Raw genomic sequence first — 72,089 nt, 5'->3', positions numbered from 1 at the left:
TTCCGCAAAGTGTGCTAGAAAAGTGACGCTAGATTAGTATGTCGCTTCTCAAGTCTCTTTAATTCGTCGTTCCGATTATCTAAGCATGGTTAGGTTAAATTACGCAAGTCTCTTTTTAACGCGTCGTTTCGATTACCATGCTTATGTCGTGTTACAAGTCTCTCTAACGCGTCGTTCCGATTACCTAAGAAGGTTAGGTTATATTACGCAAAGTGTGCATGAAAAGTGATGCTAAATTAGTATATCGCGTCGCAAGTCTTAATAACGCGTCGTTCCGATTACCTAAGCATGGTTACGTCATATTGCACAGAGTGTGCGCGAAAAGTGACGCTAGATTAGTATGTCGCATCTCAAGTCTCTTTAACGCCGTCGTTTCGATTACCATGCTTATGTCGCGTCACAAGTCTCTCTAACACGTCGTTCCGATAATAGATTAGTATGTCGCGTCTGGAGTCTCTTAAACGCGTCGTTTCGATTACCTAAGCATGGTTAGGTTGTATTACGCAAAGAGTGCTTGAATAGTGACACTAGATTAGGATGTCGCGTCTCAAGTCTATTTAACGCGTTGTTCCAATTTTTTAAACTTGGTTATGTTATATTACGCAAAGGGTATGTCAAAAGTGAAAATAGATTAGTATGTCGAGTCTCAAGTCTCTTTAACGCATCGTTCCCATTACCTAAGCAAAGTTAGGTAATTGAACACAAAGTGTGCGTGAAAACTAGATTAGTATGCCGCGTCACAAGTCTCTTTAACGCGCCGTTCCGATTACCTAAGTACGGTTAGGTTTTTTTATGCAAAGTGTGCGTGAATGATGATAGATTAGTATGTTGCGTCTCAAGTCTCTTTAACGCGTCGTTACGACTATCTAAGCATGGTTAGGTTATTTTACACAAATTGTGCATGAAAAGTGACGCTAGATTACTATGTCGCGTCTCAAGTAGTCGTTCCGATTACCTAAGCATTAGGTTATAGTACGCAAAGTGTGCGTGAAAAGGATCAATAGATTTGTATGTCGCGTCTCAAGTCTCTTTAACGCGTCGTTCCGATTACCTAAGCATGGTTAGGATATATTATGCAAAGTGTGCGTGAAAAGTGACGCTAATTAGTATGTCGCGTCTTAAGTCTCTTTAACGCATCGTTCCGATTATCTAAGCATGGTTAGGTTATATTGCGCAAAGAGTGCGTGAATAGTGACGCTAGATTAATATGTCGCGTCTCAAGTCTCTTTAACGCGTTGTTCCGATTATTTAAGCATGGTTAGGTTATATTGCGCAAAGTGTGGGTGAAAAGTGAAAATAGATTAGTATGTCGCGTCTCAAGTCTCTTTAACGCGTCGTTTCGATTACCTAAGCATGGTTAGGTTATATTACGCAAAGAGTGCGTGAATAGTGACACTAGATTAGTATGTCGCGTCTCAAGTCTCTTTAACGCGTTGTTCCGATTACTAAAGCATGGTTAGGTTATTTTATGCAAAGTGTGTGTGAATAGTGACGCTAGATTAGTATGTTGCGTCTCAAGTCTTTTTAACGCGTCGTTCCGATTACCTAAGCATGGTTAGGTTATATTACGCAAAGAGTGCGTGAATAGTGTGACGTGTCTCAATTCTCTTTAACGCGTTGTTCCGATTACTTAAGCATGGTTTGGTTATATTACGCAAAGTGTAGTATTGCGCGTCTCAAGTCATTTTAACGTGTCGTTCCGATTACCTAAGCATGGTTAGGTTATATTACGCGAAGTGTTCGTAAAAGTTACTCTAGATTAGTATGGCTCGTTTCAAGTCTCTTTAACGCTTCGTTTCGACTACCATGCTTATGTCGCTTAACAAGTGTCTCTAACGCGTCGGTCTGATTACCTAAGCAAAGTGTGCGTGAAAAGTGACAATTAATTAGTATGTCGTGCCTCAAGTCTCTTTAACACGTCGTTCCGATTACCTAAGCATGGATATGTTATATTACGCCAAGTGCGCGTTAAAAGTGTCGCTAGATTAGTATGTCGCGTAACTAGTCTCTTTAACGCGTTGTTACGGTTATATAAGCATGGTTAGGTTATATTACGCAAAGTATGCATAAAAAGTGACGCTGGATTAGTATGCCGCGTCTCAAGTCTCATTAACGCGTCGTTTCGATTACCATGCTTATGTTACCTTACAAGTCTCTCTAATATGTCCTTCTTATTACCCAAGCATGGTTAGGTTATATTACGCAAAGTGTGCTTGAAAAGCGACAATGGATTAGTATGTCGCGTCTTAAGTCCCTTTAACGCGTCGTTACGATTATCTAAGCATTGTTAGGTTCTTTTACGCAAATTGTCCGTGAAAAGTGACGCTAGATTAGTTTGTCGCGTCTCAAGTCACTTTAACACGTCGTTCCGATTACCTAAGCATGGTTAGGTTATATTACGCAATGTGTGCGTGAAAATTGTCGCTAGATAAGTATGTCGCGTCTCAAGTCTATTTAACGCGTCGTTCCTATTACCTAAGCATGGTTATGTTATATTACGCAAAGTGTGGGTGAAAAGTGACGCTAGATTAGTATGTCGCGACTCAAGACTCTTAAAAGCGTCGTTCTGATTACCTAACCATGGTTAGGTTATATTACGCAAAGAGTGCGTGAAAAATGACGTTAGATTAGTATATCGCGTCTCAACTCTCTTTAACCCGTCGTTCTGATTACCCAAGAATGGTTAGGTTTACGCGAAGTGTGCGAAAAAAGTAACGCTAGATAAGTATTTCACGTCTCAAGTCTCTTTAACTCGTCGTTCCGATTACCTAAGCATGGTTAGGTAATATTACCCAAGGTGTACGTGAAAAGTGACGCTAGATTAGTATATCGCGTCTCAAGGCTCTTTATTGCGTCGTTCCGATTACCTAAGCATGGTTAGGTAATCAGTTTCCACCGTCATCTGATTTGATTTTAGGGTTTCTTTATTAACTTTCAAAGGGGTTTGGCCTTTCTAGAGCCCAAAGGAATAGTCCAACAGCAGCCCTTTTCCCAGCCATCCAAAACTTGGGCTGATTTGGGTTTTCCCTATTTCGCCTCTTGCTCACCTTCATTGCGAGTTTGTCTCTCATTTGAAAGGCCCAAACTTGGGTGGGGATTTCTCATTAAAGGCCCAAACTTGGGTGGGGCTTTTGTTTGTATTAGGGTTAAGGCTTTCTATTCTAACGTTAGCCTCTATCTTCTCTTTTCTCTAATCAATGGTATTTGCTATTTCTCTCATTATTGTTATCAGTTTCCACCGTCATCTGATTTTTTTTAGGGTTTCTTTATTAACTTTCAAAGGGGCTTGGCGTTTATATTGCCCAAAGTAATAGTCCAACAGTAGCTCTTTTCCCAGCCATCCAAAACTTGGGCTGATTTGGGTTTTCCATATTTCGCCTCTTGCTCACCTTCATTGCGAGTTTGTCTCTCATTTGAAAGGCCCAAACTTGGGTGGGGCTTTCTCATTAAAGGCCCAAACTCGGGTGGGGCTTTTGTTTGTATTAGGGTTAAGGCTTTCTATTCTAATGTTAGCCTTTATCTTCTCTTTTCTCTAATCAATGGTATTTGCTATTTCTCTCATTATTGTTATCAGTTTCCACCGTCATCTGATTTTTTTTAGGGTTTCTTTATTTACTTTCAAAGGGGATTGGCCTTTCTATAGTTCAAAGGAATAGTCCAACAGCAGCCCTTTTCCCAGCCATCCAAAACTTGGGCTGATTTGGGTTTTCCCTATTTCGCCTCTTGCTCACCTTCATTGCGAGTTTGTCTCTCATTTGAAAGGCCCAAACTTGGGTGGGGCTTTCTCATTAAAGGCCCAAACTCGGGTGGGGCTTTTGTTTGTATTAGGGTTAAGGCTTTCTATTCTAATGTTAGCCTCTATCTTCTCTTTTCTCTAATCAATGGTATTTGCTATTTCTCTCATTATTGTTATCAGTTTCCACCGTCATCTGATTTGTTTTAGGGTTTCTTTATTAACTTTCAAAGGGGCTTGGCCTTTCTATAGCCCAAAGGAATAGTCCAACAGCAGCCCTTTTCCCAGCCATCCAAAACTTGGGCTGATTTGGGTTTTCCCTATTTCGCCTCTTGCTCACCTTCATTGCGAGTTTGTCTCTCATTTGAAAGGCCCAAACTTGGGTGGGGATTTCTCATTAAAGGCCCAAACTCGGGTGGGGCTTTTGTTTGTATTAGGGTTAAGGCTTTCTATTCTAATGTTAGCCTTCATCTTCTCTTTTCTCTAATCAATGGTATTTGCTATTTCTCTCATTATTGTTATCAGTTTCCACCGTCATCTGATTTTTTTTAGCGTTTCTTTATTAACTTTCAAAGGGGCTTGGCCTTTCTATAGCCCAAAGGAATAGTCCAACAGCAGCCCTTTTCCCAGCCATCTAAAACTTGGGCTGATTTGGGTTTTTCCTATTTCGCCTCTTGCTCACCTTCATTGCGAGTTTGTCTCTCATTTGAAAGGCCCAAACTTGGGTGGGGCTTTCTCATTAAAGGCCCAAACTCGGGTGGGGCTTTTGTTTGTATTAGGGTTAAGGCTTTCTATTCTAATGTTAGCCTCTATCTTCTCTTTTCTCTAATCAATGGTATTTGCTATTTCTCTCATTATTGTTATCAGTTTCCACCGTCATCTGATTTGTTTTTAGCGTTTCTTTATTAACTTTCAAAGGGGCTTGGCCTTTCTATAGCCCAAAGGAATAGTCCAACAGCAGCCCTTTTCCCAGCCATCCAAAACTTGGGCTGATTTGGGTTTTCCCTATTTCGCCTCTTGCTCACCTTCATTGCGAGTTTGTCTCTCATTTGAAAGGCCCAAACTTGGGTGGGGCTTTCTCATTAAAGGCCCAAACTTGGGTGGGGCTTTTGTTTGTATTAGGGTTAAGGCTTTCTATTCTAATGTTAGCCTTTATCTTCTCTTTTCTGTAATCAATGGTATTTGCTATTTCTCTCATTATTGTTATCAGTTTCCACCGTCACCAACACCATTTGCAACATGTGAAACCTTCTCCCAGCCAGCAGGTTAATGCGACGGAAACGTTTAACGTACTTTTTTCGTCCTTTTTTCCGTTTACTTCGTAAACCATCGTTAGGATTTTGTCCTTTCGCCTTCACTCTCGGAGATTCCCAACCTAGAGTGCTAGTCTCTTTCGGATATCCCCATACGCTCTAGGGTGGAGAGCCTCACTTCGTCACACGATCATGAGTTAGAGTTCCCTAGAATCGGATAATCGACAAATCTCCATGTGTTGCATCTCCATGCACATTATCCTTTGCTCTGATACCACTGTTGGTGCAGCGGGACGTGAGGGTCCGAATCGTATATTTCAATTCAAAATTGGAATTCCAACAATTCGGATCCAGAAATTGATCATATCAATAACAAATGGATCATCGTATCATCTAGTAATTAAAGCACGCATCTAGAAACCGTAAGAAGAATACCTATGTCGATTCTCCAACGATTCTTGTAGTCCCGATAGTACGGCGACCTCAAGCTCGTCCACACAAGTATGCGTCCGATTGAATCCTCGCCTTGAAGTAATCTGCAAGAGTTTCTCTTGCCGAGCAACCCTAAGCTCAAACTCTCGTCTCGATTACGTCTTTGTTGGGATGTATGAAAAACTTTCTCCAAGTTTTTCTGTGATTGATGAGTACTTGAACTCCTTCAAATATGCTCTCTTAAGTGTGGCGTGTATATAATGAGCAAAGGCAACCTCTATTTATAGGGTAGAGCTTTGCTTAAGAATGAAACACCTCACATGCTAGCTGTCACACACCAAGCAAAGGTGTTGCCACCATTCGACACCTCACATGCTAGGTGTCACACATCAAGCATAGGTGTTGCCACCTTCTGACACATCGGACGCTAGGTGTCACACACAGAGACATACATGACATCATCACATGACATCATCACGTGACATCATCGCATGACATCATCATGACATCATCGCATGACATCATCGTGACATCATCACATGACATCATCGTGACAACATCACATGTCATCATCGTGACATCATCACATGACATCATCATGACATCATCGTGACATCATCACATGACATTATTGTGATATCATCACATGACCTCATCATATTAACTTGGATAAAATACATTAGGTACCTACTAATTTATAACTCTTACAAATTAGTCCCTAATTGTATTTGGTTTTTCATCTTAGATTAATTTCCGAGATATGCTAGTATCCATATGAAATCAATCTCTCGTAAACTCAATCGGTTGCACACCCTATTGTGTGCGACTAACTAGGTTCACATCTATATGGCAACGAGAGTCATAAGAAACGCCTTTCTTATATTAAGTAATTAAATCCCATTTAATTATTAATTCTCGTAGATCGAGAGTGACGTCTAGCAACATATCACGACCCCCAAAATAGAGATGAATGTTTCGATGCATTCTTTTTGAACCAATGTTCATAATTACCGTACACTCAAAATTCCCTTCATCTTAGATTCCAATCTCGACTAGTGTCACGGTTAAGTCAAACACTGTATGTCTTGATTATATGACCTCATCTCCCAGTTCTAATTCTTGATAAATATGACTTCCACTAGAAACAACTTTCTAAGTAAGTCATATACACCTGCGCAGGTTTTATCATCCATCAAGAACAATTTGAGATAGCATAGAATCTTTTCTCCGTTCATCCGGAGTGATAAATCCTCTCTTGGTTAAACCCCTATCTCCATATACAACTAACTAGAGCCAACACATCCCGCGACCCTAGCTCATGAAAGATCTAGGGATAAGGAGTATCAAACTCTAATCACCTATATACAAGATAGTGTCACCGCAAGTCAAAGGACATATATACAATTATGAACTAGATGACATTAAATTGACTTTGATGAAATACCATGTATAAGTCATCTAGCGTCACTTGTTCGGCCCACTCAACATCTTGAGTGTCCACATGTTTATCCTGATCCCCCTCGAGTAGTATGAGACTCACTACTTCCTATAATTAGTAACTCCTTACTAATCAGGAGAATAAACAGAGGTGACAATCTTTCCGGATAATACGATGCCCTTATTCGTAGGACCCCATCGATCGTGAACTGTTATTTAGATCACGTGTATAATAAAATCTGAAACTCATATTCTTAACACCTTAAGAATAGATTCTATCACAATGTGATAAGGACAATACGTAATAAATGAACACTTAGTTGATGAGACACTTAGTTCAATTAGAACATATATATCTTTGCCATTGGGATTAGTTCTACAAATATACATGATCAAATGGCCCTAGGGCACATACTACTAACAATCTCCCACTTGCACTAGTGCCATTAGCAACTATATCTAAGCCCCATCTTTACAAAATGTAAATCTTAATGACTCTATGTCATGTAAACCTTAATGACTCTAAGTCATGGGCTTTGTCAATGGGTCAGCCGTGTTATGGGCTGATGCTATCTTTTAGAGAAACAATTTTCTCTTTCCAACAATTTCTTTAGATAATATGATAATGCCTTTCCTTATGTTTGGATAAGTTGTGAGACCCAGTTTCCTTTGCTATGGCAGTAGCACCATTGTGGTCGCAGAAAAGAGGAACTGTCGACTTAATGGAAGAAACCGTACTTAGTTCTATTAAGAACTATTTTATCCAAACACCTTCTAAAAAAACGGTCTACTTAAGAAACCTTGTTCTCCATTAGTTAAGACCATATCATTAGTTCTTTATAAGTAGTTGAAGAAGAAGAAGTGTAGAGATGATGCCACTTCACCAATTTATGTGCTCCCCCTTTAAAACAATTCAAACAATTCAAACTCCCCCTTGTAAGCATGGCTCGATCGAGCCCCTCTTTGAAAAAATTTATGTTTCAATTTGTTCATAGGGCTTGATCGAGCCCCTCAAGTGAGGGAGGGCTCGATCGAGCCCTTAGGCTTAATTGAAGCAGAAAATTTTTCCGTTCACCGAAATTCCTACACACCATAAACAAAAAATACCCGGCATTAACTTGAACATTAAAAAAAAAAACTAAAATACTCAAACATAAAATCAAAAGCTATAAATTAAAAAGTAAGGAAGGAAAAGTAAGAAATAGAACCTCTCGGGATTGCCTCCCGAGCGCGCTTTAGTTGGAGTCCAAAGCTAGACTCTTCGCGTAAGGTTGTTAAAAATACAACCTAACATGCGGGAGCCGTCTTGGTAGCATCTTCTCCCTCCTTTTTCTTGTTGGCTCCTTCAAATAAAGCTCATGTGATATGAAGTATGCTTTTACTCTAAAATAATGAACATGAGGAGTATTAAGCATCTTCATATACTTGGTATTATTTTCGTTATACTCGAAATCAAACCCCTCTAAGAATGGATCTTTATAGTCAAAGGATTTGTTGAATTCCTCGTAGAGTACCGTAATACTAAATTTCTCCTCACTTTCATCATTTACGCTCTTGGGACAAGTAAGTGGCTTGGAAATTGAAGCTTCAAGTAAAACACCCTCACACTTTTCTCTTTCAATCTTTATGTGAACCTTCATGGGAGGATGTTCTACTAAAACATCATCATCTTTCAACTCTATGGCCATAGCATGTTGTGTTGGAGTAGCTTCAATTGCGGCTAGTAATCCTTCTTGGTTGTCCGGTGTCTTCTTGAGTCGACTCGGAAAAGGAACTTTTGGTATATAAGGAGGTGCAGGTGGTGGTCTAACATATGGAGCTTCAACTTCCACTTCCTCACTAGCACTTAGCTCACTTTAACTTGGCTCATCTTCAACCACCATAAGTCGCTTGACATGAGGGTCATCGAGAGCTTTTCCGCTTCTAAGCTCAATGTCCTTAAGTTTCTCTCTCGGATTATATTCTGTGGTGGAGGGCAATCCCCCTTTAGGTCTACCTTGAAGATTGATAGCAAGTTGGGAGATTTGAGTTTCAAGCATTTGACTAGTGGCGGCTTGATTCTTTTGAAGTTGCTTCATCTCTCTAAGCTCCTTCAACAACTTAGCAAGCATGTTCCCCTCATCAAACATTCCATCTTTCTGAAATTCATGTGATTTTTGTGGTTCATTGCCAAAATTGGAGTTGAAGTCCCATTGGTTTTGATGTGGGTGATAGCTTGAATCGAAGTTCAAGTTTTCATTGAAGTTCTCCCAATTGTTGCTCCAACCATAATTCAGAGGGTTGTGCCACCCCGGATCATACACGTCGCAATAAGGGTCACTAGCTTGCCATTGATCACCCACATAGTCAATATGCTCATTCCACTCCGGATAGAGTTCGGGACACTCATCTCCGGTATGACTAAAATTCCCACAAATATCACAATTGTAGTAAATGTTTTGGTACGGTAAATAACTTTGATTCCATGCCATTACTTCTTTCCGACCATAATTTCCATCAAAATGAATATATGAAGATAAACCAACAAACACACAAATTTCCTGCACAACCACAAACTAGAACACCAAGCGTAAACCACGAAAAAGCAAAAATGAACAGTAAAAATAGAAGCAGAAAATAAGACTAACTCGACCGAATTTTAAAATACTTTCAATCAATTAAACGCAACCTCATCCCCGGCAACGGCGCCAAAAACTTGTTAGCAATTTTACTTACCAACTTGTAAATAGTGTGGACTATAAGTTCGGGTTGTCGAACCCACAGGGATGAGAGGTTTAAAGTGAGCGAGTCGATCTTGAAATTCAATTCGGATAGCAAACGAGTGATTGATTTCGATTAACAACTAAATGATAAAAGGATTAAATACGATAAGATTAAAGCGTTCAAGGGTCGATACTAGCTAATTAACATTGCAATAAACGGAAATGAACATCATGGCATTCAACAAGAACCGAGTTGTTTCTAAAGCATCGTTCCCGCTCTCTCGAGCCTCAAAGAATAACAAAACCACCTATCGAGCAACCAATTAAAGCTTAACTCACTCTCATGATACTAAACCTAATCAATTAAACAACAAGCAATGATTAATCCAACTCAATGGCTACCTAATCCCTAACCCGCTCTCACGGTGTTATGACTTAGGCTTCTAATCACATATGTCTATCTATTTAACCATCTCTCAATGCATTAAACAAACACTAATCATGCTTTAGGAGATCAATCTAAAACAAGCATTAAGAATAATGATTAAAACATGTTATTCAAGCCATACATACAATTCCATTCAAAGCAACATTTAAGAGTTTATATCAAACCCCAAACATGGGGGTTTAGCCAATCATGCTAAACATTACATTAACTTCTAAATAAAGAGAAATAAAAGATAAGAAATACTTACTTAGAAGAATAGGATTGAAATTAAGCACTTGCATTCAAAGATAAATCTTGTTCTTACAATAAGTAAAGCTCCAACACCACAACAATGGTGGAAAAGATGGAGGCACAAAACCCTAAAAACTAATCTACTCCTAACTAAAAAAGGAAACTAAAAAGTAGGTGAAATGTTCTATATGAAGTCTATACCTAATTTGGAGATAAGGTGCCTTATATAGGCAATACAAAGGACGAAATAAAGACAACCATGTACAAGTTGTGTCTAGCCAAAAGAGGAAGTGGTCCCAAGTCTTGTTTCTTTTCAATTTCAGCTCCCAGCCACATTTTTCACTAAGGCTCGATCGAGCCCTTCAATTAAGAGGAAGGGCTCGATCGAGCCCTTCATTCTTCACAAGTTCGCTGCTCATTTTTTGCCTAAGGGCTCGATCGAGCCCTCCCCATAAGTGGGGAGCTCGGTCGAGCTCTGCTGATTTTCTACTGCACAATCGCTAACTTCAAAACTTCATAACTCGATGTAGAAATGAGTTGGTTCTTGAACCCCTGGAAAGCTTAGGATGTCTACTTCATTTCTTATGTAGAACACAAACTCTTTAGAAGCCTCGAACTAATCCAAAATCTTCAATTAGTGCAGCGGGGTCAGATTCTCAAATGTGCTTTCGGCATCTTTTTGTTCCAAGACTTCGCCCTTTCTTAGATTCGTTGATTCTTCCATCTTTTAGGCCAAAAGGACTCCGTTTTGCTCCATTTTCCCTATAGCACACACACGCAATAAGGTATACAAAACAACCAAAAAGCGCAGTGAAACATAGCAAAAGCATGCGGAAAACAACTCAATACATAGGAGTATTTTACTCCTATCAGTATAGCAACTTCATTTTTAAAAAAATTATTTACTACGATTTAAAAAAAAATTCACTACTATAAGATAGAATTTACTGCTACGGAAAAAATATTTAATAGTAACCCCATCTTTTTTAAACTGTTTATTTAAATTTTATTTATTTTAATATATTTTTAACTGTTTTATATAAACTTCCTAATATAAATAAACTACTTATTTTAACGTGATAATCATTATATAAACTACTGTTGCTACTATAAATTTATATAAATCTAATTATGATCTCTCTAATGACAACGACGGCTGGTGAAGTATTTTTTTTTTTTTAGCTTTACTGTCTACTAATAATAATAATCATTCATTCTTCATAGTTCTGTTCACCTGGAAATATTCCGGACTCGAATCTTTGAATTTATAATCGGGATCGGTTTGAGGTTTGATACTGTAACGAAATTATGTAGATATTCACAGGGCTTGTTTGGTTAAAGACACTTAACCACGTGATTTAAGAAGTAATAATCTGGGAGTTAAGAACTCAGGCGAGATTAATACCAAAAACTACTCCTAAATTAAAACAATCCGGAGATTGCGAGATAAAAAGCACTGGGCTTGGTTTTTGATTGATTGATTTGTTGATACAAAAATAATAAAGCTCTGAGCTATTTATAGCTCCTCATAATTAAGACTCCTAATTTAACTAGGACTAAGTCTCTGAAAGAAAATCACTCCTAATGAGCTACAAACTCCTAATAAAATAGAAAAAAGCAATAATAAACAAGCTTTTCGTTGGGCCTTAATCCCTGATAAGCCCATATGAAGTTCTATCCGGTAATTATTTGGGCCGGTGTAAACAATGCCCCCAACAAGTCTAAAATGTTTATCTTTTGGGCTTGTTCTCCCTTTTCAGCACTTCCAAGCCCACTACTGAGGCCCAAGTCATTCGAAAAAATTTAAAGGGGTGCGCATCTATAGACCTTTCGGTACCCCCTTTGAGCCACGTCATCTCCAGCTGTTCTCCACGATGCCACGTTTTGGCCCCACGACCTCTCGGCTTCCTCTGATTTTTTCTTTTAACAAAAATACCATTTCATTTCATCACTTACCTACTCTCTCTGCATTTATCAAGCTTTCTCTCTCCTCAGCTACCTCGAGTAATTCACTAAGTCTCTTCTGGTAAGTTTTCGCCCTAACCTCTCTTGTCTTTGATTCGCCTCTTTTAATCATTCGCCTAACTGAGAGATCTCCGCTTTCTACAGTTATCATGGCTGCCCCCAACGATACCATCGCCTCCCAAGTGACCGATAAGATTACTGAGATCCGTGCTGCAGCTCCGAATACCGACCTTCAGGTAATAATAAAAACTAGTGACAATCAAGAATGCGTCGGTCCAATTCTTGTCTCGCCCAGCCATCTGTGCGACATTGCTACCCCATTTCATGAAGAAGTACCACCTCGTTTTTCACTCCCTCACCAATCATCTGTCTGGGTAAACACCATGTTCCGAAACTGGCCGACCGAACATAAAGGGTACCAAGAATGGGTCACCAGACTAAAACCTCACTTCGGCCAACTATGGAAGGATATCGGCCTTTATTACATGATCAACCTCTGCAGGGCAAGCAGGCCGATAGCGAAGCACTACATTATGGGCGCTTCTCTCTTCTGGTCAACTGCCGTACATTGCTTCTGTTTTAAGTTCGGCATGATGACGATCACTTTGCTGGATATGGCGGCCATCCTCAATATTCCAATCATCGGCGAGCGTATATCGCCCAATCTCGATGCCGAACTGCCCCCATTCAAACTGACAAAGGCTCAACGAAGCTACGGCCCCTTCATAAAACTGTTCATGGGCGAAGAACATTACAAACCCGATGTTAAGGAACACATCGCCTTCCTCGCCTTTTTCATAGCCAAGTTCGTCCTCTGCACCTCCTCCTTCAGAGTGACTACAGACTGCTTCACCCTGGCCGCTGCTCTTGCTGAAGGGCGAAAATGCAACATTGGGGAATTCATGCTCGCCCATCTGTACCGAAGCCTTAATGAAATCGCCCCTCATGGCGACAAGAGGACCTTTCAATGTCCTAGCGGGCCCCTATGGGTGTTGCAATTGTGGCTGGCCTTATACTTTCCTGAGCTATGTGAGGTCGGCCCTCAGATCAAGGCCGAACTTTGCGGCTATCAATTAATCGCCGCTGGTACTCGCCTGCCTCACGTGTTGGACGTGTTGGAAGTTTTCACCAACTCCGTCAGAGCTTCGGAACTGTTCTGCCCGATTCTCAACCTGCAATATTTCCCTTCATGGCTTTTCGTCGCCTGGGATTGTGAAGATGCAGATGAAGCTCAAGCCGATCCGTGGTTAAAGCTAGGGGGACAATATTGGGGCAGTTCTCTGAAATCCCGAAATCTTATCGCCGGTTTAGAATACAATCGTAGCAGCATCGAAGCCTATTGCCCCAACTATGTCGCCCGTCAATTCGGCTATTGTCAAGGAATTCCCTGTCCTTTGTTGATCTCCGTCAACAATCGCGGGACCTATAAACCGTCAATCGAAGATTACCCTGACCTTCAATTTATTCTTCGCCTTAACGGGGCTTATCTTCCCCCCATTTCTGAAATTTCTCGCCCTTCTATTTCCCCTTCCTGTACCTTAGAATACGAAAGCTGGTGGGCTTCAGTTATCGAGTCTTTCTTCGACCTCTCGCCCAAAGAAATACTAAGTCTTCATAATTTTCAATTACCTCCTTTATCTCGAAACCCTACTCGTGCCGATCTGTTTCTTTTGCAGGCACCAAAACGCCCCCAATACGAAGGTAATCTCTTTCATCTCTATGAAATAGCTAAATTCGAACGTTTTTATAAGTTTAAATACGACCCCCTAGATCGCCCTGGCATGAACCTTAGGATGCAGCGCCATAGGCGAATGACTAGGCAGAAATACGATGAAAAAATGAAAAAGGTCTGGAAAGAACACTATGAAGGCAAGTATTCCTACAAATTCTATCTTGCCCATATTCGCCCAAAATTTAAATATAAAAGTCCACCAGTACCTAAAGTTAATATGTCTACACCTAACCCCATAAAACTTCCAAAGAAAAGGGTAAAAAAACGAAAACCCGAAATAACAAGTGAAGGTGTGACCTACACCGGCATCAGATGCCCATCTGATGCTGAGGCGATTAATGAACTTGTCCGAATTGGTTATGATAGAATACCAGGTAAACAGGTCTTTTTACTTGAATTCCCCTAACGGTTTCGGCCATTATTCACCTGCTAATTCTGTTTTGTCTTTCAGTTGGCGTGCCTCGATAGAACAAAGGGGACGTTTTTGACACCGATGGTGAAGGAGATATTGAAGCGAAGAAGGCGAGACACAAGCGCCCTGCCAAGAAGCCGTCTAAGAAAGAGCCGAAAGCGAAAAGGGCGAAGAAGGACACGACGGGGTCACGTATGTTTGACCCTATTCCTAAGGAAGCCCCGTCTCAGCCCAGCGCCCATTCTTCTTCCAGGGGCGATACAGAGACAGCAGACCGGGGATGAAGGTCGTTCAATTCAACAGTCTTTATCTCAAAAGGCCCCTTCAGAAGCAAACCCTTCTGAGACAACTCCTACGGTATCTCAGATGTTGGCCTTCTCGCCGCTGCCAACACTGCTGTCGCCGCTGAGTTCATCTCTGGCCAACTTACCGGCACGTCTTGATGCCAATAAGACGAAGGTATTCCTTATCGATTATTTGTCGCCCTAATAGTAAATTCGCAGCTGATATTTTATTGTGGCAAAACTTGGCAGATTCCTGATGACGCACCTGCCGATCATGACGACGTGGCAGCTAAGGCGGCGGCTTTCCTGGATTCTGACAGCGATGAAGACAATTCACCCCTTCCAGAGACTGAGATGCGCGAGGTGACCAGCGGTTCTACCGAAAATTGGGGCGATCATCTGGACGTCATCTCTGAGCTGAAGTCCCAAGGCACTGCTCTCTTCAAATCGCCAAAGGACCTTGAGCGGCTTCAGAAGTCGGCAACTGCCTTGGCCGATGCTCCTCCAGAAGTTCTCAGTGAGAAAGCTCGAGGCGCAATGGTCAAGCTTTCTGCGTCGCTTCCAGCCTTCCGGGCGATCTATGCTGAATCGACCAATATTCAGTCCAATTATGATGAGCTGATCGCCCAGGAGAATGTTGCCAAGGAGAAACTGGAAGGGTTGAAGGTGAATGTGAAATCGGTTGTCTCAACTCTTAAGTCTCGTCGAGACAATGCCAAGGATCTGAAGGACAAAGTTGCTGCCCTGAAGCTGGAGCTGGAAGCTGAAGAAAAAGCCATTGTTGAGCTTGAAGCGTCGATGGACAAGGACCTTCTTGAGGGTGTTGGCGTGAAGAAAAACCGAAGCGAGCTGAAGCAGGGCCTTGCCAATTTGAAGCCCAAGGTAGCTGAAGCTCGTACCCAATTAAACACCATCCGTAGTGAGCTGGGCGACATATTCAGCCACTTTTAAATTTAAGTTCAGAACAATTTTTTAATTTTGTATTTTCATGTTAGTTCCGAATTTTAGTACCCTTTGATCGGCCAGGGAGCCGCATCTTGTTTCAGACTTGCATTTTTAATGTTCATTCGGCCATAGAGCCGAAAGTTTTATTTTCTATTTGCATCTTGTTGGGTTATTTTTATGTTATCGGCCCATAGTTAGTCCGATACTAAATAATGTTTATTTAAAAAATAATTACAAGATGTTGAGAAAAACGGAGAACCCGTTGAAAAAACTCAACTAATGTGAAACGCCGAAAACGTAAATGGTACTACCAACTGATCGGCGTTTGAATGACAACCAGCACTACTCTTCGTCGGCTCCAAATAACCGACGGTCTACGCCCTCCCAACAGCTAGGAACGTATTTTTTCAGGAACTGTCCGTTGATCGCCCTGTCGTGTTCTTCCCCATCAATATCTGCCAACAAGTATGCTCCGCCTGTTAACTTGTTGACCACAATAAAGGGGCCTTCCCAGTTCGGGCTCCATTTACCAAGCCGAGTGTCTTTGTGGCCGATAGGCAAGACTGCTTTCCATACTACGTCGCCCACCGTAAAAGCTTTCCGTTTCACTCGTTTGTTGTAAGCTCTCTCGACCCTTCTTTTCTGAGCTTCTAAGTGATCTAACGCCGTCAAACGCTCTTCGTCAAGGTCAAGAGAACCTATCACCATCTTGTCAAAGTAATCTTCTCTGGACAATTCGCTCTGGTATCTGCGGCGAGTAGACGTGACGGTCAGCTCCATCGGCAACATCGCATCGTAGCCATAAACCAGCCTGAAAGGCGAAGTCCCGGTAGCCGACTTCTGACTGGTCCTATTTGCCCACACAGCTTCTGATAAAAACACATGCCATTGTCTTGGGTTTTCTTCAATCATCTTTTGAACTATGAGCTTGATAGCTTTGTTCGTGGCTTCGGCTTGTCCGTTGGCCTGGGCGTAGTACGGCGTTGAATGCAACATTTTTATCCTCATTTGGGAGGCCCACCAACTGATGTCGCTTCCTGTAAACATCGTCCCTTGATCTATGGTTATGGACTCGGGCAGGCCGTGTCGGTGGACGATGTATTCTTTGAAGAACTTGATCACCGCTTCTTGTGTCGGCGACTTCAAAGGTTTAGCTTCGACCCACTTGGTGAAGTAGCAAGTGGCGATAATCACAAAAGTATGACCATCAGACGAGCCGGGGTATACTTTCCCTATCAGGTCGACCGCCCATCCTCTGAATGGCCATGGCTTGATGATGGAGTGCAGGTCTTCGGCCGGGACGTGTTGTATTGGGCCGAATTTCTGACAAGCTTCGCAACCTTTGGCATATCTTATGCAGTCTTGTTCCATTTTCGGCCAATAAAAGCCGTATTTATGGATAAGCCACCTCATTCTGGGGCCCGCCTGGTGGGCGCCTGCTATAGCTTCGTGTACCTCGGCCATAGCAAGCATCGCCTCTTGTGGACCGATGCATCTAAAGAGTAGCCCTTCAAAGCCCTTCTTATATAATTCGTCGGCTAAGACCACGTAATTAAGGGCTAAAGTCCTCAACCTCCTATTCGTGGCGTCTGGTTTTTCGAACCACTTCAGGAGCTCGTCCCTCCAATCTTGGGTGACGTCCAGCTGGTAAACCGAGAATTGTCTTTCGTCGATCGTGATGCCCCCGGTGTGGAGATTCGGTGTTTCCCTCTCGATAGCGTCGAACTCTCGGTTTACCTTGTAACCACTACCGTGCTGAGCTAGGTCGTTTGCAACGCCGTTATCGGCCCTCTCTGTGTATTCTATCCTCGTATCCTGAAAGCCTTCGATCAGGTGTTTCGCCTTGTTGCAGTACCTCACCAACAGCTCGGACTCGCATTTGAATTCTCCTGTCACTTGTTTAATGACTAGCAAAGAATCTCCTTTTACACTGATCGCCCTCGCCCCTAGCTCGGCTAAAATCTCAAAACCGAATATGAGGGCCTCATATTCTGCCTGATTGTTGGTGCATTCGAACTGGAGTCTGAATGACAACTGGTAGGATGCCCCCAAGGGCGTAACGATGTGTACTCCCGCGCCTGCCCCCTGGCTTGTCCTGGATCCGTCGAACCACATCTTCCACACGGCGATGTCGAAGAACGTGACTGTTTCTTCCTTGAGGGTAATACCAGGGTGGTCGGCCAAGAAGTCTGCCAACACTTGTCCTTTTACTGCTCTTTGGGGGACATACACTAATGTGAATTCGGACATTGCAATCGCCCATTTTCCAATCCGATTCCTTAAGTATGGTTTTGATAAGATATACTTAATGATATCGGTCTGGGACAAAACATATACTACGACCGGCAACATATAGTATCGCAGCTTACAGCACGTGAAGTACAGACATAGACACATTTTTTCTATGTCGGTATAGCGAATCTCTGTGTCCGTTAGTCCTCGGCTCAAATAGTAGACTGCTCTCTCGATCCCATCGTCCTCTTGGGCGAGCATACATCCTAGGGATTCGTGTGCAGCCGACAGGTATAGCAACAACGGCTTATTCGGCTTTGGAGGGGTCATAACTGGAGGTTTTGCCAAGTAAGCTTTCAAATCGTCGAACACCCTCTGTTTCTCGTCCGTCCATATCCACTCATCGGTCTCTTTTCCCCTCAGCAAAACACTCCAGCTGCAAAGTCGGCCTGCTGTGTTTGCTATGAATCTTCTTAAAAAATTGATTTGACCGATGAGCCTCTGGAGCTGCTTCTTGATTTTGGGTGGTTCAGCATTGATAATCGCCTTGGCTTTGTTCTTGTCTATTTCTACTCCCCGCTGGTGAACCAAGAAACCCAAGAAGTTTCCAGCCGAAACGCCGAACGCGCATTTCAGAGGATTCATCTTTAACCCATTACATCGTATACGCTCGAAACCTTGCCGGAGGTCGGCCAGATGAACTTCGCCGGTATTTGACTTGATCACGACATCGTCGATGTAGACCTCAAGGCAGTCAAGGCCTCTGAACATTTTGTTCATAGCCCTCTGGTATGTTGCCCCCGCGTTTTTTAAGCCGAAAGGCATCACTACCCATTCGTACGCTCCGATCGGCCCGGGGCACCTAAAAGCCGTTTTGGAGATGTCCTCCTTGCTAATTGGAACTTGGTTGTATCCAGAGTGTGCATCGAGGAAACTGAGTATCGTGTGTCCTGCTGCCCTGTCTATCAGCATATCGGCCACAGGCATCGGGTATTCGTCCTTAGGTGTAGCCAGGTTGAGGTTTCGAAAATCTACGCATACTCGTAGCTTCCCATTTTTCTTCATCACTGGCACGATGTTAGAGAGCCATTCGGTGTATTGGGCTTCCCGAATAAACTTGGCATCTTCCAGCCGCTTAATCTCATCCTGTATGAGAGTATCCACTTCCCTGGACATTCGCCGGGGAGGTTGCCGAAATGGCCGAAACCCACTCTTTAATGGAAGCTTATGTTCGGCGATATCAGGATCAAGGCCCGGCATTTCCTCGTACGACCAGGCAAAACAGTCGCGGAACTCAATGAGTAGGGCGATCAGTTGCTCTCTGAATCCCTCGTCCAGTCCTGCGTTGATATATATAGGCTTAGGCGATTCATCTGTCCCCAGATTGATTTCGAGGAGGTCGTCCTGTACTTGGGCGGGATCGTCTTCTAACTTCCCGGTTGCCAATCGTATGTCCCCGATCCGCAGCGATCCTGTTGGGTCCTGATCCTGGTCCTCATAGATGCATTTGGCCGATGTAATATCATACAGCGAGGTTAACTGTCTAATTTTCTCCCTCAATTCTTTATGTCGTGCTATCATTTTGAATCTTTGAGGATGGTGGATCGGCCTTTGCCCCCGAGGGTCACTGATACCGGCCGATCCGAGTTAACAAGCAAGCGAGGAACGCTCGTCTCTCCTTTCGAACTAAGGGATTGTATGTTGTGCACCTCTTCATCGTATAAACGTGCTTCGAGTACGTTATGGTCCTCGCCGAAGGGGTTGGGATCACCCTGCACAACTTCGGCCTCGCCGTCATCTCGCCATATGAAGAGCATTTGATGCATAGTCGACGGTATACACATGTTGGAGTGTATCCAATCGCGGCCGAGCAAAATATTGTAGTTGCTCTGGGCATTGACTACGAAAAACCCTTCTTCGGTTTCTACTCGCCCTACCTTAATTCTGAGGGTAATGTACCCCTCGGCCGGCGTTTCGCCCCCTGCGAAGTCAGTCATGTAAACATCGGTCGGGTCAAGCTGATCCCGCGTTATGCCCAGTTTTTTGAGCATTTTCGCCGGTAGTATGTTGACGCCAGCCCCGGTATCGATGAGGACTCTGTTAATCGACACCCCGTTCAAATCGGCCTTGATGTACAGTGGCCTAATGTGCCTAGTCATCCTTGTTGGAGGTTTGCTAAGGGATACTACCGCGGTATCATCGGCGCTATCTCCTTCCGGTACGATTACATCGCCTTCCAACGTTGCCTTCTGCCCCGGTTTACTTCTGTATGAGTTGGGGAGCGTGACCACTTTTACTCCGTATTCGTCCCTTACCACCGGGACCCAGGCTTTCAACACGCCCTTCTTGTGCGAGACGACGACCTCGCGGTCTTTAGGCAATCTTGCTTTAAGCTGACCATCGTGGTGCGATACGAGTACGTCCTTGTAGGACGATCGGCCGTTAGAATCTTCGTCGTCTTTGTGAACTACTGCCGTAACGGACACATTGGCCGCTTGTTTTTCGCTCTTTGGCATCCATACCTTCCTTACCTTGGCGTTTCGCCTATCAGGTGATTTGGCATCCGCATCGGCCTGGTTCCTTGCCCCCAGTCTCTCGGCTATTGGCCTATTTCCGTGCTGCTCTCTGGGAGCCGATTCTGTCCCGTGATTCGCCCGCGACTCTTGTCGCAGCCATTGCATTCGCCTCTTCTGGGTTTTCGTCATACGAGGGGTCTCCTCCGTTGGCCGAAATATCCTCTTGAATAAATTAGTGGCAGGCCTCCGCTGTGGCTCATGCCTCTGCCACTGTTCTGTGGGCGATCTCGGTTTAAAGGTCTTGGGATGCTTCCTCGTGTTCTCGCCTCCTTTGACCTTAAAACACGTACTGCATGAGGGGCAAGTCATATCTGCAGTGGGCGAGCTGTATCGCTTTCTCTTCTGTTGCTGAGGTCGCCCTTTTTCTCCTCGCCACTTTGAACCGTCGGTCTCTACTCTCGGCTTGGGCCTTCTAGGGTTCCACTTGCTTTGTATCTGCCCTTGCTCTAGGTAGCTATCAAAGTGAGGCCGAACTGTGTTAATAGACACGTATTTAGCATCGGCCTCTTTCTTTGTTGGGAACAGAAGTTTCCCTTCGTTAATCGCCTTCTGAATCACGTTTCTGAAATTTACGCAATTGTTCGTGCTGTGCCTCCTGGAATTGTGGTACTTGCAATAATCCTTACCGACTAGCTCCTCCGACGGTGGAATCGTATGACCTTCGCTTAGGGCGATCTGCCCATCCTTCAACAGGGCATCAAATATGTCGTCGGCCTTAGTCAGGTCGAACGAATACTCTTTTTGTACCACCGCGGTTTTATTTCTTTTAACAAAGCCAGGCTTTCGCAAGGCCGAACATTCCAGGGGTTTTGTTCCCAAAAATTCGGCCATGTTGACTTCATCTTCGGATCCACTATCCTCGCTATCGGACACCACGGCCACGTCGAGCTGGTCTTTGTAATAGGTCCCTTTAGATGCGCCTCTCCTCTGTTCTTTCTCCTGGAGGAGTCTTTCGTAGCTCGTCACCCTGTTCGTTAGCTCGAACAAGTCCCGAAACCTGTGGCCCTCGAAATGCTCCCTCATGGCGAAACTCATTCCTCTTACCACCATCGGTACGCAATCGGCCTCTGACATTTTGGTGGAGCACCTAGTCCTGAGGTTTCTAAATCGGCCTATATACTTCTCTGCCGACTCACTCGGTAGCTGTGAGATTCGGGCGAGGTCAGCCAGGGTGACATCAGGTGGTGCCCTGTAAAACTCTTCATGGAAGAGGATTTCGAGGTCCTTCCATGTGTCCACCGAATTGGGCGACAATCTAGAGTACCACGTAAACGCCATTTTTGTCAAAGAGCTGGCGAAAAGCCGGAGCTTCCAGAAATCGTGAGCGGCTGCTTCGCCGCATTGGGCTGAAAACCGGGCGACATGTTCAACCGTAGATTGGCCCTTCTCCTCGCCCGAAAACAAACTAAACTCTGGCACTTTATACCCCCTTGGGAAAGGATATAACTTGTCGATCCAGTCCGGATACGGTTTCATGTACGATGGGCGAGGCATAGGTCGCAGATCCACCCCGAGCCTCTCTAGCATGTCCACGAGTTGCCCTTGATTGTATATATTTGGATCGCCTCCCTCGGAGTACGATCGTTCGCCCGTGTTGGGCTCCTGGGTGTTGGTTCCAGTAGCTCCCCCTTGTGGTCTAGCTTCGCCTTGTGGGTTGGACGAGCTTGCCCCCGGGTGATCGGCCCTTCCTGAGAACTTGGCCTCGTTCCTCGTTAAGAGCTTAACGGAACCATATGTATACCCCATCTTGTTGGGTTGTTGTTCGGCCGAACCACCTGGTTGACCAAAACGGCTCGGTGTTTGGTTCTGTTCGGCCCTCCTGTACCCTTGATCGGCCGCGGATTGCCCAGAAAATAATCGCCCTAGGTTTTCCATTGCCTTGTTGAGGCCGTCTAAGTTCCCTTGGATCTGCCTCTGGACCGACGTTTGGTCGGCCATGATGTTCCTCATTACTTCGGACATCTGATGCATAGCATCGTCGAACATTTGCTTGTTCTCTTGCGCTATCTCGCCCCTCATGGCCGAGAAGTCGGCCTGTGATAAAGAAGGGCGAGAGGGAGGAAGCTGGCGTGAGTAGTCTATCATGTCATCGGTCGCGTCGTCGACCTTGTCCTTAGGTAGGTTTCCCTCGGTATCCGTTGTATTCGGCACCTTGCTTGATTGGTTCACCTGTTTGTCCTTGGCCATGGTTTCTGATCTATCCGAATCTGATTCGTCTACTATGTCACCTTCCTTCCGTTGTTGTCGGCGTATGGACCGAGCGTGCCTGGAATCGTCCTTAAAGTCCGTTTTTTGTGCTAACCATAAACTGGTCCCCAGTGGAGTCGCCAAAAGATGTTCGCCTGGAAATATTCCGGACTCGAATCTTTGAATTTATAATCGGGATCGGTTTGAGGCTTGATACTGTAATGAAATTATGTAGATATTCACAGGGCTTGTTTGGTTAAAGACACTTAACCACGTGATTTAAGAAGTAATAATCTGGGAGTTAAGAACTCAGGCGAGATTAATACCAAAAACTACTCCTAAATTAAAACAATCCGGAGATTGCGAGATAAAAAGCACTGGGTTTGGTTTTTGATTGATTGATTTGTTGATACAAAAATAATAAAGCTCTGAGCTATTTATAGCTCCTCATAATTAAGACTCCTAATTTAACTAGGACTAAGACTCTGAAAGAAAATCACTCCTAATGAGCTACAAACTCCTAATAAAATAGAAAAAAGCAATAATAAACAAGCTTTCCGTTGGGCCTTAATCCCTGATAAGCCCATATGAAGTTCTATCCGGTAATTATTTGGGCCGGTGTAAACAAGTTCATACCCATCTTACGCGTGAGAAATTTCATGGGACGATGACAAAATTACCTAAAATTTTAAAAATATTTACAAAAATACCTGTAAACTTTTTTTATTTACAAAAATACGACTGATTTAAAATTAATTACAAAAGTATCAAAAAATGAAAATTAATTACAAAAGTACGATTTGTATAATGTCGGTATAATTATGGTATAATTTTGGAATATTAAAACTATAAATCAGATAATTTAAAAATAATATTTGGTTTATTATTGGTATAATTTCAGTATATTTTTGGTATATTGATTATAAATTTTTATATATATTTTCTAGTTGATAACATGTATTTTTTTTTATGTGTATTCTTCACTATAGTTGGTAATGAACTAGAAAATTTGTATACTCTTTGTATACTGATGGTATAATTTTGGTATATTATTAATTTAATTTTCAGTATACGATTTGATGTAATTTTGGTAAATTTTTATTTAATATTAATAAAATCTCAGTATGTATAATGTTGGTGATGAATCACCAAACTAAATCCGAGCTGTAACGACCTGCACACCACAAGTAGACAGAGGTCAGAAAGAACTCCGGTGGGGGTCACCGGACGTTCACTCCGACGCTCAAATAAGATTTGAGGTAAAGGAAGAAGAAGAAGAGAAAAGAGAGTGCTCAGAGTAGAGAAAAAGAAATTACCTAGGGTTTGTCCTTAAACCCTCTATTTATAGTTAGGGTTTAAGGACAAACCTGCCTTGCTGGCAGGCTGTGAGCCCAGTGGTCCCAGAATTCGGTTATGCTCACGTGGGAGAATATCCCTGCAGGTGGCGCGGTTTGTTAGGTGTGTCAGAGGGAACATTCCTCGCGTACCTGTCAGAAGATCTTCTGTGGTCCCAGGATCTGGTATGCGAGCGTGTGTTTCTGAACAAGACCTCGGAGCCCGGTAAGACTCTAGAGCTCGGATAACTTGGGGACCAAGTTATCATGGTTTTGGTATCTGAGAATGTCTCGAAGCTCGGGTCACCAGGTCCGGTCTTTCGGGTTTATGAACTCGGAGCTCGGCCTAGGTCTTAGTTGAATATAACTCGGAGCCCGGACAGAATTCCTGGTCCGACCTTATCAGGCATGATTGTCTCGGATGATGTTTGACTTCCCATCGATCCAGTGACCCCCCAAGTCATGTGCTCTATGATTTCAAGAAGGTCGGACATTGTTACCAGGTCGGTGAAATGCTTGACTTAGTGATGTTCGTTCCTGGCGAGGTTGCTTCGCCCCTACTAGATGTGCTATGTTATCACTAGTCCCCCCTCAGTATGTCGGATATTTATGTCCGAGCTGGTAGTGTGTACCGAGATCTCAGATCACGGGATCTTTGGCGTGCTTGTCCCGTTTATGGATGGTCTCTGACACCAAGCTGTTTGTCAGAGAGATAGGTGGGCTAATATGGCTGTGTGAAAGGACGTGACTGTCGAGATGTCCTGTCTGACAGCTATTGTAGCCGTTGTCTTATGTGGCGGTTGCTTGTTGTCTACTCTAGGTCCACGTGTCTAGCAGTTAAGGCGTGAGCGCTTTCCCAGGGGACGTTTTGAGTGGGATGAGAGAGAAAATTAAAAGCGTGGCTTTTCATTTTCCCTCTCTTTTCAGTTGTAAGTTTCATTTTTCAAACCTTACAAAACTCTTCGTTTTCTTTCTCTCTTTTCATTTCTTCCTGAATTGTAAGAAAAGAAAAGAAAAAACTCTCTGTTCTTCGTCTTCTCCAGATTTCTTCGTTTCCCTGAGGTTTCTGTGTTTCAGAGTTTGGTTGCTGTGTTTGCTGCGTGTGTCAAGTCTTCTTCTACATCTTTCCAGGAACTTTCTGCATTTCTCTACAAGTAAGTGTCTTCTGTTTTTAATGATTTTGTTTTATTTTTCAAGCTTTTCATGTGTGTTTGATATGCTTGACTTCTGTTTTTGTGCAACGTTGCTTCGGAGAGTTTTATTTCAGAAATGTTTGATCGTTGTTCATTATTGTTTCAATGTATATGTTATGAACTGCTTAATTGAATTCCGTGATTTTGTTTTATTGTTTGTGTTCTTCGTCTGGGAAAAGAATTTCCAGAAATCTGGAAATTCTTTACGGTGTTCTTCGTGTTCTGATGGTTTCACCCCTTAGGAAATCTGTTTTGATTTGTAATTTCAAGTTTTAGTAAATTTGTCTTGTTTGTCTAGTGGAACTCGTCTCATCCGAGCTTGTTTCCCTGTCCTTAGGTATGTCGGGTGACCCATCAGATCGCGAGGAAGGGGTGGGTTATGATGATGACAATGTGGATATGGACGAGCCATCTGCTGATTTTTATGTGGTTCGTCCCCGGCCTGATGAGACTGCCGAGGTGGGAGAGGTGGGGACCTCGGTACCTGCTGGCCCTTCCCGAAAAGGGAAAGAAAAGAGGAAAACTGTCGGTGATAAGCCTGATGATCGGGACATCAAGGCGTCGCGGTGCACCCTGGGTTTTTTGAGGGCCGTGCGGAAAGCGTTCGACATCCCGCAGGAGTACGAGCTGTCTATGATTCCCGCGGGGAAGAGATTAAATGACGCTCCTCCCGAGAACACGATTATGCTCACCCTGGAGCATCTCCAGTCTGGCATCCGGTTTCCTATATCCGAGCAGTTCAAGAGGCTGAGCAACTACTTCGAAGTGCCGTTATCCCAGGTTCATCCTAATGGAGTTCGGCACTACTCTTGTTTCTTGGAGCTGTGCCGACAGACTGGGGTGACCGACAGTATGCGACTCTTCTGCTGCATGTACCTGATGTCGCTGAAGGATCAGAGTCATTTCGCCTATCTGCGATTCCGGGGTGAGAGGAAAGACTTGGCCGGAGGGCTGGTGTCGGGGATAACTGACTCCTTGAGGGACTTCAAGGAGGATTATTTTCAAGTGTCTCACCCTACTGCCTTCCAGGGGATGGTGACCACCTGGGTCGCTAAGTGTTATAAGCCCGACAAGTGGTTCCATACCCCTGGCCCTTTGGAGCGAGATGATATGTACAAGCTCCGGGATGCTGCTCCTGCTGGGGAGAAAGCACAGGCCGACGACCTGTGTCCTAAACTCCTGTTTGATTACTGGAAGGGCACAGCTACGGCTAGCGCTGGTCTGTTTGTTGTTTTCTTTTCTCTCTTTGTTTTTATCTGTTGTGTGAAGTGGTTGCTACTGTTTGTGTTATATTTTAACTTTGTTATGTTTTGATGTGATTGCAGTGAATAGTCTGGACCCCGCCAAACTGATCGGGAAGAAAAGAAAACGGCCCGCTGTCCGGGCTGCGACCCCTACAGTCCCACGGGCTGCACCTGCTGCGGGCTCGGCTGTTCCCCGGCCTTCCCCTGTGGGTGAGGCTGCTGCTGATCCCAAGTCTCCGGAGGTTCCGAAAGACGTTCAAGTTACGGGGTTGGATGCAATTCCACTCCGAGTTCAAAGGCCTGGCGAGGCGGAGTTTCCCCCTGCTGCCGAACCGAGAAGGGACATTCCCTTTGTGGATCTGGGCTCGGCGGAGACCGTGGTGGGACCTCGACAACCCGAGGATGTTCCTCAACGGGCTGCTCCTGAAGTTGGGGGTCCTAGCGCCCGTGCTGTGGGATCTCGGATGCCGGATCTGCCGGACGTGTCCTCGGATTCTAGCACGACCGCTTCTTGCCCTCAGGGGATAACTCGGGCAAGATTTGCCGAGTGGGTTGGGCAGCACAACCCGGGCGTCCGAGTGTCGATTCACGAGCTGCCCATCGCTGGGGATATTGCTCGGGTAACTACGCTACCCGAGGACGAGGCCTACTATAAGACCTACAAACCAGAGAACTTGCTGGCGACGGTCTCTGCCCTCTGTATCCAGGTAATCTCTTCGACTTTTATCTTGTTTTACTTGATTTATTTCCCTTGTTGTTTTAAGTAACTTTGATGTTTGTTCTCAGGCGGCTCAAATGTCTTACCGGGCTGACCGGCGTGCTAGTCAGAACGAGGACGACCTTCTCCTGGCCAAAAAGCTTATGTTGTCTGAGGCGGCCAAAGCCCGTGATGCAGAGAGGAGGGCTAGCGAAGCCGAGAAAAGGGCCTCGGAGGCCGAGCAGAGAGCGTCGGACGGAGCTTCTATGGTGGCTCAGCTGGAAGATAAACTGAAGAATTCCGAGGATCGAAGGTCGGAAGACCTGGAGATGCTGGGAAAGCTGAGGAGTGACGTCGGTCGTTTGGAGACTGAGAAGGCTGCTGAGAAAGAAGATTTCTCCAAGCAGCTCGCTGACGTCACTCGTCGGAACGAGCTGGCCTCCAAGGGACTCCGGGATTCGGTGGAGGACCTGAAGAAAAAACTGGCTGAGGCCGAAAGGCGAGCCGAGAAAGCTGAGGCCCAAGCTGCGGAAGGCACGGTCCGAGAGGAGAACCTGTATGAGGACTTCCGGAAGATGTTGTTCGTCGGCGAGGTCCAAGTTGGCGAGTTTGTGAGAGGCCGGTTTGGAGCCGATGTCGATGTCTCGGATTTGAAGCTGGACGTGCTGGAACTGCACCGCCGAGCTAAGGAGCTGTCCGAAGATTATGACATGCCAGCAGATATCGAAGATTATCTTGCTGATGATCAAGACCAGGGGCCGAACTGATGCAGCAGTTAATTACTTGTAATAGTTTGAACAATTTTTCTTTTCCTTTGTAAATTTTTGGGATATTGAGCTTCGAGCTCTCTTTTTGTAAGTTTGAATATTTTCTTTTTCCTTGAATGAATTTTTCCTTTGTATATATATATCTTGATCTTTACTTGCCTATGTTTTCTTTGTTATATTCGTGTTATTTCTCTGAATGATGTTTTTGTTTTTGAGAATTTTGACTAAGTACATGACAACATGTTTTTCATAGCTAACTTAGCTTAGTTTCCGAGCTGGTTCCAGTAGTGTAAATTTTCTAGTTTCTATGTTGTTTTTATACTTGGGCTCTTGACTCAGACTTGGGATAAAAAATGCTAGGGTAGATTCTTGGTTGTTCATAGATCGAGCTTGATCAAGTTGCTCGGTGTGGATAACCTGTTATCTCTGGATGACTCGGGATTGTTATAGCTCGCAGGTGGCACATAGCTCGTGGGTGGCACATAGCCCGCTGGTGGCACATAGCCCGCTGGTGGCACATAGCCCGTGGATGGCACATAGCCCGCTGGTGGCACATAGCCCGTAGATGGCACATAGCCCGCTGGTGGCACATAGCCCGTAGATGGCACATAGCCCGTGGATGGCACATAGCCCGTAGATGGCACATAGCCCGTGGATGGCACATAGCCCGTGGATGGCACATAGCCCGTAGATGGCACATAGCCCGTGGATGGCCCATAGCCCGTAGATGGCACATAGCCCGTGGATGGCACATAGCCCGTGGATGGCACATAGCCCGTGGATGGCTTACCGAGTAGAGTGCTCGGGTTTTGGAAAAGACATGAATTCTTTTTAATCTTTTTTATTCATTGAGGGGAAAAACTTATGTTTGAGTTTTACAAAGGTCTAACTCAAACATAAGTGAAAAAACCCCTAGGTACCTCGAAAATGGAAACAAGAGACTACTGATAATATTTCCGAAGAACCTGGGAGTTCCAAGTTCTCGGGAGCACTCTGCCCGACATGTGTGCTATTTTATAAGCTCCGGCTCGTCCGACCTCAGTGACTCGATAGGGGCCTTCCCAGTTAGGTTCGAGCTTTCCCACTCCAGCATTTCCCTTAGCAATGTCTGTCCGCCGTAGGACCAGATCGCCGACTTGGAAACTCAAGGGTTTAACTCTCTGGTTTTGATACTTAGCCATTCTTTGCTTGTATGCTTCGATTCTTAGCGCTGCCTGCTCTCTTCGCTCTTCCAGCAGGTCTAAGCATAATTTCTGTTCTTCCTCATTCTTAGCCTCATCGAAGAACTGGACCCTCAGAGTTGGCATCCCGATTTCCACCGGTATCATTGCCTCGCACCCATATGTTAGAGAAAACGGGGTGTCTCCTGTGCCTGCCCTTGGCGTGGTTCTGTAAGCCCATATGACCTTCGGTAGCTCTTCCAGCCACTGTCTATCGAACTCCCCTAGCCTGGCCTTGAGCCCTTTTAGGATCGTCCGGTTGGTTACTTCGGTCATCCCATTGCTCTGCGGGTGAACTACTGAAGTGAAACGCAGGTCAATGTGCAAGTCGTTGCAAAATTCCTTGAAGGCTCGGCAGTTGAACTGCTTTCCGTTATCAGTTACCAACGCTCTGGGTATACCGAAACGACACACAATTTGCCTCCAGAAGAAATCCCGGATCCGAGCTTCTGTGATGGTGCTCACTGCCTCTACCTCGAGCCACTTAGTAAAGTGATCTACTGCTACTATCAAGAACTTTTTCTGCCCCGTGGTTGGCGTGAAAGGCCCCAGGATGTCAATTCCCCACGTTGCAAATGGCCAAGGACTGGTAATGGGACACTGCTCTGTGGTGGGAGCATGTCGGATGTTCTGATGCCTCTGACAGTTTTCACATTTCTTTACTATCTCCTCTGCTTGTCTGACCATTAGGGGCCAGTAGTAGCCTTGCAACACTGCTTTCTTTGCTAACATGCGAGGAGCTATGTGTGCCCCGCAAATACCTTCATGTATTTCTCTCAACACATACTCCCCTTCTTCTGCCGTCAAGCATCTCGACCAGGGGTGGGTGAATGACTTTCTGTACAAGACTCCGTCGAGGAACGCGTAGTACGGAGCTTGTCGCAAGATTTTGTAGGCTTTATCTCTGTTTTCTGGCAGAGTTCCATCCATCAGGTAGTGGGCTATACCTTGCATCCAATTTTCCAACGGCTGAGTTAGAAAAATGGTTTCATGGTTGTCAATACTGGAATGCTTTTGAACAGAGAAATGGACCCCCAGTATCTTTTCGTTCACTGTTGCTGCTTTGGCTAGTACATCGGCCTCTTGATTTTCCAAACGAGGAACTTGCTCTATCACCCATTTTCCTCCGAGCTCCTGAATCTTGTTCAAGAAGAACTTGACTCTGTCCACGTATCTCCTCATTTCCGAATCCCGAGCTTCAAAAGTACCCAAGATTTGGCAAACGACTAACTGAGAATCACTCTTTATTGTTACGTGCTCGGCTTTGACCACGTTTACCATTCTCAATCCGATCAACAGAGCCTCATATTCCGCGGCATTGTTGGATGCCGGGAAATCGAATTTTACCGAGCTTCGGAGTGTGACTCCGTGAGGGCCTTTCAAGACTACGCCTGCCCCGGATCCTTCCAGATTCGATGCCCCGTCGACTTCTAAGACCCACCGTAGAAGTTGTTCATCAGGTTCTTCAGGTTGGTCGCTTGCTGTGGTCTCGGCTATGAAATCTGCCAATACTTGTGCTTTCAGAGCCGGTCTTGGTTCATAACGGATGTCATATCCTCCCAGCTGGACCGACCAGCTGACCAGCCGTCCCGATATCTCTGGCCTCTGCAGCGCCTTTCTCAGAGGTTGGTTCGTACGTACTACAATGATGTGAGCCTCGAAATATCTCCTTAGCTTTTCCGCCGCCACCTTCAATGCCAAAGCAAATTTCTCAATTTTTGGGTATCTGACCTCCGGGCCTTTCAAGACCCTGCTGAGATAGTAAACTGGGGTTTGCAGACCTTTATCCTCCTTCACCAGGACTGCCGCTGCTGTCTTGTCATTCACCGAGAGATACAAGTATAAGATTTCCCCATGCTCAGGTCTACCTAGCACCGGGGGTGTGCTGAGGTAAACCTTCAGCTCTTCAAAAGCTGTGTTACACTCCTCTGTCCACTTGAAATTCTTTGTATTCTTCAGGATTTTGAAAAATGGCAAACATCGTTTGGCCGAGCAACTCATGAATCTGCCCAACGCCGTTACTCTCCCGTTCAACTTTTGTACTTCTTTCACCGAGCTTGGTGCTTTCATGTTCATTACTGCCTCGATTTTCTCCGGGTTGGCCTCGATGCCTTTCTCCGAGATGAGGTGCCCTAGAAATTTCCCAGAGCGGACTGCGAAAACACACTTTTCTGGATTCAGCTTGAGGTTAAAACCCTTCAGCTTTTCAAAAGTTTCTGCCAAATCCTGTGCGTGATCCTCGATCCCCTTAGATTTCACTACTATGTCATCCACATAAACCTCGACAATCTTGCCCAGTTGATCTTTAAAAACATGATTCATGAGTCTTTGATAGGTTGCCCCAGCATTTTTTAAACCAAAAGGCATCTTTTTGTAGCAATAGGTCCCCAGATCTGTTGTGAAAGCTGTTTTTTCTTCGTCATCTTTACTCATCGGGATCTGGTGATATCCCTGAGAAGCATCTAAGAATGCATAGACCGCAAATCCGCACGTCGCGTCCACCAGTTGGTCAATGTTTGGCAGAGGAAAATTGTCCTTTGGGCAGGCATTGTTTAGATCAGTGAAATCTATACAAAGCCTCCATCTACCGTTGGACTACTTGATCAAGACTACATTAGCCAGCCATTCAGGGTAGTCTACTTTCCTGATGAACCCGGCTTTCAAGAGCTTCTCCACTTCATCTCGGATAGCGATCTGTTTCTCCAGGGAGAAAGTTCTTTTCTTTTGCTTGACAGGCTTGCACTTGGCATCCACGTTTAACTTGTGCGAGATTATCTTTGGGTCTACCCCCCCAATATCCTCTGGCTTGTTGGTAAACTCCTCCACATATTGTTTTATCCGAGCTATGATAGCTTCCCGGTGCTCGTTTGGCCAATCTACCCCCAGCTTTACACACATCTCGGATCCCTCTGTGAGTTCAATTGTTTCCAGGTTTTCTCGGGGTTTCTGAGCTTTCTTCTCTCTGAGGAGCAGCTCCGGTGTATCGATGTTCATCGTTTCCACCGTGCTGCCCATAGTGGCCATGTAACATTGCCTAGATAGGGTTTGGTTTCCCCTGATAGTTATAACCTCGTTTTCCACTGGGATTTTCATCATCAAGTAACGAATACTAGTCACTGCACCTGTGCTATACAACATAGGTCTACCAAGAATACCATTATATGCAAGAGGCATGTCAACTATCATGAACAGTGAACGTACCTTCCGTGTTGGTTCCGCCAGGATTCCCTCTGTTCCGTCCTCCTGAGGTGTTTCGATGCCGAGCTCCAAGTCTAGCTCGACCATGCCCTCTGGGGTGACCGGAGCTCCCCCCAGCCCCAGGAGGGGAATGTTCACAGGTTTAAGATCAGTTTTGGATCCTCCCATTGTCAAAAAGACTGACAGAGTCAACAAGTTAACCGAGCTGCCATCGTCCACCAGCAACCGTTTTACCCATTTCGATCCAATGATGGCTGATACAATCAAAGCGTCTTCATGAGGAAAATCTACTCCTTTCGCATCCTCTGGCCCGAAAACAATGTTAGGCCATGGCGACCCAGTAGATACCGACATGACCATCTTTTGTTTTTTCTTTCTGCGTTTTCGACTGTACTCAGATTCTGAAGTTCCTCCCGAGATTGTGTTAATTACCCCCGTGACTTGTGTTTTCTTTGATGGGGATTGGGCTTCCCTGCTCCCCCCTGGCTCCGACCTGACCGAGTTGACCCTCGTATTTTCTCGGTCTTGGCCCTCCTTGGCCACAACAAAATGTTGTAATCGCCCCTGGCAGACTAATTTGTCTATCTCGCTTCGCAAACGTCCACATTCCTCCGTTTCGTGGCCATAACCATCATGAAAATCACAGAACTTGGATCGGTCTCCATCTTTCACTAGCCTCGGTGGGTAACGAATCTCTTCGTTGTTGTGCTTGATCCAGGATAGAATTTGTTCCCTCGGAGTATTGAGTGGTACATACTGTCTCGGCACTCCTGCTCGATCCACATATCCTTCCGTTCCTCCTCCAATACTGAAACTTGGCTTAGTACCAGGCCCCGTACGCGGCGGACTGGTTTGAGCATTGAATGGCTTGTTAGCCCTGTACCCTGAAGTCTCATTCAGAGGTCGGTACCGATCTTGGCTACGGTTAGATCCCTGAGTATTCTGCGTTTTACTGGGAACCGGGCTAGCCGTCCCGTAAGACTTCCTCTGCCTTTCCTCGTCGAGATTGATATAATTCCAAGCCCTGTCCATCAACTCGGTGTAAGTGTCAACCGGGTTGGTGATCAGGCTGTCTCGGAAGACTTGCATGCTGGTGTTATCTTTCATAGCATCGATGGCGGTATCATCGTTCAAATCTTCTATCATGATCGCCTCGGCATTGAACCGAGCAATATAAGCTTTTAAACTTTCTCCCTGCTTTTGAAAGCATTTCTTCAAATCACTGGATCTTTTCTTTCGTTCGATGCTCGGGGCAAAATGAGTTTTGAAAGCCATAGCGAGCTCCCTGAAACTAGTAATAGAGCCCTCCTTGAGGTTCTGGTACCACTTTTGCGCCGCATCACTCAATGTTGAGGGGAACACTTTGCACAATGTGGCGTCCGAGACACTTTGAACTCCCATGGCAACCTGAAAGCAACTTAAATGAGTCATCGGGTCGGATTTACCGTTATATCTGTCAATGGGCGGATATTTAAACTTATCTGGAAATGGGTCATCCCATATAGCCTTTGACAAAGGGCTAGCAATGCCACAGGTAGTAAAAGGTCGAGACTCTGCCTTGTGCCCTTTGTGCCTATCTAGCTCGGCCTGGACCAGACGAGTAACCTCGTCATGCAAAGTTTTCTGATGCTGTGACGCTGCACCCGAGCTATGAACACTTTCTGCCCCGCTTCTCCTGACCGGGGGAGCTCCTGCTCTCGCGGTCCGCAGAGGATCTGCCTCCGGGTCTGGGTCTCCCCTCCCCAAACCAGCGTCTCCGCGCTGTGTCCCCGGTGGTAGATTCTCGTCTTGCACCCCCTCCCTTCGAGGAGGAGGAGGATCATTCCGACCTTCGTCTCTCGGAAAAGGGCGATCATGTCGACCTTCATCTCTCGGCAAAGGGCGATCATGCCGACCTTCATCTCTCGGCAAAGGGCGATCATGCCGACCTTCGTCTCTCGGCAAATTAGTGTCACGATGATCTTCGCCTCTTGGTGCTTGATGCTCTGTGGGACCCCTAGGTCTGGGTCGTGGGTGGTCGCTCCGACCTTCTTCTCTCGGAGGACGACCATCCTGAAACTCAGCAGCTTGGGGTGGAGGGAGCACGGTGGTGGCCGAGGGATTGTAACTTGGGTAATACTGGGACATGACTGCAAAGTGCATCTGCTGGGCCTGGTGCAGCTGGCGAGCCATGTATTCTAAATATTCTTGAGCTTGTAAGACCGCCGGAGGTATATCCTGCCCAGAAGTTGTTCCTGTTCCCGTAGCCACCAGTGTAGCGTCTACCGGGAAGTTGAGTTGAGTGGGAGACAAGGTATTGTGGAGGAAACTCTGAGGCACGGTGGTTCCTGGGGTTGATAAGTGGGTGTGACTTGCATCTGAAGGAAAAGGGCTCGCCCTTGGATAGTTTTCCAACCCATATAAAGGCACAAATCCAGCTCCACTGCCGGAGGCCCTAGATCCTCCCACCTGAGCATTCGCCGGAGGAGTTAAGCCAGTGATCACAGAGGTCCGACCACTAGCAGAGACTCCACCAACCAAGTTAGCGTCGGTAACCGTAGTTCCCAGAGGATCTACCCTGTCCAAAACAGGATCATCAGCCATTGTTTCTTGTCAAGATCTGATCAGCAACGTCAAGAGAACCAGAGTAGAACAGGGGAATACAAAACGAATTCCCACAGACGGCGCCAAGTGATGAATCACCAAACTAAATCCGAGCTGTAACGACCTGCACACCACAAGTAGACAGAGGTCAGAAAGAACTCCGGTGGGGGTCACCGGACGTTCACTCCGACGCTCAAGTAAGATTTGAGGTAAAGGAAGAAGAAGAAGAGAAAAGAGAGTGCTCAGAGTAGAGAAAAAGAAATTACCTAGGGTTTGTCCTTAAACCCTCTATTTATAGTTAGGGTTTAAGGACAAACCTGCCTTGCTGGCAGGCTGTGAGCCCAGTGGTCCCAGAATTCGGTTATGCTCACGTGGGAGAATATCCCTGCAGGTGGCGCGGTTTGTTAGGTGTGTCAGAGGGAACATTCCTCGCGTACCTGTCAGAAGATCTTCTGTGGTCCCAGGATCTGGTATGCGAGCGTGTGTTTCTGAACAAGACCTCGGAGCCCGGTAAGACTCTAGAGCTCGGATAACTTGGGGACCAAGTTATCATGGTTTTGGTATCTGAGAATGTCTCGAAGCTCGGGTCACCAGGTCCGGTCTTTCGGGTTTATGAACTCGGAGCTCGGCCTAGGTCTTAGTTGAATATAACTCGGAGCCCGGACAGAATTCCTGGTCCGACCTTATCAGGCATGATTGTCTCGGATGATGTTTGACTTCCCATCGATCCAGTGACCCCCCAAGTCATGTGCTCTATGATTTCAAGAAGGTCGGACATTGTTACCAGGTCGGTGAAATGCTTGACTTAGTGATGTTCGTTCCTGGCGAGGTTGCTTCGCCCCTACTAGATGTGCTACGTTATCAGTTGGTATAATTTTGGTACAATGTTGATATAATGTTAGTTTATTAGTATACTAACATTATACCCACAGTATACACCGTATGTTTGATATTATTTTTTATTTTTTTGTACTTTTGTAAATATTATTAATATTTTTGTAAATGAAAAAAGTCAACATATACTTTTGTAATTATTTTCATTTTTTTTTGGTAAATGGTGTAATTTCCTCAAATTTCATTACAACTGAATCATGTATGTCATGCATTGTTGTTTATTAGATACCTCATAAACTTTTTTTAAAAATGCTAAGCCAAAGACCGGTCATTTGGTGATTTAAGATGTATTGTTTGAGTGACAATTTGTTACATTCATGATTAATACGTGTTCATAGAATTGATTTGCATGCTCTATGTTGCATATGGATAAAGTTTTTAATTTTCTAATCCCATGATGATATGTTTTAATTCGTATTGCAGGTTGTTTTATCTTGGATAGATAATTAAACAAAATTGCGGTTTTCTATATCTATTTTTTAGAAGATGTTCATTTTTATTACTAAAAAAGGGTGATTTATATTCCTGTCATTATTTACATGTATTAATAATTAAATTTAAAATTGCAAATCATATCTTTTTTATGGACTCACGCATTCACAATTTGGGTCTCTCTCTAAACAAATGTTAATATTGAGTCAAAACTATATTCTTTCTTTATAGAGGAAATTACACCATTTACCAAAAAAAATGAAAATAATTACAAAAGTATATGTTGACTTTTTTTATTTACAAAAATATTAATAATATTTACAAAAGTATAAAAAAATAAAAAATAATATCAAACATACGGTGTATACTGTGAGTATAATGTTAGTATACTAATAAACTAACATTATATCAACATTGTACCAAAATTATACCAACATTATACATACTGAGATTTTATTAATATTAAATAAAAATTTACCAAAATTACATCAAATCGTATACTGAAAATTAAATTAATAATATACCAAAATTATACCATCAGTATACCAAGAGTATACAAATTTTCTAGTTCATTACCAACTATAGTGAAAAATACACATAAAAAAAAAATACATGTTATCAACTAGAAAATATATATAAAAATTTATAATCAATATACCAAAAATATACTGAAATTATACCAATAATAAACCAAATATTCTTTTTAAATTATCTGATTTATAGTTTTAATATTCCAAAATTATACCATAATTATACCGACATTATACAAATCGTACTTTTGTAATTAATTTTCATTTTTTGATACTTTTGTAATTAATTTTAAATCAGTCATATTTTTGTAAATAAAAAAAGTTTACAGGTAATTTTGTAAATAGTTTTAAAATTTTAGGTACTTTTGTCATCGTCCCTTCTTTATATTCGTCTGTGCACATGTTTATCCATTTTTTTTCAAACTCTTTTAATATTAAATATGTTTGCATTTTAATTAGACTATTTTTTTAAAAAACAATTATCATTGTTATGAATATAACATGACTTATTTTAAAATTGTGAAAACTCTAATATTATATTTCGAAGTCCTTTAGAAAATTGCTATAAAAGTGTGTAAAATCAAACATGACTTAATTATAAAATTTTCAATTAACATAAATAAAAAATTTATACATTATTTATAATCATGAAAATATTTAATCTAATCAATTATTTTCTTTTATGAGCCATTCAATTTTTATATTGCAAAACCAAATTTAAATTTTATAAATGGTTTCTTTTTATAAATTTAAAGTAAATGTTAAAAAAGTAAATATTATAGAGTATTAATATACAATATATAAAATAAAAATAAATATTTCCATTTATTATTCAAATTTATCAATATTATTTTGCACAAAATTAGTATAATGATGGACTTCATAACTTAAAGAGTTCAATAAAAAAATAACAAAAATGAATGCATATGTTGTTATGGAGCACACATTTAATAAAAAAAGAACATTAATATACTAACAATTGTAAAAAAAATCCATATCATAAAAATAAATTTGATGAATACACAACGTATTAAAAATTAGGTGACTGATCCGCATTTTATAAAAAGAAGTAAATGCATGTAAACTTACAAAAAAATTGAAAAAAGTCATTTGAGAAATAAAAATAATTTTTACATTAAAGTTTATAAAAATATATCATACATATTCAATACTTTGAAATAATCTATTATTAGAATTATAAGAATAAATTTTTATTTATCTTATTTAGTCACATATTATAAATTCTTAAGGAGTTTTTTTTATCATTATTTGTATTAATTATTTAATAAAAAAATCCTTAATTTAATTACCTATTAATTAGATTCCGCGCAAATGCGCGGGCGTACGACTAGTATCTATATATTATATAATTGAGAGGACCAACGGAGCCCTCTCATTGATTCTCACCAAATAGAGCATTCTTATAGTCTCCACTTTTATTAAAATACTTAATTTGTATACTTAATTTGTTTTTATTATTTTAATGAGTTTTTTAAGCTATTTACCTTTAATGTTTATCTATTTCATTCTAGGATTACTACGTGTAGAGTATTTATATTCAACTAAAACATCCAATCCTATTAGTATACAAACTTCTTCCGATTTGTGCTTTATATAATTCAAAACATTTTCAATTTGATTATTTCAAATTCACTTAAAGAAGTGAATAGTTGAATTGGGGCTTATTCCCAACGCCCACTACCACTACCAGATTGTGAGATTAAAATTTAATTTTAGTGCATGTTAAGCATAGATTATATATTATGGTATAGATTGATTTTTTTTTATCAAAGTTATGGTATAGATCGATTAACTTTGTGAATTTGGTAAGAAATATCTGTAAGTTTCCACCTTATCAAAAATATTCAATTTAATTTTGTTATCTTAATGATTATAATCGATGTAAATTTATTAATCTATAAAATTAATTTTTATCTTCTCTTTGTTTTTATTTTGCCCTATTTTTTTTATTTGTAACTGATTTCTTAAACGTCGGTATACATATTACTAATTTATCTTGATTGCTATGTAGGTATTAATGTTGCTTCAGAGGGGAAATTTTCCTAATTCACCGAGTTGCTACAAATAATATTAGATTTTTAACTGAATATTTAAGAAAATGACATACATTTTTTTTATTCCGAAACTGATGGTGAGTTTTCTCTTTTTTCTTATTGTTTCTTCTTCTTAAGGTGAGTTGTATAATTATGACAATTAATTTATTTATTAACTTTGATTACATGACATGATCAATTAACATTGGACAACTTTTGCTATATTTTGATTATTAATTAATACATTTTTTTGACCAAAAAAATTAATACTTTATAGTTGCAGACCCATTTATTTTGTGTATTTATATTCAGTAATAATAATTTTAATTGATTGTTACAATTTAATTGTAGGTATTAATTTTTTGTTGATTTTTCGTTGTTTCAACTTTTAGAACAAAACGAAATTGATTCTTATGTTATTATAACAGAATTTTTTGCTTTTTTTTTCATTTTAATAAAATTTATGTTTGTTTGATTCGGATTTTGAAATTTAATTTTTCTTTTGTAATTTTATTGTAGCAATATGTCCGATGCGCATATGATGAAGTAAATTCTTTTGAGGACCAAAGAAGGCATCTCATAAATTCCGAACTTAAGAAAAAACTTATTTATTTTTTTAAAAGATATTTCTAATTAGCAATAAAAACTTCCAGTAAAACTTACTAAATTATAATTATGGGCTGCACTAGATTTTTTCAAGTACTGTTATATTTCAATTGTAAAAACTCTTATATTATCTTTTAAAATCTTTAAAAAAATTGCCACATCAATGGCATTATCAAACATGACTTATTTATAAATATGTAAATTAACCTAAGTTAAAAGTTAATAAATCGATTATTTTCTTTTACTGGTCATTCAATTTGTAGGCTGCAACACAAAATATAACAGTACTTGAAAAAAGTTTGATAAAAAAAAGTTAAATCTATATATTATATAATTGAGAGGACCAACGGAGCCCTCTCATTAATTCTCACCAAATAGAGCATTCTGGTAATCTCCAACTTTTTTAAACTACCTATTTTATTTTAATTAATTTAAATGTATATTTAATAATCACTTAAGTTTTCTAATTTGAGTCCAACTCCTAAACTCAAAATTCATTGACTCTCATTAAATACAACATTCTGGTAATCTCTAATTTTTTTAAACTATCTATTTATTTTAATTAATTTAAATATACATTTAATAATCATTTAAGCTTTCTAATTTGAGTCTAACTCCTAAACCCAAAATAAACACAAAACTTAAATAGCAACTGGTACTTTAAGAAGAAATCTATATATTATATAATTGAGAGGACCAACGGAGCCCTCTCATTAATTCTCACCAAATAGAGCATTCTGGTAATCTCCAACTTTTTTAAACTACTTATTTTATTTTAATTAATTTAAATGTATATTTAATAATCACTTAAGTTTTCTAATTTGAGTCCAACTCCTAAACTCAAAATTCATTGACTCTCATTAAATACAACATTCTGATAATCTCTAATTTTTTTAAACTATCTATTTATTTTAATTAATTTAAATATACATTTAATAATCATTTAAGCTTTCTAATTTGAGTCTAACTCCTAAACCCAAAATAAACACAAAACTTAAATAGCAACTGGTACTTTAAGAAGAAATCAAACATCGTCGAGTAAAAAACTGATGGAGGATACCTGTATATGAAAGGTGATTTCATACATCACTGTTTATTAAATACTTCATAAACCCTTTTGATATAGTTATTGTTGTTTCTTATAAATCTGTTTGTTATTTCCTGCATTATTGCCTTATTGGGCCAACTTTTTTTTTTTTTTTAGTCTCATAGCTTATTATTTATAGTCTCATACATATTGATTTAATTTTTAAAACCTAAACAAATAAATGTTTTTTGCTGGCATTACAAAGGTTTTTTTACTAATTCTTAATTTCATATTTTTTCTTTATTCTTATGTATCAATATTTTTGAGCTAAATTTTAAAGGTAAACGGTGTATTGGAAACGAAATACAGTGACGACGGAATTCTAAAGGTACAATAGTGTTTGAAATTTTTAAAACTTGAATTTATCAAAATTTTCGCGATGTCAAAATTTCATCCTTAATTCTTATTATATTATTCCATTTTTAGAGATCAATTGCTCAGTTTTAATTTACTTTTTTTATAATAGTTTTGATAACAGAAATATTTAAGGTGCGCAAGTTGAATTTTTTTTAAACCCATTGCAAATCATTACTTATGTGATGGGCCAATATTATTCATCAAAAATGGTCTTTTTTTTCTTAAACTGATTAATTTACATAATAGCATTTAGTAACAGGAGAATTGTTTATCTAGACAGAATTCATCCACTATTTTCGTAGTACATATGTTAATTCATTTTATACTATTTTTTTTCCTATTTGAAACTATTTTGATATTGAATATGTCTTTATTTTACTTAGACAATTTTCTTAAATTTTCTGTCTTATTATGAATATAATGTGAGTTATATTTCAATTGTAAAAACTCTTATATTATCTTTTAAAATCTTTAAAAAAATTGCCACATCAATGGCATTATCAAACATGACTTATTTATAAATATGTAAATTAACCTAAGTTAAAAGTTAATAAATCGATTATTTTCTTTTACTGGTCATTCAATTTGTAGGCTGCAACACAAAAATCAAATTATAGAAAAAAATATAAGCCTTGAATTATTTTATAAATATTTATTTAATGTTCAAAAATTAAATATTATATACTTATTGTGAGATAATGTAATCAATATTAATTTATTCATAGATTGCTTGCTAATTTCTTTTAATATATTTCTCAAATTTAGACATGCACTAAAAAGAATAACTATCAGAAAAATATGTCATTGCACAATTCACACGCTTATTGTACTAATTGTTAGAGCAATTGGGATGTTTAATAGAGGGATTATAAATCATATATTTGCAAGGACTTGATATACATTAATAATATCAAGTCCTGTTAAATTAATTTTGAAAATAATCCACACAAAATATGTCCATTAGTTACATTAAAAAATTACATATTAAATTTTATTTTAAATCTTGATAATGTTATATATTCATCTACTTTTTTAATTATTTAAACTTTACCTCTAATTCTTCTACTATGTAAATACATAGTAACAAAATAAACATAAAAAATATCAATAGAAGAAACAAAATAAATATATTGTAAATATTTAGCATTTTAAAACAATTCATTATTAGGATTGTTAGATTTTTTTTTATTAAAGGAATTTCATTTTTTAAGAAGTATTTATATTACTTTTTAAAATTTAATCACATAAATTATATATAAATTTGATTCCGCGCAGATGCGCGGGCTTTCGACTAGTATTATATAATTTAGAGGATCAACGGAGCTCTCTCATTGATTCTCACTAAATAGAGCATTCTCATAGTCTCCATTTTTTCTAAACTACCTATTTTAATATTATTTTTTAAATGAGTTTTAATCTTATATAAACTCCTAACAAAAACTAATAGATAAAATATAATTTGAAAGGAGAAAAAAGTTTCTTATTCAAAACACCCACAAAAGGAAGGTGAATCGATGGTTTTGAGACTATATCATTTTTATTCTGGCGGTCAGACATCAAAATTTGGTAGGATTCATCAACCTCCAAACCTATACAAGTTATTGACGTGCTTAAACTCCTTTGAAAGCTTTCCCAAATCAATTTTTGTATTTTTTATTTTTTTCCAGATATTTATAGGACATGCTATTCTACAATCCACTTCTCAAAAAAGCTAGAAAACCCATCTTCTTCCAAAATATGTTTCAAAGAATTGAGAAAATTTTCAAAAGACCAAAATAAAACTTGAAAATCTCAACTTGAGAAGTTATGCAAAAGCAGGGGCGGAACGAGGGGGGGTCGAAGAGGGTCGGCCGACCCTCTTCGCCGGCGAGGTGTGAAGGACCAGTGCGTAAATTCTCTGCCGTGACCCTCTAATTTGCAACCTCTTCAGTAAATAGTTATGCCTCCATCGTTGGTGCCGCAATTTTTAAATTAGGGTTTGCAACTTTGTTAATGTGTTATGGGCTTATGTTTCATATTTTAGGGCCCATTTTACTTTTATCCTTCAATGTGTTATAACATGTGTACTGACGTTTTGGATTTAATTTTTATTGATTACTTCTAAATGACTGTCATACAACTCTTTGGAAGAAAAAAGTTAGTTTTTATTAATATATGTAATTAAAAATTTATATAAGAATGAAAGTAAATTAATTAATATTTAATAAATTAAATCATTTTATTAATTGATGAATAATATAATAAATTGATGCAAGGGTACTTTTTTTTCCAAAATAGATGATATATTATTTAACTTAAAAATATGTAAAATAGCTAATAATATTCGCTAACCCTTTAAAATTATAAAAAAAAAATCGAAAAAAAGATGTTCTATTAAAAAAAATTCCGACCCCCTCAATGATAAGTTCTGGTTCCGCCCCTGTGCAAAAGGACCTCAATTCTCCTTCCAGGCCATTTGGATTATGAGTTGTCGCTGTATTTATTTAGCAGAGAATTATTCAATGTGTTCTGCATATGAAAGATATGATTGTTGAGCTCTAGTGTCCATGCTCAAGCTATTTAATATATGAAAAAAATATTAAAATAACAGATTAATATTACTTGAGTAAAACCCATCTCATATGTGGTATGAAATTTAGGAGAAATAGGAGCAAAGATTACTCAAATTAAAAGAACATAGTGGATCAAAATCCCCCTTCACCGTTTTATAATAAAAAATAATTAGAAAGTTATTTAACTCAAATTAATATCAAAATTTAAACCAAATAACTATTACGTTCACTTTGGGTAGTTAAAAATAAAATTTGTTGATTCAACTAAAGAATCAAATAAAACTTCAGTGTTTGTAATTTTATTATAACTAGTTTTGCGTTACGTGCTTGTAATATCCTGTTTTTTTTTTTTGAAAAATTCCGATTTCGTGTCCGGTAATTTTTGAGATCGTTTGCAGTTTCGTGGTTCGATTTCGTGTCTGGTTTGTGCTGGGTCGGGTTAGCCACATTTTGTTTAAATTCTTTTGTTAGACCATGCAAGCCCATGCAGAAACTCATTCATTTTAAATTACAATTCTCCCATGCTTTTTGTTGGCCCATAATTAAATTGCTTAAAATTATAGTTAGGCCCATGCACATGTACGCATATCTTCAAGCCCAATTTAGGCATACTCCTTATTCTCCAAATTGAAGGCAGTAATATGTACTCCCTCCGTCCCACAAAGATAGGCCGTTTGGACAAACACGGGAATTAAGAAAAAAGTAGTTAGATTAGTTAAAATTAGTTTATTTATATACTTTTCCATTTTTAGCCTTTAATATTTTTTTTAATAAATAAATAATGTATTGATGACTAATTTTTGTATTGGTGTATTTTGCATTGGTATTAAAAAAAGACATTTATTCCATATTGGAACATGGAACAATTAATTAAGTTGAAGATAACAATTTACATTTATTAGGGGTAAGTAAGACTTTTAGGTTTAAAATTATTAACCAAAAATAGAAGTTGGTCTATAATTTGGGACGCCCAAAATAGAAAGGTGGCCTATCTTTGTGGGACGGAGAGAGTATTTACTAGTCGTAAGTCCGTGCATTTGCACGGAAGTATTTTATTTATAAAAATTGATAAAAATGGATGTTCCTATTCCACCATCGGATGCGTGTTGAATTACTACATAGGCAAAACCCGCATGCTTGTTTCCTTTTTTATAAGATTGCTTTAGATTACGAAGTTCTTGCACTAATTTTTTTGTAAAAAAATATTGATAGATTCCAATAGTAAAAAAAGCATATTTATTACTTGCTATTTTACATTTTAATATCATATCATACTAGCATGACACTCGCGCGTTGCTGCGAGATTATTTTAAAATTAAAAATTAAGCATATATATATATATATATATATATATATATATATATATATATATGTATTTTTTTTTCAAAAAAAGTATCTAAATATAATAATTTGATCTTAGAAAAAAAAACAAAAAATCACATTATTTTCCATCCATAATAAAACATAATTATAAAATATTTTATTAATTAATTATAAATAACAAATTAAATTATATTTAATTTCAATTCTATATAATTTTACATCATTTTAAAAAATATTATAAAACAATATTTACCAATTGTTACTGGCGTTTTGCGTTTGTAACAACAAGTGTGTGAATGCGGGCGTGCCAGGAAGCGGATTCCAAAATGTAACTTAACTTCTTAAAACGAGCGATTGGGGTTTGGTTAACCTTATAACAAGTACTCCAATCAAGTAATGCTAAAACAAAGAATCCAATTGTAAATGTGTTTACTAATTGAATGAAATGAAAATACAAGTGTTTGAGTAGAAATTGCAAAAGTTCAATCGTAAAGTTCTTTACTGATTGAAGAAAATTGAGAATGCTAAGTGTTGAGTGTTTTTGCCTTTGGGCTGATTTTTGTTGGATTTGATCGGGGGTTTTCTCTTCTTGCTCTTGTCTTATTTATAGACTGTGTCACTTAAAAACTGTCGCTTCTTTCAACTGCCCACGTTCTTCTCCTCTTTTAAGAAACTGTCAATCGTGTCTTTGCTTCTGCTGCACATGCTTTTTAACTTCTTTTCTTCTGAAAATAAACTTCTTAGCGTTATGGGCCATTTAAAACAATATTTAATGGCCATCTCAAATTTGGGCTTAACCTTCTGCAAATGGACTTGGACCTTTTAAATCTCCTAGGAATAACTCGTTGACCTCTGGAACCAACTTCTGGAAAAATTAACCTCTGAAAATCAACCTCTGGAAATCAACCTCTAGAAATTAAACTAGTCAATTTCTGGAAATCAACCTCTGAAGTCAAAACTAGTCAACCTCTGAAGTCAAATTAGTCAACCTCTGGAAATCAACCTTTGAAAATCAACCTCTGAAGTCAAACTAGTCAACCTCTGGAAATTACCTTAGGCCAATTATTTACAGTACCTTTTTTATTTTTTGAAAAAAAAAAAAGAATATGGACTTTTATGGCCTTTTAGCCATATTTTTAATTTTGGTGTAAACAATGCCCTCTATATAATTGGCTTTTTTAAAAAATAAAGTCATTTATATATATTTTTTTGGCCAAAATTAAGTTCAAAAGTTATGGTGAGACCTAAAAATTTGGAGAATTTAAATTCACAGCATATGTTTAGCCGTTAAAAATTCAAAAATTCTATACCTCCAAAGCCTCTAAAAACTTGAACTCCAAAATATTTGGGCTTAAATAAAACCCAAACACCTTTTAATTTCCTTTTCCTCAAACCCTTCATGCCACGACCCTAAAATTTCAATCTTTCAAAAAGAAATTACCTGTGCCGTCATTTTGTACTCTTTTTCCTTAATTCATGCTTTTTAATTTATCGAAGTGGCATTCCTATTATTATAACTGAGCTGCTTTAAAAAATTTGGCTTCCGTAAACAACTTTGCTTTATTGATTAGCACCTCTGCACTTGTTTTTCCTTTTATTTTAAAACAACGGCAACAATTTCAATTTCAAATGTGCAACCATCGTTCTTCATCTTCCATTGCCCCACTTATCAAATTTTGCCACAAATTATTTCAAGGAGTGACCACCGGCCGTTCACCACCATGGCAGTAGTCTCTTTGCCTCTGGCAAAGCCAGCTATTTTTCTCAAAAACAGCGGCATCTTCTTTTTCAAGAGGACCAATCGTTCATTCCCCAAGATCAGAGGCAGCTATTCATCCCCTTGTTTCTTCACCGGTGGCAGCAGCTCACCTGAAGACCACGGCAACAGCTTTCCTCTAAGAACGATCGGTTCTCATCTTCTGGCCACGGCGACAACAGGTCCCTCCGGTTTGGCCACGGCGACAGCGGGTCTTCCTTTCTCCACGCCGACGTTTTCAGCGGCTTCTATGGTACCAGCTCCAGGTGTGGCGGCTTTCTTGCCATCGCCGGTTTTCATGTCACCAGCGGCTGCCACCTCGCTGGTGTCTTTATTAGCAGCAGCGCCGTCTCGCACACCCAGCAGCAGAGGCCTCTTCCAGCACCAGCGACCTCTTAGCGGATTCGTCGCCAGCGAACCCAGCCAGCTCCTCGCCAGCAGCCACGACGTCTCACGCACCCAGCAGCTCGCCAACCAGTTCAGCGGCTCCGGCTCAGTTCCTACAGATTTGGAGACGGCGGGTTCCTTCTTGGAAGCGGCGGCGGTATCTTATCCTCCCCCCAGCTGCCGTCAGCCATTAGCAGCTATCTCCATTGACAACAGCCGACAGCAACCCAGCGGAAGTCAGTAGCAACGGGTCAACAACCAGCTTCTGCCGTCCAGCAGTTCTCCGGTGTGTGCAGGTAATCTCTGTTTCCTTTGATGTTTTTCAATATTAAATGTGATTCAGAAATATCATGTTTAATTTTCAAGAAATTTTAACCTGTATGTCTCATTGTGAATAGAAGTGCTAAAACTCCATGTTTTATTTGCCAATGTTATTTGTTTGAAATTGAAATGATGAACTGCCGAAATTAAATACCAATCTCAGTGTCTTTAAAAATATTGAATAGACTGATTCTTCTATATCGGCAATACCAAATTTAGGAGTTTTAATTTTCTTTCTTTGCGGCTTTCAGTCTTAGCCGCAAAACCACAATCCGACTCCACAAAATATAAAAACAGAAAGTAAAATTTTATTTTTACTTGTTTCTATTATCATGTGTTATGTACTTGAGTGGTTTGGGTACAGAATATTTGGTACATTGGCAAATTTCATTTAAACGAATCATTATGCGCAATTTTGCTCAAATGGTTGAAATTTGATATATCCTAAGAGATTATGTAAGATTTTTGAGTCATGTATTTCTATCAAATCGGCAAATTTTCTTAAGCCGTTTTTAAAGTTAAACTTTCCAAATGATTTAATAATGGAATAGCTTATTCAGGCCATATTTGTGTTTTAGGTCTAAACTTATGATTTCCATTTGAGCAACAAATAAAAATATAAATAGGCTATGTAGTTGGATTATACGTTTTCATGTATCACCATTAAAAATTCCAACTGTTCTATTTTTTTTAGCCAATTATGCATATTATTAACTAATGAAACAAATTTGGACTTACAGGATGAAGTAAATGGCATTGTTGACTCTAGAGATCATGCCTTTTCAAATTTCAGCCTTTGCATGTCGCCATCCGAGAGATACATCACGACATGAATTTATAGGCCGTTTTTTTAGAGTTTGTGAAAGTGAAGTCCGTTTGCCGATAATAATGAGATAAGCTGAAATGTAGCATCTTTTTTCAAATTTTCCTCCATTTCACTTGTCGCACCCTGCTCAGAACTCTTCCACCAACTTTGATACTATTTAGCAGCATTTGTATATCGAACTAGTCAAGTAGTGATAGTTGTAATAATTTAGTACCTTTTGAAAGTTGTTGGATGATGTTCCTTCTATTAATCTCAGAGGATATTTTTCTCACACGACCTTTTGGCCATTACTTGCTTGTTGTGACACGTACACTTCACATATTTCACTTGTGCATGCATTGCATTACAGAGACGCCATTCAGGTACTTTCTAAACTCCAAATGTCTTGGTGTGAAGATGGCTCTCCAACCATTTGTTTGCTTGTTGTGTTCCACACCAAGATTCACTTACAGGTACAGCCATGCATTGCATTTTCACTATGTGTTTATGTTCCTGGTATGAAGATGGTTGTTGCCAACCGAATCGTATATTTCAATTCAAAATTGGAATTCCAACAATTCGGATCCAGAAATTGATCATATCAATAACAAATGGATCGTCATATCATCTAGTAATTAAAGCACGCATCTAGAAATCATAAGAAGAATACCTATGTCGATTCTCCAACGATTCTTGTAGTCCCGATAGTACGACGACCTCAAGCTCGTCCACACGAGTATGCGTCCAATTGAATCCTCGCCTTGAAGTAATCTGCAAGAGTTCTTCTTGCCGAGCAACCCTAAGCTCAAACTGTCGCCTCGATTACGTCTTTGCTGCGATGTATGAAAGACGTTCTCCAAGCTTTTCTGTGATTGACGAATATTTGAACTCCTTCAAATATGCTCTCTTAAGTGTGTTGTGTGTAGAATAAGCAAAAGCAACCTCTTTTTATAGGGTAGAGCTTTGCTTAAGAATGCAACACCTCACATGCTAGGTGTCACACACCAAGCAAAGGTGTTGCCACCATTCGTGTGACACCCTCAAATTAGAACATTATATACTCAAACATTTATAACAAACATCACAAAATCAATTTAATATATGTTATGTTCCGAGACAAAAGTTTTAACTTATCGCATAACCGTAACATTCAAACTATCTCACATCAAACACTTATACATAGCTTTATACAATAACTCTTAGTACAAAAGTTTTGTTATCTATCTTATATACATAAACACTTCAAAATATATGAAAGTGCAATGAACTCTCCATTGGCCCACCTGAAACCTCTATCAGATGCAAATGTCGACTCAATGCAACTCTTTGTATCATGAAAAAAAAATAACGCAGAGGGGTGAGCCTGCAACTTAATAAGCAAATAGATGTATGTATACTAAATATACACATTCATAAGCATTCCAAGTAGCTAAAATATAACTCAAGCAATTATCCATTCAACATAAGCAATAACCACAACAAACATAGTAATCCAATGTTCAATTCAACCCAAACATATTCTTACATTTCCAATCAACATCAAGCTTGCAGAAGGATATTCAATCATGCGCATAATTCTCATGTTGGCCCAAATCGCCATATAGGCAACCAACATATGTTATTGGCCCAAATCGCCCTTTAGGCAACCAATAACACTCAATCTCACGTCGTTGGCCCGAATCGCCACTTTAGGCAACCAACGACTATCTCAATTCTCATTGAATATCAAAACATAAGCATGACATGATTCTCAAAACCAAAACATGACTCGCGCAAACAATTCAACCATAATTCACAAGCGCATTTACGTCTCAAATCAACACACACTTTCAATTGCAAACAAACGTATATACCAAGTATAACACTATCTATTCACTTACTCAATTCACCGAGTCTCAAACCCGTGAAGTTCCAGGCTTGTCCGTCGTATTACCTTCTGGTCTATAAGTACCTATGCACATATACGATCTCAATTCATTCACAAAGTACAACTATTTTGATAATTTACATAGAGAAATAAACTAGTAACCATAACCCCTTTTCCTAGGCAGATTATGTGCAATGACTTCAAATAGGTACTACTCCTAACTCAAACATCATTTATATAAAATATTGATATGAGTCCTGTACATTGGAGTCTAATTTCATTTCCAATTGGAAGCACATCAATTGGATTAGTATAAATCAGATTATGCAAAATACAACACAACTAGGTTAAACTGTCAAAACAGAGTGCACACCTAAATGTTTCTTCCTTATTCACCATCCTAATGACAGGATTAGTCTTTTGTCAAAACCATAAAGTTTTAGTTAACATCCTAATGAATCCATAGAAACAATAATGGCATCATTTGAATATAAATAACTCATTTTATCAATTTCACAAGTAGCTAATGTTGTAGACATAGTTCTACAAAGTAGGCAGAACATATACCCTGTCTTGAAATTGATCCACAGATCAAAATAAACACAATTTGACAAAACCCTTCGGTGAAGTTATAGGTATATGAGTCTAGAAAATATAAGAAAACGAATCAACTCAATTAGATCTCGAAACAATGAGATATGCATATTTTGGTGACACCCTATCAGGCTGTATAGGCAGACAGAGCAACAAACTACTGTGGCGTATTAGGCTACCATAACAACTTCAAATGATGATACACAAAGAATAAAAATTGTAGTATACTGGATATAGTTTCCACAGACTCAAGAATAAATCAATTTGGAGCTGTATAACTTGACTTATGATATAAACAACACAGACCAAATTTCGGATATAAGCAGATTGCTTGCCAAAAAGACGATGAATCCTAACCTAATAAACCAAAACACTTAAATTACTTACCAAATATCTTCTTTTCTTGATCCAAACTTAAATTAAGGTGTAATTGATCTGGTTTTTGAAGTTAGGTTTAGGTTTTCATCACCTTCTTACTCTTGTTTCTCTCTTTTTGTTTTGATAAAATGAAGATAAGATAGTTAAGAGGTGATATTTAACCTTTAGCTAAGATTCCATCTAACTAAAATAGGAATGCTTTTATGGAATCATTTACCATTAAAAATATCTCATATAGTCCTTGAAATATCCTTTAAGTATAACTTAAACCTTCTAGTTTATTTGTTTTCATAATAACCAAATAACCCTAATTAACCGACATACTTTCATTCCAATTTAGTTTGAATATATTTGTTTGTCGTTATACTAACTCTTAATTAAATTGAATAAATATAGCATTAATCAAACTTCCATATTTCCTATATAAATGAATATCAATCATACGTGTAATGTTTCCGTAAATGTTAATGAATGTCACTTACTCTTAATCATAAAAAAAATGAATGAAATGCATGAGCATAACTATATGATATTCAAATGTGGGTGTTACAACTCTCCCCACCTTAGAAAATTTCGTCTCGAAATTGAAGAACTTACCACTATCATGAAAAAGATAAGGATATTTCATTCTCATGTGTTCTTCCACCTCCCATGTAGCTTCCTTTGGAGAATGACGACTCCATCTTACTTTAACCATCGGTATCTCTTTATTTCTTAATTTCTTTACCTCTGTTCCTAGTATTTCTATAGGTTCCTCTGTGTATATCAATTTCTCTGTGAGTTCTACCTCTGGTTCTTGTATCACATGACTAGGATCAGATCTATATCTTCGTAACATGGAAACATGAAACACGTCATGAATTTGTGATAACTCTCCCAGTAATGCTAGTCGATAAGCCAATGGTCCAATTCTCTCAATGATTTCATATGGACCAATATATCTTGGACTAAGCTTTCCCTGCTTGCCAAATCTCAAAATTCCTTTCCATGGAGATACTTTCAAGAATACTTTCTCACCCACTTCATATTCCATTTCCCTACGATGTCTATCAGTGTAACTCTTTTTCCGATCTTGTGATGCTTTCAAACACTGTTTGACTGTTTGTATATTATCCACAGTTTCTTGAACTATTTCAGGACCTTCAAGTTGTCGCATTCCTTCAATATCCCAACACACTGGACTTCGACACTTTCTTCCGTACAGTGCTTCATATGAAGCCATACCTATACTAGAATGAAAACTATTATTGTAAGCAAATTTCATCAAAGGTAAATGATCATCCCAGTTCCCTTTGAACTCTAGTGCACAAGCTCTCATCATGTCCTCCAAAGTTTGAATAGTTCTTTCTAATTGCCCATCTGTCTGCGGATGAAATGCTGTACTGAAATGCAACTTAGTACCCATAGCATTTTGTAAACTACCCCAAAAGTGTGATGTAAACCGTGGATCTCTATCAGACACAATTGAAATAGGCACACCATGCAATTTAACAATCTCATAAACATACAATGTAGCCAATTTATCAAGGGAATCAGTTTGTTGAACAGGTAAGAAATGAGCAGATTTAGTGAGTCTATCAACAATAACCCAAATAGAATCATGCTTTCTGAATGTACGTGGCAACCCAACAACAAAATCCATAGTTATTTTCTCCCATTTCCACTATGGTATAGCTAAAGAATGAAGATGGTGAATATTGAGCGAAGAACGGTACTTTATTGGCGAAACAGTTAGATAATTTATTTTTTATTTTCGTAAGTAGATCTGCGAATCAGGCAGCATGTTGTCTGTTCCATGTCAGGTCATCGGGTTTAGTTTTCGAATTTTTTCGAATTTCTTACAAATGTAACTGTTTCATATTCGATTAATGAAGTTTGATGAATTCTCAAAAAAAAAACTCAAAATTAATTATCTACAACTCATTATTTAATTAAAACACTAAAACTTCTAGATACATTATAAAATAACTAAATGTTAAATTTTTTTATTAGAGTTATATTTAGTTCAGTTATTTTATTAGAATTATATTTGTATTAAACTTCATATTTTTTAAATTAATTTATAAAGGGTTTAACTTCAACACAAAATATCAAAAATTGAACCCAAATTCAAGAAAATAATTGCATCGGACCATATATATCTATCTATCTATAATCTATATATAACTATCTTATATGTGGGAAGGGGGGGGGGGACAAGCAAAATTACGATAACAGGCTTCATTAAGGGTATAATTTATAATTGAGATTGTAATTTTACAGGGAAAAGAAGTCTAAATATATTAGATATGTTGAGTTAATTTTAATATAATTTAAATAAAATTTAGTTTTAACAAAATTCTTGCCAAAATAAATCGTGACTTGTGGAGATACGTGAATGGTGTTGTGCAAAAGACTAGACGTCAAATCAAACTAATACTCTCTCTGGATAAATTTAAAACTATCATCTCACTTAGTAATCTAAACATCCAGTTAATATATATGTAATACCCCGTGTTTTTCCGACTTGTTCCGATGATTTTTTCGATGTGTTTCGGGTTGGTCTTTGGTGGTTTGGTTCCTTGAAACCATGGTTTGGTTTTCATAACCTTCGGTGTGTTGTTTTGATTAGATTTTGAGCCTTATCGAATAAGTGTTTATGTGTTTTCCTGATATGACATGCTTTAGTAAAATGTCCATATCTCCCAATTGCACCGTCGGATCGGGCCGCCATTCGGATATGTTGTTCCTGAGAGGATTTACTAAAATATGGTCGGTCGGATCGTGTTTTTATTGAGTTCGTGGGCGCGAACTATAGTTAGCGGTCGCTAACTAATGCTGTTGAAGTTCGCGGGTGTGAACTATACTTAGCGGGCGCGAACTTACACAGTCCAGTTTGCTGTTTTTCTATTTAAAGACCCCTTATTCGACCTAAACTCTTTTCCTTCGACTTTTAAAACCCTAAAACGGCTGGAGTCATATTCTAACTCATTCCTATCAACTTTCCTCTCAATTTTAATCCTTGGTAAGTGTTTGTATCATTCCTTCGTGGTTTTATCTCTTGTTCTTCAATTCTAGCTATTCTAAACCCTCTAGACCTCGTTGTATATTGTTGTAGGCTGAGTTGGATTATATCGTTTCTGAGTTTTCTTCTTTTGATCATTCAAGAGGTATGTATCACCTTTTACATTGGGTTTATGATAGTTCTATGTGTTGTATTGTTAGATTGTTGTGCTACATCTATTTGTACGGTGTTGTGATTTATTTTCTGTTTTGCTTTTAATGTTAAATCTGGAAATATGAATTTGGTATTGTAATTGGCTTATGAATGTAAATTATACTTTGGGTGGATTGGATTGTTCGTTCTTATTGAAAGGTGTATCAAATTGCGATGTTCTTTAGCTATAAATTCTGTTCTTGGTCATATTAAAATCTGAAAATATAACTCTATTGGATGATAGGTGATTAGTTAAAGAACAATACAAAGGGTGGTTTTTCAATCATTATCTATTGCTTAATTAAGGTGTTAAGAGGGTTTTGTTAATATTAAATCGTTGTTTTAAATTGATTAGCTTTGCTGGAAATTATTTTCAAAATGCATTATAAGAAATGGGAGATACTACTTTGGGTGTTGTTGGGTTAAAGATTTAACTAATGTTTTTACTAGATGTTAAAGCTTATTTAAGATGTTTGTTATCAAAAGCAAAGGACTGGAAATGTGTTATTTAAAACCATGTTGAATTAATATAAGATACTAAGAAGCTTTGAGTTGTTAGTTTTAAATCGCTGTTATGACATATAAGTGGCGATGGTTTTTAAGGCTATTTCAAGGATATTTTCATAGTTGAGTTTACTTGTTTTAAGGTGCTTGGTAGCATATTTGAAATGGCATATAAGGTGTTATTGAGGTGTATGAACTCCGGGTGGAAATTTTCAAGTGTTGACAATTTATTGGCATGTTGTCGTTTGTAGTTTTGTGGTTTTGGTTAAGCTTGTGATGAGTTCTCAAATTTCAAATCGATGTTTTGTTTTAAGGATTTAACTCTGGATATTTACTCTGGTTTAAGTTTGGGTCGGGTTAGACTTGTGTCGCCCGACATATTGTGTTAAGCATATAGTGGATATATGCCTAACACACTACTCTGGGATTTTCTTTAGATTTTAAAAGATGATATCTAAATTAATAATTATTGTGGTTTGTTTTCATCGAGAACTCACCTAAGCTTAACTGGTTATTGAATTGGTTGGATGTCTCTGTACCTTGACTTTGGGATTACTTGTGTTTCGGATATTGTTCTTTGGTTGTGTTTGAGATGCTAGTCCTATGTGGTGTCTAGTGATCTTAGAGTTAGGGGTTGTTCAGATTTTAACTTATATATTGTTTTAGACTCGTCGACTGCTCGTGCTTCGGAGTCTACGCAGGGTTAGCTGTTTGCCAAGATTCACGTGGATAGCAAGCAGTGAGTTTGTAGTGCTATTTACTGCTTTATTAAGTACCGCAATTTATTTTAGTATTATAAATGCTTTTGAACTGTTTTAAGCGATTATGGATCTGGATTGAAACGAGCTACTCGATAGGCTTGTATCGAGACTGTGTGCACCGGTAAGTACTCTGGGATCGGCAGACTAATGTCTTGGTTACGCTGGTATATGACGCGGATATGTTCCCGTCCACTCTGGGTTTGTCAGTATGTTATGTCATATTTACGCTGGGATCATTTCAATACTGTTTTCCATAATCATACTATATTAGTATAATATATTTTGATTTAAGGGTTTTAAACTTAATAAATGTAAATAGTATTGCGAACTCATCTCAGTATATCTGAACCCGTTGTTTTCCCAAATTTTCCAGGTTTATGATTTGAAAGCTGGTCCACTCCGATTCTTTTGATTCCTCGGAGGTTTTATGTTATTTAATCTAGTTACTGTTTTCGAACTCTTAGACCGCAGTAAAACTAGTTTATATATTACTTTGGTTATTATACTTTGGGATTGTCGGTTGTCCAATTGTTTATTATTGGCATGTTTACTCTGTATTATTTTATTATTATATTTAATGCATGCTGTTGAGCATTTCATATATGAAGTTATTTATATTAGAATTGTGATATAAATTGCTAGATTTAGGTTGGAGTCTCGGTTGCCCCCGAGCAGTGTTCTGCAGGTTTATATGTTTGATTGTTTTCCGCAAGACTTGTTATGGGTTTTGATACGACCATACCCATACTCTAGCGCCGGTCACGATTAATGAAATTGGGTCGTGACAATATATGTGCAGTATAAATAGTTTTCGTTAATTATTTATGCATTTTAGTGTAACATTGAAAGAATTGTGAATATTTTTGTCCGACCTTCCAAGCTGAAGATTGTGTGCATATTTTCATTTGCTTTGAGATGAAAGTGGTGTTTATATTTTTAACATGTTTAATTAATCTTTATGAATATAAAGAAGAAATATGTTGTTCACTTAATTACTTAATTGTTTGAATTTTTAAAATTAATTAATGAACTTAAAAACTATATAAAAAAAGCAATACTTAAATAAAATATTAATATTTTTAAATACTAAATTTATTCTACGTGTGTATGAGGTTGAGGGTTCGACCCTCAACATACACGGGCAGTGTGCCTATTTAAAAAATATCTAACATTAACTCCTGCTAACTCCCGTTAACAATTAGAGTAGGCTATTTTTAGCAAAAAAAACAGAATTTAAATTAAAAATATAGGTTAAATAATAGTTTAATTTTCAATAACGAGTCTAATTTTATTATGAGGATTAAAAAATCAGGAAAAGCCTCAAATTGGGGTGGATATAGTTTGGTTTTATTTGTTTAATACTAATAATTTAAGTTCAAATTAATAATATCGATTTCATAAATTTAAACCAAAAGCAAATTAAATAGATAATGATCTAACATGTTTAATTTAATTTGTGCTTAAAAACCAAACTGTATCAATTCGTCGAAATCGATAAAAATAATAAAACGGGCAATATTTTTTAAAATATAATATATATATATATATATATATATATATATATATATATATATGCCGGGTCACAAACATCACTTGCGAGCTACAATTTTAATCTAAAATATAAAAATATAATAATTTATCTATAGCTAAATTACTATATCTAATAATTTAAATTAGATAATGGGTTATAAAATTATCACTCACATGCGTTTATTATTAAATATTTAACAGATCATGTATGTGGAAAAGGTGGACAAACAAAATTACTATAATATATTACAAGTGACATTCCAGTAAGAATTTAACTTAATTTTAGGTCAGGGTATAAACGAAAAAAAAGTTCAAGATGGGTGGTTTTTAAATAATTAAGCCTTAACTTAATTTTAAGTATTTAAATTAAATTTATAAATATAGTTTAATTTATTCTTCAAACCGATTAAAACCGAAACCATGAACCGGAACCGGCCGGTTCCGACCCATCATGGAACCACCCAAGTCCCAAGATGCGGTTTAGGGCCGGTCGAAGTATTTCTTGAACTGTGAACCGGGATTCTGAACTGGAACCGTGGCCACCCTTAGCTAGGCTCGACTGTGAAGGAAAAAAAATAGTTCGATTCTGTTTCATTTGGTTCGGTTCAAGAAGCAGACTTGTTTCGGTTAAAAAGAGTTAAATTTAAAGATAGACTGAGAGAATAAATAATTATAAATGGATGGAGTGCATAAATGGGCTCCGTAAAGAGAACTTACCATCAATGTCAAATCATAGTGTGCGAATTAATGTGAATATTAAAGTCCGAAGCGATGGTTATGGAGGCGGCATATAGCGTTTTTAAACAGCCAAATCTCTGTTTCATTTTCTAGTCAGTAAATATAATAATTTCCACTGCTACTTCAGTTCCTTCCTGTTGTTCCTGAACTGAACTTGGTAATTAACCAGGACTGATTTAAAAAATAAATAAAAAAATATTAGGGCAGTCCTAATCTATCTATGACTATACGTGACATTAACCAAATAGTATTTATATTTAGCCCGATTAGCCTATAATAATTAAAATATTACATTACAAGCAAAGCGGAAGATAATTTTAACCATATTTGTTTTCCTTTTTGACTTTAATTAGGTGTAGGACTCTTCATTTATATGCCTTCATATAAGGTGTTCAGTTAATAAAGAGATATAATATGAAAATAATTTTATTATCCGGATATTCTTTTTATTTCTATTAATGAAGACTATTTTAATTAGCTTCTCTTGCTAATTGGATGCCGTCTTTAATCGCAACAGCCTCACCGAGACAGATCTCCGGCTTCAAGTCACGTCTTCTATTAGAAGAAACTTTGACTTTACCACACCAGTCCCTAATAATAGCACCTGTGCCTAAACTCTTTCCGTCCCTACCAAAACCTGCATCCACTCCATATATACGGGTGTCAAAAATAAGAGTTCATATAACACCAAAAATAAAATAAAAATTGATACTAAGTAAATTCTAAATGTTTCAAAGAAGAGATGTGCAGATATTCTCTTCAATATTTGCTGGAGATTATTATATCATGACTATGCTAACAAGAATTGTTAAAATATACTAGCATTTTATATAGTTTATACATTTTAAGTAATTTGTATCCTTATGCTTTATAACCCAACACTTTGTACCAACTCTTTTAACCCACCTTACGTGGCAAAGTTTCATTCGTCTAATCCCTACCCAAATGTGTATATCTCAAAAAACAGAATTTAATCAATCCACTCTTTGATTGCCACGTCAGGCGGTACAAAAAGGTGGGTTAAAAGTGTTGGGTTATATAACATTACTCTATCAAACCTCTAAATTGCACTCTCGTTTATTAAACCATTTCTACTTCATTATTATTGATTGTATAGTTGATTTTATTTTCTTTTTTAATATTATTATATCTTTAATGAAACCTAATATCGTAATTTTGCATGTCTCTCCCCCCCCACATATAAGATAGTTATTACTAGCATTCAGAATCGAACTATTTTATACACGGTAATTATATCTCTTTTAATAGTAGTTTAGTTTGAATCAAATTTATACTTAAATTGGTAAATATTTTAATTATTGAAAACTAATATCGTAAATTTGCTTGTCCCCCCCTTCCCACATAAGATAGTTTTCGCCACGTGCTACGCATCAGAGCGATATTAACGTGACCCGTTATTTATTTATATATTTATATTTCTTTGTTTTAGTAATATATTATATATTATTTTTTTATATTTTATTAGGATTTGTTTTTGATATAAAAAATCAAAATTACAATCTTATGCTGAGTTAAATAATTTTATTAGAATTTTGGGGACATATTTGTATTCCTTTTATAAAGTTTTATAGTATTAAAGTTAAACAGTTAGAGTCCTATTTAATAAAGATTTTCAAGCATACGTATTTTTGAAATTGTACATGATTTTATTGCATGAATTTATTGCTGAGGAAACAATAAAGTTGCATATGTATTAGTACTTCAGTTCTTTTTAAGAAACTCATATTTAGTTTATACTAGTTTCGCATTACGTGCTATGCACGTGGCTCGTCATGTAACTCGTCAATGAAGATATTAGTAAATTTAGTATAATTATATCAATTTTTTATTTATAATTAATGTTAAATTAGTTAAGAATTTTTGTAAAACTAAATATAATATATTCGGTTATAAATTTTTTTCATATTGAATTTCTTTTGATTTTATAATAACCATAATTAAATAATTAACTTAATTTTATTAATTTATATCTTTAAAAATAATAAAATAGAAATTTAAATAATAATGACAAAATACAGTATTTTAATTTTGTATTTCAATCAAACTAAAAGATAGGTATTCCTACTAATTTGGAGACAATTTAGTTATTTTTTACATACTAAATACTAAATTGGAGATAATTTATCTACCTATTCTAATTAGGACTTAAATTATAATAGTGATTAATTAAATAACTAATTAGTTAATGATTATAAAACATTTATTTAGTTTAAACTGAAAAGGATTATTCGGTAAATTTGCCTGTCCCCCCCCCCCTCCGTACTTTTATAGAAGTACTAGTTTTTCGCCACGTGCTACGCACGTGAGCGATACTTATATGACCCGTTAATTAATTAAATGATAAATAAATTATTTAATATCACATTTTAATTTTTATAAAAAATATAAAAAAAAAGTACTATATGACTACTGTCTATAAAACTGGGTCATAAGATTCCTAATTATTAGTGTGTTAACCCCTGGACTATAAGTCTTTTTAATTTTGAAACTCTTAAAATTCTGTTTCTGCTAAACTATAAATCCTTTCCAATTTCAAACTTTTCGTATTTGTAAAATGTAATTTTTAGTTCTTATCTAGTTTTTATTTTGAGAACTACATAGTTCATCAATTAAAATACACATGACTACTACTAAAAATCAACAGTTTTACAAAAATGAATCCTCTTAAAATTAAGCTTCTTTTCTTGTGTATTATTTTTGTTCATATAGATCATTAGAATAAAAAAAAACATGCAAAATTGTAACCTTAATTAAAAACAGAAAAACAAAAAAGTTGAGAAACTAATAAAAACGTGTCTTCCTTTTGTTAATATTGATAAATTATTTTATTTATTTGCATCATACAAGCATAATTTATAATGTTAATTTGCTAAATTAATCCTATAAAACTACTTATGCTGACTTTTGCATATATAAGTTTAATAATTCTGGAATTAAATGCGTACTTAATATAGTAAATTTTTTAACTATTGAAGGCTAGTATTGAAGAAATAGATCTTTTTTAAATTAAAATTATAGCACGTAATTGATATGTATATGACCCGTTATTATATTAAATTTTAACTAAATTATTAAATACAAAATTTTAGTTTTTAATAAATTATAATCTTTTGTTTGAATTAAAATAATATTTTAAATTTTATGAATTTTTATTTTCCGATACATATTTTCAAAAATTAAAGATATTTTATTATTAGTAATATATTGGAGTTTATTATTGTAGAAATAATATGATGCTAATTAAAATATACTTAGAAACATAGCCTGAAGATCCAACATAGCCTAATTATAAGAGATTCATATTTTAAGAAAGTTCAGTATGCTTCTCACTTATCTATAACAATCCAACAATAATCTCATTATCAGAGGTTAAGAGATTTTTTTTAATTTGAAAAAAAAAACAGAAAATTTCATATAATATGCAAAAGATAATACTAAATCATTATTTACAATTCTGTTCTGAAATTCATAACAAATGTCTAGTTGATTGAAGAAACATCACAACATGAAATTTTAAATATGATTTCACCTCATATTGAAACATGAATATGCGTTCTTATCTCTATAACTCATGATATATGCATAAATAAGTGAAAAGAATTTTTATTATCAAAGCATAAACATAATTCCATGACATTGCTACCACCAGAAAATAGTTGCCTCGCCTGCATAATTATTTACTGAAATAAAGTTGAACTGCATCTCCAAACTTCCTTTTCAAATTATTATATTAGCAATTAGACTCTTAGTTGTATGTTTTATATTTGAATTAGAATTTGTACTTTGCTAAAACGTATATAGATTACATGGAAGACATCCTTAAGAGCACGCAAACTTCCTAATTAGGCTTAAATATAAGCACTAAATATGCAGACCCGTACTTTGCTATAATAATTATTAGACTTCTATTTGATTTGAAATTTGTTAACTTTCCTAATAGTATTAGACTTCTATTTAATTTGATATTTGTTTTATAAAATTTAGTTATTTTTATTACTGAAATTAGATTTATACTTAAATTCGTAAATGTTTAATTATTGAAAGACTAAGGTTGTAATTTTGCCTGTTCCCCCCCCCCCCCCCCCCCCCCCCCCCCCACTTATAGAATAGTTATTAGCGTTTCGCCACGTGCTACGCACGTGAGCGTTATTAACATGACCCATTTTATTTAGATGTTCTTTTATTCTAGTAATACACTATTATTTGTATTTTATTATAATTGTATTTTTTTTTCAATTTATTTTAACATGACCCGTTATTTAAAATTATAATTTATTTATATGTTCTTTTATTTTAGTAATATACTATTATTTGTGTTTTATTAGAATTGTGTTTTGTTTTTCAATTTCTTTTAGTTTAACTATTTTATGGGATTGTAAATAATGATTATTTGGAATTTAAAATTAAAACAACCATTAATATGATTGCTGAATGAAGCAAAAATGACCTGTTAATACAAAACATATTAGTATTTACGCCTAAAAATTTAGAAAGCAAAGTATTTGGCTGAATAATGTCATATTATAGTGTCATAAGTCATAACCATATATTTGTATATAATTTTATAATTCATGTCAAACAATATATTTTTTTTTTTTGATAAATGATATTTGTATTAGCACAACCACAAACAGTGGAAGGCAAAGAAACTAATACAATCAAGAAGAATCAAAACAGAAAAAGTCCATACTTCTAATAACATCCATACTAGAGTAAGGAAAAGAAGGATTGCAAGCCTTGTAAAACATAACAGCCATGTTAACACTATCAAGAACAAGCTTGTCGACCTTGGTAGACTTGAATTTGAAGACTCTTCTATTTCTCGCTTTCCATAGGTACCACAATATGAAGAACCATATCAATCTCCACAACGTCCTGTACTTTTTAATGCAAATACAAGACCATTGATAGTAAAAATGCTCCAGAGAGAAGGGGTGAACCCAGTAAAAATTACCTAGAGAAGCAACATGCATCCATGTTCTCTAAGCAAAATGACAGTGAAGCATTATATGAGCTGCCGTCTCTTCCTCCGTACAAATAAGACAGCCACAATTCTCCTGAAGAATAATGCCCCGCCTGACCAAATTATCATTCGAAGAAATTCTATTCCTTGCTAATAACCAATGAAAAAACTGAATACGAGGCGGTAACTTCGTCCTCCATATGATTCGAGTAAAGCCAGCCCCCTGAACACCATTATCTGCATTAGCCAAGTTGCTTCTAATCAGATTATTCATGTCAGCTGAAGAATACATTCTGCCTTGCTTCCAAATTACCGAATCAGTACACTGAAGATGAACCCGAGCTGCTGCCATTTTTTCCTGCAAATGCAGCAAAGCAGACTGTTCCCCCACTCGAAGACGACGAATCCACTCGAAGTTTATGAATTCGGACTGTTCAACATTAAACACATCAGAAACTAACATGCTTGGATACTTACAAATCTTGTATAAATCACCAAAATCTGAAACCAAAGCTTTCCCACCAAACCATTTATCAAGCCAAAATCTAGTGGTGTTTCCACTGCCAATCTTAACTGAAATTTGAGAGATAAAGAAATCCCAAACTGCCGAATTGTCAACACAAGCAGCCATGATGCCCTTCCAAATATGAGAATAATGAGAATGATTATTTCCTGATAATATATCAAACCAGTAATGAATTCTCAAACTATTGGAGATAACCGAAAACCACAAGGAGTCCGAACTTGCCTTCATGAGCTTCCAAATCCATTTAAATAGCAAGCAAGTATTTTTCAAATTAAAGGGCGTAATGTTCAGACCTCCAGCCGTAAGAGGTAAACAAACCACCGACCAAGCAACTTTGCTAAAATAATTACCATCTTGAGTACCTCCCCATAAAAAACATCTCATGGTTCTCTCTAATCTCTTAATAACCGAAACCGGCATCTTAAGAGTACACATATAGTAAATAGGCATACTACTAAGCACTGATTTAATCAAAACAAGCCTTCCTGCGGGGGATAGAAGATTACCTCGCCATCTTGCAAGTTGAGATGAGAAATTATGAATAAGAGGATCCCAACATTTTGCCTGCACTTTCTTCAGAGATAAAGGGAGACCCAGGTAAGTGATAGGAAAAGACTCTATTTTGCAATTTAAAATTGCAGCAGCCGATTTCAGAGAAGTAGTATCTGCATTAATGCCAATAATGGAAGACTTTTGAAAATTGATTTGAAGACCTGAGATCAATTCGAAACATTTAAGAATTCGAAAAAGGTTAGTGACCTTCTCCAAATCATTAGGAACGAATATCAAAGTATCGTCTGCAAATTGCAGGAGAGAAACCGGAGAGTCATAACCAGCTACCGAAATGCCATCAATCATACCCATAGAAATTGCCTTAGCGAAAATAGCTCGCAAGCCTTCGACTGCAATAACAAAAAGCAAAGGAGAAAGAGGGTCACCTTGTCTAACTCCTTTTCCCATGAAGAAATTCTCTGAAGGAGACCCGTTAACTAACACTGACAGCTGAGAGGAATTGAATATCGAAGAAATCCAATTGATCCATGAAGTATTAAAATTCATCTGAGTAAGCATATTGAGAATGAAATCCCAAGAAATCGAATCAAAAGCCTTTTTAAAATCAAGCTTGATCAAAAAAGCTTGTTCACGCCGGCGGCCATGTATAAGATGAATGAGCTCTGAAGCTATCATATGACAGTCGTGAATATTTCTTCCCCAAACAAAATCAAATTGGTTATCTGAGATGATGAGCGGAAGTAAAGGAGCCAATCTGGTAGCCATAACTTTTGAAACCAATTTCAAGACGCCATTGATCAGGCTAATGGGTCTAAAATCAGAAATATTTGAAGCGTCTGTAATTTTCGGCAATAGCACCAAAAAAGCCGTATTCAGACCAACCGGAAAGCCACTTCCTTGATGAAAGCTTTTGAAAAGGCTCATAATATCACCCTTTAAGATGTTCCAAGCTTTCTTATAAAAGAAAAAATTAAACCCGTCGGGACCCGGGGCTTTATTGTTATCACAGCTCGAGAGAGCACAAAAAACCTCATCCTCGGAGAAAGCAACTGACAATGAAGAAGACTGATCGACAGAAAGCTTCTTAATAGGTAACAGATTCAAAGAATACGGCGGACATTTCTGTTTTTTAAACAACTTCTTGAAGTATAAACTCACATTATGCTTGATAGAAGAAGGATTGTTGTAACTCACATTATCAACCTCCATAGCAGATATAAGATTACTCCGGGATCTCAAAGAAGCCACAGAATGGAAGTACTTTGAATTTCTGTCTCCTAAAAGGCTCCAGTTTAGCCTAGACTTCTGAAGCCACAAAGATTCTAGTTGAAGGCTTACCGAATTGAACTCAGATTGAAGGCCGCAAAGACGAGTTGATTCCTCTTCCGATAAGCTCCGCGAATCCGCTAAAATATCCAGGTTTGCGATATCCAGCTGAATCGATGAACTCTTAGAATTCAAGTCCCCAAAAACAGATTTATTCCATGATCGAATACGCTTGCGGAGTTCCTTCAGCTTAAACACAAAACTAGCACGATGGTCAGCTGATAAATCAAGCCAAGAGTTCTCAACAAAAGCATAAAAATCCGGATGCTCCCACCAAGCATTGATTGATTTGAAAGGTTTCGAACCCCAATCCATAGCGACCTCAGAGCTAAAAAGAATCGGCACGTGATCTGAATAAGTTCTTGGCAAAGCTTTCAGTAAAAGATTAGGCCAAGAGGTCAAAACATTTGAGGAAATAAAGCATCTATCAATCTTAGATCTTGAAATACTATTATTCCATGTAAAGAAGCGACCATGAAGATTCGTCTCAGTTAAATTAGAACCAGAAATAAAATTCGAGAATTCCTTCATAGAATTTGAAAAACCCCTGCAATTGACTCTTTCTGAAGGATCCAGAATCTCATTAAAATCTCCCGCCATAATACATAACCTGTCAGACACAGTGAAAGGAGTAATCTCATTCCAGAGTAAAAGTCTCTCCCTAGAACAATTACTAGCATAGATGAGGAAAACCCTGACATCAACAGAAAACCAAGCAAAGTCTAAAGACATCCACCTATCTGTTACATGAATATTGAATGGAGAAATCAAATTCTTGTTCCAGATACATAAAAGACCTCCCGAAGCACCCTTAGAAGGAGAGAAGCAATAATCAAAATTCAAACCAGTCCATAAACGTCTGATAATGAAATCATCAAAAAACTCCCTTTTAGTTTCAACTAAACCCAACAAAGACAAGTTATTCTTAGAGACTAAAGAACGGATAAATCTCTGCTTTCTAGAAAAAGTTAAGCCACCACGACAATTCCAAGAAAGGTAATTAAAAGGATTTGACATAATAAAATGATAACCTGAATAAATAGAATTCTCCTAAGAGTCATTCTTATTGCCTTGAGATAACAATGAGATAATCGCAGCTTCATTTTCTTTTGTAAACAATCCCAATTCCAATCCGACCATCCAAGTCTTCTTTGGATCTAAAGACTGTTGCAAGCGTAACTGTTCCTCTCGTAAAAGACGGTTGCAGTCAGCTATATCACCATTAGAGATAGTATTTTCTGCTTTTGAATCCTGCTCAGCAGAAAATAAATTACCCGATCTGTCAATTAGCTTGGATTTTCTTCTAACAGTAACAAAATCCTGAGGGCTGCCAATAATATCTGAACATTGTTCATTTTCCATCATGATAGACAAAGCTTGGTCATTGGAATTATGGAACTGATTTTCCATGTCAAAGGAGTTGAAGGCCGGTGATAGTTCAGGCTGTTGAATCTGGCTAGCTAAATTATTTGGTTCAGTAAGCTGAGCTGATTTAGAAGAAATTGCAGTCTCAAAATCCGGCTTGTGCAAAATAAACACTGGACTCTCTATATCTGGAGTAACATCTTTTGGTGAGTTAAATGGAGAAAATTTCAATGGAGCAGGTTTAGAATTGTCTGTATCAGAATCTAGGGAGGCATCTGATGATGAAGAAGAACCATCCATATCAGTTGTTAAGAACATAGGTAAATCAGATTCCTTTACATGGATCAAAAATTCTTTCCCATTTATGATAGTAGGCAAAGTACAATCAATAAAAGGAGATGATGTAGAAATAAGTACGGATCCCGCATCCATACGTTCCTTTGAAATAACCGAGCTATTTACCGTCATTGCCTTTCCAAGTTGATTCCCCAATAAAATGAAAAAAATCCTCTCTCCATGCATGAATAGGAATTCCTCTGAATGTGATCCACGTAAATCTATCCTTCGCAACAAAAGACCCATCCCAAGGCATAATTTTATCAAAGAATTCAGAGAATAAAATTGTGGATTTCAGTTTAAAACTATCGAGCTGAACTGGATTCTCAAAATTCAGAAGAACAAAAGAACCTCCCAATAATGAGCTAGATGCAAAACAAATTCCTTTCCCCTCAAGGAACGAGTTAACCTCCAGAACATTAGGTAAACTCCTCACAGAAGCAATCAAGCTGAAGTTATCCTCCCTTACTGCTGCGTAGTCATAGCGTAATGGTTTTTTCGAGACGACGTTGGCATATGACCTACAATCCCTTACTGAATCCGAAAAAACAGGTCTAACCACATTCACAGGTACTGGTTTCTGGACAGGTTTTGAGTCCCTAGTATTAGCTTGGAAAAAAGGTTTAGGGTATTTGGAGACAAAAGCCCTAATCTTATGATAACCAATTGACACCATGTTTAAGCGATCAACAACTTCTTCTGTAGGCATCTTGCAATCAGTGTGAAGGAATCCAAACCTTTTGTTGTTTCTGTTTCTACGCCTTGTGATTATAACTCTTCCAAAGACTCCAAATTTCTCAAACGCCCGCTGTAAGTCCGTATAAAACCAATGATCAGGATAATTCTCAAAATAAATAATTGAGACATCTTGTTGATGAAGATTCTGCTGGCCTGAACGATGATGGGAGTTGGTGGTGGTGGTGGTGGTGGTGATCGGAATATGGTGTTTAGGGTTAGGGTTTTTGGGGAAGCTCATGTTTCAAACAATATATTTGTATATAGTTTTTATATTATTTGTCCTGGTAAATAATAGCAAAAAGATTTTTTTTATTATTCCACCGATTAATCACAATTAATCACTAAATTGGTGTTTTTTGATTTTTCATTAACTGTTGTTTAAAGAATAAAAAAAATAAGAGTTAAACTCTTAACTAATTTATAAGGTTTCTATTGAAATTAAACTCCTATTAACTTGGTATTTACTAATATGATTCGGAGTCAAATTCTTAATTGATCTATAGTTTTTATTTCAATTAAACTCCTATTAGCTTTATATTTTCTAATATCAATTATACTCTTAATAAATCCTATAGTTTTTCGCACATGCTACACACATGAGCGATATTCACATGACCAGTTATATATAAAAATTGTTATATATTTGTAAAAGAATAAATTATATTACTATTCATCCCGAAGCAATTTTTTTTATGAATAAGCAACTTAATTATAAGAAATCCAAAAGTAGGAAGGACATGTTTGACACTAAAAATATTTTGAATTCAAACGGAAATAAAACCGTACTAATAATAATTTATAGAATTAATTTATCATAAAATTAATTTATCATAAGATTAATTTGTAATCTCTATTAATTATTTGCTCGACTGTCCATTATCAAGAAAGTCCCAAACAACTCAATGTGTAATCTCCTATTGACATCAAACTCTATAAAAACTATTACCGTAGCAAATAATCTAAGCCTTTGTTAATGGTGGATTTTATGTAGTGTTAGTTGTTACTGAACGGGACTCAACTCATGTATTTTAAATATATATTCATTTTTTTATTAGAGTTATGTGTTGATTTACATAGAATAATGATGCAGATTTAAGTATAATTTACCGTAAGTAAAGATTAAAAGAAATTTATGGTAAACTAAACAATAGCTTCAATAAACACATAGCTAGAAGAAATAAAATCATAACATTAAAACATACGAGATTTAGAAAAACAGAAACATGTAAAAAAATTACCTCATAATCAATCCTTTTTAATTGATGGATCCTGGATAAAATTTGCCTTCATTGCATAATAGTAGAATTGATATTTATAGTAGAACATGTGATAACCTATGTAATATAGCTCATGTTGGACTCTTGTGTTGGATTACTGTGATCCGTAATAATGGGTACTTTTATTCAATTATCTTTTATGTTTTGATATTAGTTAGTTAACTTATTATGAAACTCTCTTATTAGAATTAGATTTTAATTTAATTTCGTAAATTTTTTAACTAATAAAGGTTAGTGTTGTAATTTTGTCTGTCCCCCTCCCTTCCCACATATAAGATAGTTATAGAATAGAATCTATCTATATCTATATACTTATATAATTGAGAGGACCAACGGAGCCCTTTCATCGATTCTCACCAAATAGAGAATTCTCATAATCTCCAACTTTTTTAAACTACTTTAATTTTATTTAATTTTTAAAAAATAAATACTAATAGATAATTCACATTAGTTCCCACTTTTCATAAAATACTTATTTAAATTAGAATTTATCATGACTTTAGCATCCTAAACACACTGAACTACCTAATATTAATACAAATACTATCATAGTAGTCAATCTCTATTCCCGTTGTAATTTCATTGAGATTTATAGTAGTTAGGGTTTTACTTTTTGCTCATTAAGTTTGTTTTTATATTAATTTGTTATCATGGAAATTGTTTTCTTAGTTAATAATATACTGAAACGATTTGCTCTAAATTTCTTTTTTTAAGTTCTGAGATATTTTATTTATTTTATTCTTATTATTGCAATTTAAAAATTGTTTTTTTTCTATATATTATCAGATGGCAAGGCATGTTACGAGAAAAGTGGAAACTGTAGTTTAGATTTAAAGGTATGTATAATTTTTTTTATTCATTTTCACTTATGAGCTTTGATTCTGAAATATGAAAACATGTACAAAATTAATTTTCACCTTATGATGATCACTTCTTATTGATATAAATAAGGAATTTATCTCTTTAATATTTTAAAATGTTAATATTTTAATGACTTGCGTTATATTACTTAGATAAATTGACATTTTTCTGGAGAAGAACATTATAATTTTATTTTCTGGTTGGCATTGCAATGTAAAAAACTGGAATGTATAATATTAATTTAACATATTTCATATAAGTCAATAATTAACAACAATTTCACCTAATACTTTAATTTTTGGGTAAAATAATTGAACTTCAAACCAATTCATTATTTGGGTTTGATTTTTTCTTTTAAATGTGGTTGATTAACGTTCTATCTTCTTCTTTTTTTATAGATTATGTTGTTAAAAAATTGAACTTTGAAGCATATTCCATCTACACATGATGATGATTTCAGTATTATTATATTCTTTTGTTAAGTAGTATTGATTTATTTTTAGTTAAAATTACTCTTTGATTTTTTATTTTTTGGTATTGATAAGATAATAACTGAATTAATAGTAATTAACTATCAATTTGAGCTATAAGTTGTGAGCATTGTTACGATCTTTTTTTATGTTTATATTTCTAATATTGTGTTATCAGGACATTCTCGGGTTCTTTTATATTAATCTGATCCATTCTTTTTATATGCCACCAAGAATAGAAAGATTATAGCAACAAACAGGAAATAAATTTATACGAAAAAAAAAACAGGTTAAACCAAACAATTAGATATAATGATTATAACCTTGAATTCATCACATTTTCAACGTCAATAAAACCTGTTGTACATTCACGCTTAATTTTTGTCCAGGATATGTGAAAAATAGTTCAAATTTTACTTTAATTTCTTCTGGAGTTAATTGATCTTTTTACAATAATTGTATTGGTTTTAATCAAAGTTGGTATTTTTATCTGAAATTTTTACAGGTATTTCATTATTACGGTATTGAACTTTCTTAAAATTACAAAATGGATTCTGAACTTTAAATCATAACAAAATGATTACTAAACTGTCATTTTATGTTAAGAAAAAGAATTTTTTGTTACTGAACAAAAAATTCCACCGATTTTTGGTTGATCGTGTATATAAAAAATATAAAGTATTATTTGTCATAAATAATTAAAAAATAATTATCATATATACATAATTTAACAAAAAGTCACTTAAAAACTTCTTGGAATTGTAAATTTGAAAGTTTAATAACTATATTATGTTTTAAAGTTCGATATCCATTATGTAATTTTGAAGAAATTCAATAACCTCCAGAATTAATGTAGCGGAAGTCACAACTAAGAATCAGACAATTTAAATATTGTTGGTTACAAGTATATATGGAAAAATAATCAACAGTGGGGCGACGGTATTACGTGTGATCAATAGTATTTAACTCATTGGAGAAATAAAAATCGGTACAAGAAGTGATTAAGAAAATAAAAATCAAAACATGTATTGTAGATATATATATTACTAAGATTATCAGATTTTAATTTAGTTTTCTTTGTTTAATTACTTCATAAATTAAAAATTTATTTTTTATGAGTTATTTATATTACAATTTTAAAAATTAATCATAGTTTAAATTATATATAAATTTGATTCCGCGCAAATGCGCGGGATTACGACTAGTATTATATAATTGAGAGGACCAACGGAGTTCTCTCATTGATTCTCATCAAATAGAGCATTCTTATAGTCTCCACTTTTATTAAAATACTTAATTTATTTTTATTATTTTAATGAGTTTTTTAAACTATTTACTTTTAATATTTATCTATTTCATTCTAGGATTACTACGTTTAGAGTATTTATATTCAACTAAAACATTTGATCCTATTAGTATACAAACTTCTTTCGATTTGTGCTTTATATAATTCAAAAAAATTTCAATTTGATTATTTCAAATTCACTTAAAGAAGTGAATGGTTGAATTGGGGCTTATTCCCAACGCCCACTACCACTACCAGATTGTGAGATTAAAATTTAATTTTAGTGCATGTTAAGCATAGATTATATATTATGGTATAGATTGATTTTTATTTTGTTTTTATCAAAGTTATGGTATAGATTGATTAACTTTGTGAATTTGCTAAGAAATATCTGTAAATTTCCACCTTATAAAAAATATTCAATTTAATTTTGTTATCTTAATGATTATAATCGATGTAAATTTATTAATCTATAAAATTAATTTTATCTTCTCTTTGTTTTTATTTTGCCCAATTTTTTTTATTTGTAGCTGATTTCTTAAACGTCGGTATACATATTACTAATTTATCTTGATTGCTATGTAGGTATTAATGTTGCTTCAGAGATTGTGACAGAGGTGGAAATTTTCCTAATTCAAAGAGTTGCTACAAATAATGTTAGATTTTTAACTGAATATTTAAGAAAATGACATACACCTTTTCTTTTTATTCCAAAACAGATGGTGAGTTTTCTCTTTTTTTTTATTGTCTCTTCTTCTTAATGTGGGTTGTATAATTATGCCAATTAATTTAATTATTAACTTCGATTACATGACATGATCAATTAACATTGGACAAGTTTTGCTATATTTTGATTATTAATTAATACATTTTTTTGACCAAAAAAATTAATACTTTATAGTTGCAGACCCATTTGTTTTGTGTATTTATA

The 72,089-nt window shown here is 37.4% G+C and overlaps 3 protein-coding genes across 3 annotated transcripts; 1 reads left to right on the top strand and 2 right to left on the bottom strand.

Moving 5' to 3' along the window:
* Positions 1 to 15,916: 15,916 nt before the first annotated feature.
* On the bottom strand, positions 15,917 to 19,387 carry LOC126668485 (uncharacterized). The gene is made up of 2 exons (XM_050361678.1): positions 18,459 to 19,387; positions 15,917 to 18,242 (listed from the first exon to the last, which is right to left on the bottom strand). The coding sequence occupies exons 1-2, from the start codon at positions 19,385 to 19,387 to the stop codon at positions 15,917 to 15,919; spliced, it is 3,255 nt and encodes a 1,084-aa protein (XP_050217635.1).
* Positions 19,388 to 28,062: 8,675 nt separating this feature from the next.
* On the bottom strand, positions 28,063 to 31,447 carry LOC126668480 (uncharacterized). The gene is made up of 8 exons (XM_056104388.1): positions 31,382 to 31,447; positions 31,068 to 31,304; positions 30,756 to 30,959; positions 30,303 to 30,713; positions 29,688 to 30,035; positions 29,211 to 29,546; positions 28,851 to 29,090; positions 28,063 to 28,221 (listed from the first exon to the last, which is right to left on the bottom strand). Exons 1-8 carry the CDS (start codon positions 31,445 to 31,447, stop codon positions 28,063 to 28,065), a joined length of 2,001 nt encoding a protein of 666 aa, XP_055960363.1.
* A 14,621-nt stretch (positions 31,448 to 46,068) lies between these two features.
* Positions 46,069 to 48,203, top strand: LOC126665010 (uncharacterized). Its single transcript, XM_050357663.2, has 2 exons — positions 46,069 to 47,079; positions 47,845 to 48,203. The coding sequence occupies exon 1, from the start codon at positions 46,362 to 46,364 to the stop codon at positions 47,025 to 47,027; it is 666 nt and encodes a 221-aa protein (XP_050213620.1). The 5' UTR covers positions 46,069 to 46,361; the 3' UTR covers positions 47,028 to 47,079; positions 47,845 to 48,203.
* The last annotated feature ends 23,886 nt before the right edge of the window (positions 48,204 to 72,089 follow it).

This window comes from Mercurialis annua, linkage group LG1-X (genome assembly GCF_937616625.2).
Source record: "Mercurialis annua linkage group LG1-X, ddMerAnnu1.2, whole genome shotgun sequence".
NCBI lineage: Eukaryota > Viridiplantae > Streptophyta > Magnoliopsida > Malpighiales > Euphorbiaceae > Mercurialis > Mercurialis annua.
The sequence above is the reverse complement of the archived record's forward strand: the minus strand, read 5'-3'. Positions and strand labels throughout refer to the sequence as shown.

What these genes read in the sequence shown, in the direction of transcription:
- LOC126668485 (XM_050361678.1), bottom strand. Translation starts at nt 19,387, where the DNA reads ATGATAGCACGACATAAAGAATTGAGGGAGAAAATTAGACAGTTAACC. An exon ending in GAGCGTATACGATGTAATGG is followed by an intron (nt 18,243 to 18,458) that starts GTTAAAGATGAA and finishes CCGACTTTGCAG; the next exon opens with CTGGAGTGTTTTGCTGAGGG.
- LOC126668480 (XM_056104388.1), bottom strand. Translation starts at nt 31,447, where the DNA reads ATGACGAAGAAAAAACAGCTTTCACAACAGATCTGGGGACCTATTGCT. An exon ending in GGGTCTTGAAAGGCCCGGAG is followed by an intron (nt 30,714 to 30,755) that starts GTCAGATACCCA and finishes TTGGCATTGAAG; the next exon opens with GTGGCGGCGGAAAAGCTAAG. An exon ending in GGCTGGAAGAGCTACCGAAG is followed by an intron (nt 29,091 to 29,210) that starts GTCATATGGGCT and finishes CTGAGGGTCCAG; the next exon opens with TTCTTCGATGAGGCTAAGAA.
- LOC126665010 (XM_050357663.2), top strand. Translation starts at nt 46,362, where the DNA reads ATGGCAGTAGTCTCTTTGCCTCTGGCAAAGCCAGCTATTTTTCTCAAA.